General features: G+C 46.4%; 2 protein-coding genes across 2 annotated transcripts in view; both read right to left on the minus strand.

Moving 5' to 3' along the window:
- Nucleotides 1–4,824, minus strand: part of LOC144158427 (neuroglian-like) — an 11,707-nt gene extending 6,883 nt beyond the window's left edge. The window contains exon 1 of the mRNA XM_077689310.1: nt 4,678–4,824. Within this exon, the coding sequence (XP_077545436.1) occupies nt 4,678–4,717 (40 nt within the window). The 5' untranslated portion in view covers nt 4,718–4,824. The remainder of the gene's footprint in view (nt 1–4,677) is intronic.
- Nucleotides 4,825–35,382: 30,558 nt separating this feature from the next.
- On the minus strand, nt 35,383–59,743 carry LOC144158430 (neuroglian-like). The gene is made up of 4 exons (XM_077689313.1): nt 59,592–59,743; nt 46,120–47,379; nt 43,899–45,187; nt 35,383–36,735 (listed from the first exon to the last, which is right to left on the minus strand). Exons 1-4 carry the CDS (start codon nt 59,671–59,673, stop codon nt 36,499–36,501), a joined length of 2,868 nt encoding a protein of 955 aa, XP_077545439.1. The 5' UTR covers nt 59,674–59,743; the 3' UTR covers nt 35,383–36,498.
- Between the last annotated feature and the right edge of the window lie 1,205 nt (nt 59,744–60,948).

Raw genomic sequence — 60,948 nt, forward strand, 5'->3', positions numbered from 1 at the left:
CGTTGACGTTTGTTGTACATAACGGTCCGCGTGTGTCTGTGAGGTCCGGGGAAATATTCGCAAGTTCTTCGTTTCGGTTGTTTTTTTGTGGTTGGAAATACAATTGATGGCGACGTACGACGGAAAGAGTCGTTAGGTCTGCTGCGAGGTGCTGGTTGGACCTCTGATCCTTACAACCTCTACCCGAAATGGGTTCATCTCCTTTGGCAAAAACGCGAAGGCGCCAAGAATGCACTGATACAATGCATGCTTCGTTCCTCTCGAGGACTCACGGGAGCGGAGAGGGCCCGGGATTGTTTTCATTTGAGATGAAACTTTACTGTTGTGTAGAACACCATCCTCACCATCGAGCTAGCATTACTGTAGCGAGAAACCCCATAGTGGGTTTAATAAAAAAATAGAACGCGATCACGCAGGGCTACTTTCCACATTGCTTGGTGTGGCAAGTTTGGCCATCTGTAAAACGAAGTAAAAAGTGTATCTTCCTCATTTAAATTTCAATTTACATTTATATTTAATCTTACTAATTTTAATTAAGCACATATTCCCAAAAGGAAATCTTCCCAATTTTCTTGCCGGATATTTGCAAATTTCGCTGCTGGATCCTGAAAATTGTAATTCGTAATGCCTATACTTTCGGGGGGAATATTTCTCAAACTTTGTAGCCAAAGCAATTTTGTTCAAAAGTGGCACTTATTAAAAATGTCTAGAAATGCGTAAAACATTTTACTCAATCGCTAAAGCATAAGCTCTTTAGTTTTTTACACTTGTTTAACAGCGACTGTTGAACACCTGATACCTTGCTTATTCGTATAAAATAAAAATTTTCAAAATGATGCTTCGTAAAGTGCGACAAAAAATGAGATTTTTGTAAAAAATGGCAACCTTCCGAAGTAGTTTAAAAGGCGATATTTATAAATTTTCGCAATATTTACACAAAATGGCACTCAATACCTGAGTGCAGACAAATCTCGATAGAACGAATCAAGCCAGGCCAGCCAAAATCGTTCGTTATTTTGAAATATCGTTGTAATGTAAAACTTGCGGTTATAAGTCAGTGCTCATACCTAGGAGTTAAAATGACGTACCTTGCAGTATACACGTGTGCCGACCAGCAAACTCTTAAATGAAAATGTTTCACTTATTTCAAAACAGCTTTTTTTGAAGAAATCAGTTCTTTTCTTCTGGCGAGTGCAGTACGCACGACGGATTCCACTCTGCGCAATACCTTATCGGGTACATCATTACAACGAGCGATGAAAGTGTGGTCTTTGTTCATGCGAACTAAAACATCAATTTTTGCGCTAACTCCTCTTCTTCGGTGTTCCGTGAACCACTGATGTCTTCGTTCGCGTAGTAACGATGACTGCTTTCGCTTATTCTAAACTGTGTCGCTATCTGCATTGATCGTTGATCTCGCGCGAACTTCGCAGGAAGATCCCTCACAACTAACTAATACATGACCGCACACGTGAATAGCGTGAAAAACGACCGACCCACGGACCGGCCACCGCCTGACACCCAAAGCAGCGACAGAGAAGAGGGGCAAAGGCTTTCAGGCTGGCTAGGCTACTGCACGATAAATTATAGCTTTGTGGTGGCGCTAGCAACTGGCACTCAACATGGTGATGATGATAGCAACTGCAACAAGGGAAAACACACAGAAACGGTGGTTTCTGTTTCACGCAACAGTTGGGGTGCTATAACATTTCCCAAATTCGTAATACCGATGTTACTCGACTACAAAGAAGAAGCTAAATTACGTGAGTTAGTGTGAAAGATGGGCACACTGAAATTCGTAGTTCTGAAATATTTTTACATTAAATATATAGGCAATGTGGCGGGTATTTTCAAATTGTTCATAAGCGTGAGAAATTCGTTAATATTGGGTTTGTAAAAACGAAATTTTACTGTATTCTTGAAAGGTAAAATATACTGCTCTACTTTTGCTTGAACTCGGAAGAAGGAGGTCACAATCAAACCATTTCTGCCAGCCTTTCCACAAGCACTGCATGGTTAGGAATGACAGTGAAACAGTTGTACCTTTAAGATGTACATCAAACTACCTCTCCATTTACCTATTTGGTTACAGCATTTTGGCCTGGCCGCTAACATCACACCATGCCAGTGTCCTCTTCCTTGAAGAGTCGACGAATACGACATACAAGCTTGCTTTTTTCCAAAGATTTGATGTTTTACAGGGCTCTCAGCAGCTTTCCGGCAGCAAACGATGCTTTGGTAACTAACAAATTAAACAATTTACGCCAAAATTTAAGTTCTTTGGCTGTATCGTGTGTTTGTGACATCAGCAAGGACGAATTCAGGAAATGTACGTAAACCGAAAGTTCGAACTTAGGCTAAGGCTACCACCGATGCCAGAACATGTCATTTGTTACTTTGGCTACCGTCCGCCATCGTAGATTGTCCAAAGATACCACCTAAGGACCGCCGAGAGCACTTTTTTTATTGTACATGTGCCGGGAACAATGTTACTGTTAATAGATATCGTTTGTGAAAGATTGGGTATGACTCGAATCACGTAGGCCGTAGTGTCCATTCTGCCAGTCGTCCAGTGTCGTGTCGGAGAAGCCCAACATGCCCGAAGGCTGTGCCGCGTCGTCTGGAACAGTGCGTGTAATACTCACTAGGGCTTTTACGTTTACGCGTTCGTTCGTAACTTCCATTGCTTAATGCTGTAAAAAGAATTGTCTCCTATCAACGCTGTGAAGGTGGTTGGACTGCGAAGCGGTAAACGACACCTACAACAATCCCCCTTGCGGTGTCACTTGAATTGACACACGTGGCTCAACAAATTATGAAGCCGCCAGAAAGAAAACGGAGACGAGAGTCTTTTGAGGAATAAGGAGGAGTGCGGCACGTGCGGCTATTACGCCATATCTCTCTCTGCCTCCTCCTCACTCTTGTTTTATGTGTCGCCTCCAAACAGCGCCCTCCCCCTGCCCAGACGCTGAATCCAAACCACCGTCTGTCTCCCCGTCTCCACGTGTTGGCGTAGGTCCTAGTCGGCAAGACGACGGCTCTCCCTCCACTTCTATAGTAGGGTCCAGGTTTGATCCCTGGCGGTGCCAGTAGTAGCCTGGATATTTCTTTAAGTAGCCAGTAGTAGCCTGGGAGTTTTGTGCTGACCCTGACACGAAAATTTCATTTGCTGATTAAAGGTATACTGCTTTGCTGTAAAATGGGCACTAAACTAAATCGCGAACAGCTTGCTCCGCAAGCCTCAAATCCCTGTTTAATTTGCGTTAGATTTCGTGGGCCCCAGCCGAGAACAACAGAATGCCCATGATATGCAGAAGTTCCATGCACAAAGGTAACTGGTGAGTCCCATGATTATTCTCTGTTTTTGTTTCTGGTTATACAGCTTATTTGAGTGAAGTTTGCGTGAAAAGTGGAGTCGGTGTTATTGTAGAATGAAAACCTTCCGAATGAATCAAATAGCCGTTTTACGAAGTAAGATGAAAAATCTCGCGCACTTTTTTGCACGTTTGTTTGGACAAAATCCTGCTGTAAGTTCTTAAGAATTTGTATCGCAATTTTGTAAGCAAAATCCAACTAAGTAAGTCAAATGCCTTGAGACCCATTGAAGTCCCACCACTGATGCTCAGTAACTAAAGCGTTGTGCTGGTGAGCCCAAGAAGGCGGGTTTCATCCAGGCCGCAGTTACTGCTGTTCAGATGAGCGCGAAAAGCAAAAAACCCCGTGTGACGAGATTACGGCCCACGCTAGCGATCCCCATCTGGTCTAATTTTTCGACGTCTAATGATGCCAAATTTTTTTTAGAATATAACCCATAGACTATAAGCATCTACGACCAGCAGTGTGTCTGACAGTTGATATCACTCGTTGGGATTTTTCACTTTGTTAAGACTGAAATAAAAAAAACCCTTTAGCTTCTTTGTGCATTTTAGCGCTAAAGCAGCTGCGGTGGCTCAGTGGACCTTGGGCTGCTGAGCAGGATGTCGCGGGTTCGATTCCCGGCCGCGGCGGCCGCTTTTCTGATGGAAGTAAAAAGCAAAAATACCCCTGTGTACGAGTTTTCGCCGCACGATAAAGATCCCAAGGTGGTCAAAATTAATCCGGAGCCCTCAACTACGGCGCGCCTCATCGCCTGCGTTGCGTTGGCGCGTTAAACCCTACGATCAAATAAAAAAAAATGTAGCGCCAAAATACCGAATTTAGTTTGCGAATTTCTATGAGTAACGTTTGTCGAAAAAAGCCTATTGGATGGTACCACAGAATTCCGGGCATATAAGGAGTAATTATTAAACGTCACCGAATTCACTTCCAAACTCACCTTTAATCCCATTTGATTGGGTTTGGGCGAAATGTCGGATACTCTTCAGGCATTTGTGCGGGTTACATTAATAAGCAGAAACTTGTACCACATCTCATTCGGACATGAGTAGATAAGAAATTTCTGATAGCATAATTTTCTACTTACATCTGTTAGGCCTGAGTTTCCGAAAATCCAGCCTAAGTGTGCTACTATGCCATGATTGCAATACACCCCATTCTCTTAGATGTAGACATTGATACGTGCAAATCATTGTGAGAGCTTACTCCACCTTCTCTTGTACATCCATATCTCAGTAACATTTATCGGCCGTTGAGGCTACACGCCGCGTTATAAATACTAGGCAAAAATGGGCACCTTACCCGGCTTGAAAAACTTCGGCCACCACGGATCCTGAGACATCACGGCGAGCCTCAAGTGCAGCGGTTACGCATCGTCTGACACCCTCGCGCTCAGAAAAAGCGCGCCGGTGTCCCTGTCTGCGCATTTCTCGCCGCTAGGATGAACGCCACGCAAGGCCACGTGGTAAAGTGATGTCGTCGGCCGAAAATAGAGAGATACCCTCAGGCGAAACGAAAAGAGGGGGAGACGAGTTGGCGCGTTATTAAAGACGTCTCTTTCCGCTTGCGGGATGCCCGGCAATCAAGAAGTTGCCGCAAGTGGCAGATTGTAAACACGAGTACCTGTTGCCGGTTGCGTTCAAACGTCAAGGTAAAAAAATAGCTTCTTGAGCCACTATCATCGCTTAAAGATCCATCTGACACTCAGAAAACATAGCGCAGTAAGAACAGCGGGCAAAGCGAGGACGGGACAAGCGTTAACTTTGAAAAGTTGGTTTATTGCCGAAGCAGCGCTTATGAACACATCTGGCTCACAAGAGGATATGAAGAGAGGAAAAAATCGAAACGAAAACCAAAAAGCTGTTTTCGTTTTCCAGTGTCACAATGAACAAACTCGCCCAAACCTTTTCCCCTCTGATGCCTTAGAGTTCCACGTGCGTCCATGAGCGAAAAAAGAAGAGTTTCCGGCGTCGTTGGCAGTGCCTGATACACTTAGTGATTTTCATTAGGCCGCAAGTAATTCAAAGTATCGCCTCACCGTGACTGTACTTGTAGTTTGTACGATTGCAATTGCAGTTTGTTGCAGGTAGTTTGGATGATTGGTTCCAATGTTTTCTGCATGCCGACCGGCTAGCTTTCGTTAATACGTTTGAAATAGACAAATTGCCCCGCGTACGTTGCATTTGTAAATTAGAAAAGGCCAGACGTAGAAAGCCAGTCGAAGTAAGAGTGTTTCTTTTTGTCTAAGCTTTATTGCAGCCATATCTGTCAATTTTACGCCCAATATATGTGGGATGTAAAATTCTGATGCACAAATACATCTGAAAACACTTCTCACACTGCAGGGAATGATGCGAAAGTGTGACCCGAATTACCGCGTGGTCCAGCCTTGGCTCGGGGCATTCGCAGTAGCTGCGGTGGCTATCAGTTTCCAGATTTCACCTCGCCCTTCTTTTCCAAGCTAGAGAACTTCACAGGCCTTAGAGATATGGGGGGCCCGTGTGAAGGTCGTGACATGCGAGCCCGACGCCGTGTGTCCGTAGTAGAAGCTCGACGTGTTGACTCAGTTTTCTTCTGTAAAATAAACCGAGGTGTTTTTCACTCCTCCTTCATTCTTTTTTTTTTGTTTTCGTGCTACCAGGTCAGGCCAACAGCACTGCCCATAGGCGAAAAGAAATAGCAGCACAAGCAGCTGTTTCAGAGCGCTGCCAACGCAGAACTGACAGCCGGCTTTATTTATTCGAACATTTCGACCAACGGCTGGACAAATGCAAGATCCAAATTACACTTTACGGAAAGTAGTGACGTTTTCATTTCTTTTAACATACTGGGAGGACGGTCTGGTACCCTATTGTTCACAGTTCGATCGGCATCCCAGATCGAATGAGCTTACGATTACATCCAGAAGAGGCGGTCGATACAATACACGTAATGCGAAACTTGTGCTCAGACTGTACTGCAGTCCTTTCGGTGACAGCGCAATTTCTCTTGCATTTCAGGAAGTGATCACGTGATCAGCAAGCGCAAGACCGCGGGCGCTATACTCTGGCGTTATCTCGCAGCACATCGTCGCCCACCGATTGTGTCTATAACTGCCGTGACGTACCCCCCCTCCCCCTCCCCTCAGACTTTTATTCTTTCCTCCTCAGCTTTACGCTCACTCTATCTGGTATATCTTTATTATTCCCTAGGCTCGCTCGGTTAAAGCTAGACAACGGCGACGCGAAATCAAAGAAGCAGCAGGTTAAGAGGGTTAAGCAGTGCCGGCCTCTTGTAGACATTACATGGACATTTTCAGAAGCCATAGCGCGCCTAATATTGGGCCTAGCCCACGGCTGCGCCGGGACAGCGCGGGCAGAGTTACTTGATATAGGAGTTGCGAAACTCCCCATAGGCCCCATGCATCAAAAAGTGGCCCTACGATTGGTCCACTGTTTCGGATTATCCCATGCAGTGGCGCCATCTGTTGGTGACAAAATAAACTATACAATTTGGTTCTGCGCTCGACTACCTGCGGGAAAAACACCATTTGGGTGCTTACGTAAAGTGCCGACGAAGCTCAACGTGTTCAACCACGCAGGTGGTTTATATGCATCTGAACCAAGAGTAGTAAAAAATTATGACCGTGTGGTCAGCGAGGTGCGGCGTCGCCTGCGCATTGTCATCTGCTGCGCGTCATCTAGGGTGTTCCAGCGGCAACAAAAGAATTAGAAATTCGCTTCGATGGCTTTACGTACGCTTAAACGGGTATTTAGAGCCACTTGAACAGTTACGGGAATATTTTTGGCATGCAGTGTTATGTAGGCCGAGCTACAACTGAAAATATAGTACCTAAGGTTCCGGAGCGTCTGTACAAGCGCCAATCGGTCGAGGCAGTTCTGCGGATGCAGAAATCATCGCAACAAAAAACCGCATTTACAAAAGCATTGAATAACATAGCGATGTACAAAAAAAAAATTGTGCACCCTTAAAGAAAAAACTCCCAAGCATTTCCCCGAGGGTGAACATGGTTAAGTGCGAATGCACGGGGTGATGCTATGAGGGGGAGTAAAGTTAAAATCCGTTGGCATTCGCCCGTGAGCGCGCGCGAGCCGACCCACGGAGGTCTGGCAGTTTATCGCTGCATATATAGGGGGGTACGCCGCGCCGAGCGCGCCGAGCCAGGTGGCTGAGAGAGGAGGCGAGCGCAAGGGGAGAGGGACAGCGGCGCACGGCAGCTGCAGCCGAGGGAGGGGGAGAGGAGAGAGTGTGACGTCACGGTGGAGTGAGAGGCGCGCGGCAGCTGCTGGGGAGAGGAGGCGCGCTGTGACGTCATACCATGACGTCACGGCTCGAGGAGCGGTGCGGGGAGCGGCGCGCACCCGCGCAGCCACGGCGAGGAGGCGGAGTGAGCGCGGTCACGTGGTGAAGTGACGTCCCCGCGCCGTTGCTACCGACGCTCCTCTCCGCTCCACGCCGTTGCTAGGGAGAGGAGGACTGCGGACGCCGCCGCCGCCGCCGCCGCCGCCGGCGGCGGTGGAAGGTTTGGGGTCGCTTATAAAGTGCATTCGCACTTAAAATTTAACGTTAAATTGTCAGTTTTAATGATTCGTTTTTTTCTGGATAGTGCGTGCAGTTAGTTGCCGCGGTGGCGCCACCGTACTCACGATCCAACGCAGGGAGGGTCCAGGTCATTGAGTTTCTTACAATATACACTAGAGAGGAATCTGGCGCTAGCGTCTATGCGGCTCACATCAAGACCGTCTGTGTCGTCACGGACCGCCATTATATCATGTGCTCGCCTTAGTTTCATCATTGGCTTAGATTGAAACGTTTTAGTGACCGCAAATTTAAACAAAATGCCACAAAAACGCCTAAAATAGTGTGCAATTATGTAAGTAGAAAATAAAAGAGGCTGTCTTAAAACTAAGGAAATAGGAAGAAAAGCGTATTTTTGCCGGAGCGGTTGTACCTACTATTCCGCAGGCCAATGTTGTAGTTACGAACAATGTTAATATTTTGGGGGAAACTCATTAGAGACTGATTTTGATTTATTTTACCATTATTGCAAATAATAAGTTGTTTGAATAGTTTGGAAAGTTTTTTAAGCAGGCCTATGAGAACGTTGCTTTCGTGGTGAACCTGTGCACCCACCACCAGCTAGTTTAATAAGAAAAAAGAAAACGTGACGTTAAACAGTCGCGGACGATGACAAGATAGCATGCATACAAGCACCCGTATCTGGCGTATCTTGTCTTCGTCGAAGTACGTTTTGTTGCTTCTTTTCGTCAGCTAAAAATTTTGTGGTGTCATATTACCCGCTCAGTCATACGTACTTCGACCGCGGCATGAGCAACGTCAGGTGCGATCACGCACTGCCTGGTGTTTCACCGAACACGGGTACCACAGAACAGGGAGGATTTAGGCTTTCTTGTAGCTCTAAACATGTTAATGCGTAGTGAAGAAACCAAATCCCAACAACCGCTTAAGAATCCAATTCTCATGCCAAGTCCAAGCCAAAAAGGGGGGGTCTTCCCATGAACCCCCACGACGACATGGCTTACGAGGCGCAGTTTCCTCTCTAGTATACTTACTAAGAAACTCTATGGCCCAGTTAAAGGACGTTTCTTGAAGCGGAGTTTCGCAACTGCCTACATCGAAAACCTCTGAGCGCGGGCAGGTGGCGCATTATTGTCGCTGTCTGGCGGGAAGGAAATGCAGCTTGCGGAGCAGCAAAACAGATGGCGTGTCGAGCGCGTTGCCATAGGTTACATGTTCTACGGACGCGACGTACAAAATTCATAATATCATTGAATACATTGTAACAATTTCCAGGTTGCTTTCTGTAAAATAAACAAACAGAAGTGCTGGAGATTCTAGCAGCATTCATTAATAAATACTGCCCTAGCTACATGCCGTAGCGCGGTTAAAGCGAAGTACTAGAAGGAATACCCAAGCAAACGACGTCTTCCGCCGGCGCCTTCCCGCCACGAGTGGTTCACTCCGCCCGCTCTCGCCTGCTTCCGAGATTTCCACGCGCTTTTCATGTTGCACAAAGATAAGTGTTTTCCATCCGTGCTTCTTGAGGATGATAAACCGGCTTTCTGTTTTCGCGAACAGAAGAGAAATAGCTGGGACAGCTAGGAAGTAAAGTAATGACGGCACGGCTTCTGGTAACACGGCAGGCCGTTTAGGTTTGTCTAGAAGGACTTCGCCACCAACTCGCCGTAATACAGAGCATAGCCGGCAGCCGGCTTTCCACCGACTGACCATGAACCTGCGAGCCTTTTCGGAAATCAAGCCATGCGCGTTTTCCCTTTAGCGCCTCGCGACAGAGGGCGTGTCGGTGCCGTGCCTGGCCAAAGCCTTCTAGAAACTTCAAGGCCCCCGCTCTGCCTCCTCTCTCTGGCAGCTACGTCACGGTAGTGAGATGGCCGAGTCGGATGGGGGAGGGCCCAGCCGGCGCGCGCAGCCTGCGCCGCTCCAAGCGCCGCAAACCCCGCAAACGCGCTTATCATTCTTGGCTTGGCTTGGATGAACGTGACTCTCACTGCGTCTATGGCTTGAAAATAATATTTCAGGGTCGCGCATGTGAACAACGATTTTTGTTTCTCGTTTAGTTTTACGCTCTTTTAATAATTAAGAATAGAAGAATACGCCTCTAGCTGGAAATAATATCATATTATAGACCGGTATATATAGATATGTAGTCTTCATATCCGATTCGCGTGAAGGTTTGAGCTTAACTGCGTCAGTTGCTGGCAACACTTGCTCATGCTCCTGGTCGTTTTTGTCATGTTTTCGTCACTCGTGGTTTTTGTAACGTTGTTATTTACATCCTCCCTGTTCTGTGTTGTTACTGCAACGTTTCTTTTGTGGGGACGTCCTTTGTTTTGTGTCTTCATCCGTTCGAACCAAGGGGGATTATCCTTGGTTCGAACGCAACGATGCCTGGCTGTTGCTGTGCGCCCAACTGCAAATCAAATTATGACGGCGGTCCGAGTGCACAGATTTCCTACTGACCCGACGATGCGGGCAGCATGGACCAGAGCTGTTCCCCGGAAAGACTTCTTGCCAACGAAGTACACAGTGGTAAGCATTCCTTTTCTGCATCATTACTCCGTGTTCTCAGACAAGAAACTTTTCTTCGCGCGATTTATCTGCTGGCGGTTGCAAATGCATCATTTGAGTTACTCACGGCACCGTCGCACGTGCTCACGATCTTCATTGCTTCCGCTGAGAGACAGGGTCCTTGAACTTGTCGGTGCGCTTGATATTATTGCCGTGTTTTGTCCAGTTTCATGCTCATTTGATTTTTATTTTATTTCAGCTCTGTGAAAAGCATTTCCTGCCAACAGATTACGTGAACACAACTGCCTACACAGATGTGAAAACTGGAAAAGTCGTCGAAGTTTCATTGAAAACTGTTCGCCTGAAACAAACTTCAGTTCCAAGTTTGTTTCCGAAGTGCCCAGCATATTTATCCCGACCACAAGCGCCAGTTCGAGAAGCACCGGAAGAGAAAAGGATGCGCTTGGAAGCAGCTTCTTTGCAAGAGGCAATAAGGATTTCGGAGCAGACTCAAGCTGAAGAGGAGGCCAAAAACAGAATAAGTGATTTCTCCAACTTGCTCGACGCCTTGACAAGCCCTCAAAACTCCGACTCCTGGACTATCATCAACAGGGACGGGAAGGTTTTTTCTTGGATTTGGAACTTCATTCTGCTCCTGCAGTTCGTTCGTCGGTGATTGTGCCGTCGGACCTTCACGTAGAAGTGTTTTTTGGTGAAACCCGCTTGAGCAAGTGTGGTGACGTGCTTGTCCCTGATAAGCTGTGTGACCTGAGAGATCTGAAAGCAGTGCTACATACGATTGAAGAGTTTCACAGGAGTATCTGCACTGAGCCTTCTCAGAAGATACGTAATCTTCTGCAATTTGTAGCAACTTTACTGGATGAAGTGAGTGGTGAACATTTTGCATGCAAATTGCAAGATTGGCATTTGGAGGTGCTAAAATTTTTGAAAACCCAAGTTGATCTTTTCTTAAACAATGCTAACCGATATTCCCCAGATTTTTATGGTTTTTGCCAGCCTTTTTTACACAATTTTACCCCATGCTTACAAGTTTTTGAGAAGTTCAATGAAACTTAAGTTGCCGCACCCTGACACAATCAGAAGGCTGTGTTCGTCATATGATGTAAGTCCTGCAACAGAGCAACAGGAGTCTAACTTTCTTTCTTATGCGAAGCGGGTTGTGAACACCTACAAAGAGCATGAACGGACCGTAACTTTAATTATAGATGAAGTGCACCTTCAAGCATATTTTGATTACAAGGCTGGCTTCGTGACTGGGGCTGCTGCTAATTCATCAAACCCTGCAAAAACAGCCCACGTCTTCATGGTCCAGAGCTTGGTTTCTCCAAACAAAGATGTTGTGAACATCTTACCTGTTGCACAAATTGATGCTAGAATGCTGCATGACCTTCTTCGGAAACTTAGTATTGACCTGGAGGCAACTGGTTTCAGAATCGTAGCACTGATATCAGACAATAACTGCATTACAGAAAAGCTCTCTCATTCTTTGCTAAGCCCGCAAGTCTCAGCATTGTCTACCAGCATCCTGCCGATCCATCGCGCCCCCTGTTTTTTGTGGTAGACCCGGTTCACTTACTTAAGTGCATTAGGAATAACTGGCTGAATCAGCGCAACAGTGGAAAGTGCATGTACTTTCCGGACCCAGAAAGTACGGATGCCAAACCAAAGATACTTACAGCATCCTTTAAAGTGTTGTGTCAGCTGCACGAAACTGAAAAAAATGAGCTCTTAAAGATAACGCCAACGCTTACCTTAAAAGCACTGAACCCATCAAACATGGAGCGCCAGAACGTGACACTAGCCCTGAAGATTTTTAGCTCGTCCACTGTCGCTGCTCTGAACACAATTTCATTGCAGCATGCACAGGAAACGTCCAAATACATTGATACCATTTTGAGGTGGTGGAATGTAGTGAACGTTAAGACACCAAAAAAAGGACAGCGGCTTCGAGATGAGTTCCAGGGGCCCATAATGTCATCCTCGTGTCCTCAGCTCGAATACCTGAGCACTGTAGTTCGCTGGCTCGACCACTGGCCAAGCCTCAAGCATGGTAATGGCCACCTGACACGTGAAACGCACTATGCTTTTAGCCATACAACCCACGCCTTGTACGAACTCGCCAAATACTGCTTGGAAGAGCTTCGTTTCACTTACGTTCTCTTAGGGAAATTTCAAACCGATAGCCTGGAGGATCGGTTTGGAAAGTACCGCCAGTTGTCAGGGGCCAACTACTATGTATCCATAAGGCAAATACATGAGTCAGAGACGAAGTTGCGTTTGCAAAGAGTTTTAGATTTCCTTGAGTTGGACCAGTTGGACATGCTGCCAGCATCAAGTGTGTCGAAGGTAGATGTGCATTCATTGCCGTGTCAGTTTCGTGTCTCCGTGACAGATTCTGACATTGAGGCAAAAGCTTCGAGGCTGCCAGCAGTAACCTATGTGGCTGGCTATTGCGCCCATGCTGCTTTGAAGAAGCTAAGATGCACGGCGTGTAGGGAAAACCTTGTTCTGCAAGATGTGGATTTGGATAATGCAGAAAATGCATAATTGCAAACATGTCCAGAGGCGGGCTCAAGTTCCCACGAGCCGCTGTTGTAAATGCTGTGCTTTTCACTGAAATTGTTCCGGACAGACTTAGGGCACCAGAGCATTCCCCACAGTTTTTCAGTCTTCCTAGGCAAAAGGATGCGCTTGTGGGCCTTGTATTTTCAGCCCTTGGAGACGTTGAGTACCTGGATACATGTGATTTTGGTCACACAGCAGAGGAGGTGATGGAAATTGTCGCATGCCAAGAACGAACGAAAACTAAAATCCTTGAAGGCTTGAAAAGTGCTACTCATTTGTTGTCTACTATTTGTGTACATAGTTGTGTTCTGTTTAGCTATATTGTTACAAACGTACCAGATGGCATAGTGTTGCGTAACTAACACGGAAACAATATGTATGCTTGTGTATACCGTTTTGCTTGTATGCCTTTTTTTAACATTCATGCATCAAGCTACTATTTCTTTTGGGTATGTGTCTTCTTTAGTCAGAAAGCAGGAAGAACTACTGTGAAGGCTTGTTTTGTGACAAGTTTGTGCATTGAAGCTGTCATGTTGGTAAATTGTTTTCAGTGAACGACCCTTTAATTGGATTGTGAAGAAAAACTGAATAATAAATGTACCTTTCGTGCCATTCTTTCAGCATCACATTTGTTTATATTCATGAAATAAATTTTTTCTGGGCCTTCAAAATGTTCCTTTGCTATTCAATACCCCAGAAAGGGGGCTGTGTGAAGATGAACACCATTCTGCGGAAATAACTTCAGTCTTGACAAAAATGATCTAATAGCATGCAGAACAGTAAGAGTGCTGGCCAAGTCCTTTTGAGGATATACACAATGGATGTAAGTAGTACAGAATTTCACTTCTTTATGGTGGTGTTGAGCGGGAAGAACCAACCAGCGTCAATTATTTCTGTGGCAGTTCTACATGTTATGCAGTGGAAGGGAAACAAGTATTGACTTGGATAGGTTGGTATTACTTCCTGGACAGTGGTGAATTTTAAAACCATACATGTTACGATACGCACTGGCTGTGCCTCCGCGCGTCGTACTGATTCTGCTTTAAAAATATTCACCGCGCGCGTCCCTGCGCGCGACGTATGACCCTGGCGCGGTGAAGCCGACTTCTAGGCCCATCGCACTAGCGTGACGTCACGCCGCCGTGCGGAGGCCTTGAAGTTTCTAGGTGGCTTTGGCCTGGCGCCGTAACTTTATCGCGCCTCCGGAGCAAGCCCTGTTGCCTCTCCTTAATAATTCTTGCTTTTGGCCTAGCTTAACGCGGTTAAGAACAATTTTTTCCGCTGTTAAAAACAGGGGGGGGGGGAATGTTGAGGACAGATTTTTCATCCAGGATTTTGATTTTTCTACAAACGAGTAACAACTATGAGCTAGAACATAGGTTTTCGGGGTGCCTGTATTTCTGCACACCACATTGAGAAAAATCGCCCGATATCGAAATTCTGTTCCCAACATTTCCTCCCATTGGTTCTTCTGATTCACAGATGCCGGTAGAACTCTCCTGAGGCGCATACGTTTAGCGCTAGGCTTTCTGAAAGTTCCGCAGCTCGCCAACGACAGCAATCAAATTTCTTACAGTTGTTGGTGGCTCCGTCTTTCGTACAGAGAAGGAAACATTATTTAGCTCCACCACTTGCCGCTTGCATACTGTGGCCTTGCTATGTTACTGCGCGGGTCGCCGGACTTTTGAGCGCATGGGGCATGCGCGCGGGAGAATAAAAAAAAGATTGCCGTCACTCATGTGGGCAGCACCGCTTTGATAGCAAGTGTTCATTGCAGTGTCATCTGTTGCAAGTCAGGGTCCACGCTTATCAGCCTGCGGGGAATAACAAGGTTAGGCCGAGGGCGAACGGTCGAAGCGGTGCATATTTTGCTTTTTCAGCGAATGATGTCTTGCTTCCGTAGTAATTCCACGTGGTGGCTGTAGCATCTAGCGTTGCACCGCGTAATTCGCCCGAACCATGCCAAAAGCCTCCTCTAGTGGTATGTGGCGTCTGAAAAACGTTGCATTAATCGTCGTGGGAACGAGTGGCGAGAAGAGAAAGGAAGTTAATGACGTTGCGGGCGCTGCTGGCGTCAGTTTTTCCGCGGCACTGACGCTCGCCCAAATTTCGCGCCTCCGCCAGTCGCTGCCTCATGGGCTGCTAGGAAATGGCACCATGGCGCGAAAGTTCGGCGAGTGGTGGCCGATGCCTCGCAATGGCCGCCGCCCGTCGTTTGGAAGGTGTGTACAGTAGCGTGTCTAATAATAGAACGAAACTAACATGCAGGTAATAATGTGTTGTCTGGTGTCGAATTGTTGTCTTTGTTGCGGTATTGATTGGAGCGTTCCCCAAACATTCTTTTGCTTTTATTCAGAATTAATATGAGGACGTTTTTTATGCAAGGCATAAAAACTCATGTACTACACTCATATATATTGCATGTACGTTTTATGTACACACTATCGCACTCTAAGCAAAAAAGATGACATGTGCAAATTTAGGCATAGAATATTGCACAAAGGGAAATACTTGCTACATACACATTTAGGTACATAATAATTGATTACGAATGAAGAATTCCGAATGTTCTAGTCACTACAGAGATTTTTTTCTCGCAAACGCCTCGGCGGGAGAAGAAAACGACTTTAAAGTTCCGCTCAATGTATGCTTAGTTCTTCGGAACGCCTCGAGATAGGAATGTTCGGTAGACGTTAAAACATTTGTTTCATTTCAAGGACACAATAATCGGGAACCTATAATGAAATAAAAAATAATGCACAGGTATACTTTAAGGCCTTTTTTTGGGCCTGTTTACGCAAACTCGGAAAGAAGGCGTCAATCAATCAATCAATCAATCAATCAATCAATCAATCAATCAATCAATCAATCAATCAATCGATCAATCAATCAATCAATCAATCAATCAATCAATCGTTTATTGGAAGAAACCAAAGTACATAGTGTGCTACAGGGACAGAGACTAAAGGCTAAATCGCCTGACGAGGACTCTGTCCCTCTGCAGTTCAACAACGTTGCGGGTACATTTTACGCAAAAGATATAGACAGTTTGGGTATCTGTACACAGCAAAGTTTGCCACAAAAAAGATAAAAAAAATCAAAAGCAACTTGTCTAGTAAAACAACACCAAGAAAATAACTACATTCAAAATATATACGAGCAAGTTCACAGCATAATATAAAGCAGCTGATACAACCGATAACCAAAAAAATAAAAAAATAATTATTAATAATAAAAAAAAAACGCTTACAACTGATAAAATTGTTACACCAATAGTACATGCATTTCTCATGACACAGTGAATAACTATACGCATGTGTATAATATTTCGCTAAGCACGGTAACGCCATTCACAAAAATAAAGGAAGCAAGAAAAACAAACCAGGAAATTTCAGCTAGATTGCGTGAACAAAAAATGGCAGGCAATATCAATTGGTATAGTGGAGACCGAGTGACTGCAATACATTCTTAATGTGCTGTTTAAACGCACTTACCGAACGCGTGAAATCTATTTTAGCATTTAATTTATAATTATAAAAAGTGTTTGATATCCAGTTGTGTGTTTGCCATAATTTGTCCTGGTTTTCGGCATTCTCCTCTTTTTTTGTCGTATTGAATAACCTGAATCGTAATCTACGCCCGGCCTGCAAAGGTTATTTTGTTGTATGTACTGAAGCAGCTTAAAATAGTAAAGCTGGTCTGCTTTTAATATATCGTGTTTCAAAAACGGGGGAGATGTCGGCAGACTCTGGTAGTTGCCGTGATAGTTTTCAAAACATCTAAGCACTTTCTTCTGTAGCACAATTATTTTACTATAATTGCCGGACGTCGTTGTTTCCCAGACTAATAATTCATAACAGAGCTACGAATAGAATAAAGACCGGTAAAAAAGTTTTTGTAGCCAAAGCGGAATTAATGCTGTTAACTTGTACAGGGTGCCAACAGTTCGAGCCAATTCTATCCATAAGTGTTCAACGTGTGCTTTCCATGATAATTCCTCCTGAAACCAAACGCCAAGGAACTTTCGCTCTCTAACCCTTTCAAGGAGCTGGTTATTGAACATATCTTTAAAAGTGGTGCATAACGGTTTATTTACAGGGAGAAATATGATGTACGTAGTTTTTTTGGCAGTTAATTATAACCTGTTATTTTTCAGCCAGTTTGACAGGCGTCGCATGTAATCGTTAACGGTGCTTTAAAGTGACGCAAGATTATTAGACGTAAAAAGATAATAGTGCCATCTGCATAGATTATGAGTTGTGGCGAATAAGGTATCGAAACAATATCATTTATATATGCAAGGAAGAGGAATGGTCCTAAAATCGAGCCCTATGGGACACCCTGTTTCAACATTATTTTGAAGACATTGTGCCATCAACATTCACTGCTTGGTTACGGTGTTGGAAATAGGACTTAATAAGATCTTGGTAAATTCCACGTACACCATAAATGAACAACTTATTAAGCAGCAGGTCATACTGTATGGAGTCAAAGGCTTTCTTTATGTCTAAGAACAGTCCAAGCGTGTATTTTCGATTTTCCATGTTAGCTAATATTGCGTCCTTGATAAGAAGTAACGCCTGCTCAGTCGAACGCCCTTTCCTAAAACCGTATTGGGTGTCTGTTATTATACCGTGTATATCAGAACATCAGAACATCAGAACATTAATAAGAACATTAACCTGCATACAATTCCAATAAAACTTGTTCGCACAAAAAAAATCCAGTGAGAAAAAAGTGTTTCACCGCAATACCTGCACTATTGACCAATCATTGTTAGATTCTACCTAGATACAGTCAGTCAGTCAGTGAAAACTTTATTACACATCAGCCAAAAACAGCGCGTTAGGTGGACCCTCCCCCCATCAGTCGGCCAGTATCCCTTGGGACTTGGCGGCTTCTAGGGCGAGACCGATGATTTTACGCGCGGCTTCGGAAGTTCGGCTGAAGAGTAATGCCTCCCAGGATGCAGGACAAGTCCACACCATGTGGACGAGGTCCGCTAGACACTTACATTTCTTACAACTTGGAACAACGACTTTGGGATGCAACTTACTATATAGGACTGGGTTCTGGAAAACTTCCGTCTGAAAACGTGTCCAGTGAATCTCCCCTTTTCTACTTAGCTGCGGATCCGCGGTAGATAGGGTGATGCCCAGAGGTCGGCAAACTCACTCATGAGTCCACTCACTCAGACTCATTTGGTCTCAAACTCACGCGTGAGTTTGAGTTTGAGTGAGCGCGAGGCTAGTGTGGCATGGTGAGTTTGAGCTTGAGTGAGTTTGAGCCGAGGGATCACGACTGAGTTTGAGTCCGATTGAGTTTGAGTCCATTTGGAGTTCTGAGTACATTTTGAGTTTGAGTCCCTTTTGAGTTCTGAGTACAATTTGAGTTTGAGTCCATTTTGAGTTCTGAGTACATTTTGAGTTTGAGTCCATTTTGAGTTCTGAGTACATTTTGAGTTTGAGTCCATTTTGAGTTCTGAGTACATTTTGAGTTTGAGTCCATTTGGAGTTCTGAGTACATTTCGAGGTTGAGTCCCTTATGAGTTCTGAGTACATTTTGAGTTTGAGTCCATTTTGAGTTCTGAGTACATTTTGAGTTTGAGTCCATTTTGAGTTTGAGTACATTTTGAGTTCTGAGTACATTTTGAGTTTTGAGTACGAGTGAGTTCTGAGTTTTGAGCTCAATGTGAGTTTCAGTTTGAGTGAGCGCAGATGTGCTGCTCAGCATTGAGTCTGAGTTTGAGTGAGTGGTGATTCGAAAAAAAAAATTGTGAGTGAGTTTGAGTGAGCCGCGCCAACTTTGCCGAGGTATGGAGACTCTAGAGTCTATCATATTGCGTGATCTCGATGTAGTGACTCGGCCCTTTGTTCGCCGTCATTTGGGAATGAGGTTCGCTATGCAAGGCCGAGTCCAATGACTGGACATCAGCAGCAGCGGCGTTGGTGGCGATCGCCCGGACTGTAAGACCTCAGGCGGTCGCGTGTGCTTTCTCATTCCCAATGAGTTCCCGATGAGCTGGTTTCCACACTAACGTTACCTGTTCGGTTGTAATGTTTTTTTACGTTTGCGAGGATACTCCAAGCGGCGCTGGAGATTCTCCCTCGGCCGAAATTTCTAATGGCCTATTTAGAGTCGCTCACTATCGTTCTAGTTTCCGGCCGGGTCATTGCTAAGGCAATGGCTACCCCCTTGGCGTCCGTCGCGTCCCTACTCGGTAACGTGCAACACGAGACTGGGCTTTCAGTACCCGCTTCTGCTGCTTAAGCTCTTTTGCTCTGATATTCCGCTGCGTCGGTGTAAAGGACGTCCGTCTGTCCACCGTATCTGGTATGCAGGGCTTTGGCTCTGCTCTTTCGTCTAGCTTCCGGATACGCGAAACGCATGTTCCTGGGCATGGGTGTTACCTGAATTTTCTCCCTGATCGACTTTGGTATTTCGCGTGTATCTTTGGCTAGTTCAATGGCCTGGTATCCCAGACGTTCGAGTATTTTGAGACCCGTTTTGCTGCCCAACAGTCTCTGCTGTTGCGACGCGTTTGCCGCCTCTGTGAGTTAATTTAAAGTGTTCGAAACGCCCAAACTAAGAATCTTAGGCGTTGACGTGTTCGGGGGAATATCTAGCGGACATTTGATTCCCTTTCTTATTATTAGGTTCAACTTATTCTTCTCAGATTTTGTGAGCCTCAAGTAGCGGGCTACGAAAAGGATCCGAAAAGGCTACGAAAAGGCTACGAAAAGCAGTTCACTGTAGAACAAAAAAAATATTACGCGGAAGTAACGGCCGCAACCACCGCCTACAAACCGTAGTCTGTTTTGGGAAGGCCTTGACGTTTCTTTCTTGTTTCTGTTTTAGACGCGATTATTATGAACACGCAATTGCAGACCCAGTTCTTTCGAACGCAACTGGTTGATAGTTTATGTTAGCCGAAGATTTCACGGAATTCGCACTGGATATTTTACTAGGAAGACCACTGCAGCTACGGTGGAGTCGTTCCGTTGGCTCGTTTTCCTCTTGTCTCTGTTGCTATTACTGAGAAGCTTGGCCAATCTCTTTAGCCCTACATAAACACTATTTGGGTAAACTTTCTTTGCTACTTTGGAAATTACTGCGCTAAATTATTCCTGCAGGCTACCAATGGTGCAATTGTTTATCTTATAACTATGGTCATTTTTCTTTTCCCCGTTCTTGTTTTCGTTCTTTTCTCGGTTTGTGTGACCCAGCCTTAACCGCGGGTGTTCGCCCTACATACGTGAACATGCTTTGCTATGCTTATGATTAGTATACTCAAATTATTGCCGTAGGTTGCAAGTGGTGCGTCTGCGTTCAATCATTACTTTCTTCATCATCCTGTTCCCTTCGCGTCGCATCGCGTGTTCTTTTTCTGCCCTCGTGTTCCCATACAATAGGCTATTATGGTAAACGTGCTTTCCTACTTAGGGAATCAGCATCAACAAACTACTCCTGCAGGCCACATTGCATGCCTCCAAACCGCGTTTCTAAGTCAAAGGCTACACAGCATTCACTAGGTTCACCTTTGTGTACCTAGACCAACGAAAAAAAAAGATCGGTGTGGTGTAAGAGATGTGGGGTGGATTCGCATTCTATAGGCCTCGCGTTCGAATCCCGGAATTAGGTACACCGAGTTTTCTTTTTACTTTTTTTTTGCGCCGTCAGCATTTTAAGGGGCAATCAATCAGTCGCACAACCGCCTGATTCAGGAATTTTGTGTACTTAGTAAGTTAGTAATCTCGCATTAAAAGATGTTCCAAGAACCAGCAGAACTTTTACATTCTTCAATGCAAACTTTAATCATGTGGCATATCGGGCTTGCTCTTAAACTCATTCATACCCAGCTTTCCCGCTCAAAATTGTAACCTCGCAGGAACCTAGAAACATTCCTTCAGGAAGGTGATATTTGGCACAAAGCAAGACTTCAACAGGAAGATAGAAACACTAGAAGAAACTTTCAGGATTCTGAATAGTTTATGTGTAATTCGCGATCAAATTTTACTCCCCATGCATTTCTATAGGATAGTTTCCATGGCTCAGGAACCTAGCCGCAAAACCTGCAAGACTTGAAACTGTGCGCAAAGCATGTTTTCACCCCCAATATTATCAGTGCGAAAGAACTTTACATTACGCTTAATAACTACAGATTAATCGCTGTTGAACGGACTGCCATGAGCGGGAAAGCTGCACATGTGAAAGCAACCTAACCAACCGAGCACAAGTGGTGCAGATTAACAGAATTTCTTCCGCTAAACCTATTACAAAAGGCGTGTTCTGAGGATCAATTTTTGGCCCTTAAATATTTCTACTCTTTGGGAACCCCCGCACGGGGCACCTTGAGCAATCTTGGTGACGGTACTGGCGATACGGCGGACCCCGAGCCCCCAAACATAAGCTGGATCCAACCGTGGCGATGTGTTTATAGGTGGAGGGTTAGAAACCACGAACGGTGGCCGTCAGAGCCCAGGTCAAGCTCCGGCGGATGGGCTCCCTGTCTGTTTACCAGGCAGGGAGCTCCGGGACCTCTTTGGCTACCAGGGTAAGGTCAAAGAAGAAAGTACCCCCGTCTCCCTGCTTTTCAATGTATCATATGGCATTTTCGAACCCCCCCCCCCCCCAGACGTGATCGGCCCCCGAAAAGGGGCCGCACCGAAGCTTCCTTTCCACCCCTACCAACTATCAACGTTCCAAAACATGACAACTATCCCCGTTTTTTGGTCCTCGAATCAATAGACAAATCCAAACCTGTCTCCTCCCAATCTGTATTCCTCGTATCCAAGTTCCTTGAAGGAATCATTGGTAAATCTTTCGAGGCGAAAAAACTACGAACAGGCGAAGTGTTTGTTGAAGTCAAGACGCAGCAGCAAGCCACAAATCTCCTGCCCAAACCCGCATGGCAGATCTGGACATCACTGTCACACCCCACCGCAGCCTCAACAGCTCGCAGGGGGTGATATCTCAGCCAGATCTGCTAAGTGAAACAGAGGCCGACCTTGTGGAAGGCCTGAAGGATCAGGGCGTAACAGCTGTCAGGGGAATCACCATCCGTCGCGACAATGTAGAAATACCAACAAAGCATGTAGTCTTAACATTCAGCAGTTCCAAACTTCCTGAGCACATCAATGCTGGTTTCATTAGGTGTGGTGTACGTCCGTACATACCTAACCCGCGCCGCTGCTTCAAGTGCCAGCGGTTCGGGCACGCTACGACTTCTTGCCGCGGCAAACAGACCTGCGCAAAATGCGCCGCACACGACCACCCCACTGAAAAGTGTGACTCCACCACCTTCACCTGCGCAAACTGTCAGGGGCCGCACGCGGCATGGTCCCGCAGCTGTGAGAAGTTTCACCAGGAGAAGAAGATAATCCACGTAAAAGTAACCGAGAACATCTCCTTCCCCGAGGCGCGAAAGAGGTTCGCCTCTTTCCCCCTGGGGAGGTACGCCGACGCAGCTCGCCGGGGGGCGGAGCGGCGTCTTGTTTCGGCGGGGACCCAGTACCGCGAGTCGGACTTGGTCCCGCCCCCGCCCCCCTCTGGGTTGCCTCAGGCAGCCCAACCCACCTCCGCACCGCTCGCTGAGCCAGCAGCGGCTGTGGTGGCAACCACGTCTCGTGGGGATGCTGCTGCACCCACTGTTTCCTCCTCTCCACCGGCCCGAAGCGCCTGCGAGGGCCCGGAGGAGATGGAGCTGGAGGAAACCGCAGCAGTTCCCACCTCCGCCGCACCGCCTGTGCCACCCGGGGCGCTCCTGACGCCCTCGGCGGTCGCGGCCAAAAAGGGCACCGCAAAGGGTGCCCAGTCCAAGTCTAGGGGGCCCAGTCCGCTGGGCACCCCCTTGCCCTCAGATGACGACCTAGACGTCGAGCCGTTCCGGCATGCACCACAGCGGAAGGAACGAGCTCCGGCGTCCAGGTCAGTAGACAAAATGAAAGAGCCCCTTCCAAGAGTACGAGCCCCGAAAGCCGACACGTAAACACACACATACTCCAGTAGATCTAAACTTCAATAATGGGAAGAGAAAATATCATGCAATGGAACTGCAGAGGCCTTCTTAAAAATCTTGATGATGTTTATGAGCTACTGCATTCCAATCAGCCAAGTGTCATGTGTGTACAAGAAACACACCTAAATTCCAGACATACAAACTTTTTGAATAGTTACCAGTTATTTAGGAAGGACAGGGTTGGTGGTGGTACATCTTCCGGGGGTGTGGCCATCATTGCCCGAAAGTCCTTGGCTTGTCATTCTATCCTGTTACAGACCGTCCTTGAGGCTGTTGCCATTCGTACCATAATTTTCAATAGGCTAATAACTCTATGCTCAGTTTACATCCCTCCTGATTTCCAGCTCTTGAGCTCGGATTTCGAGGGCCTTATGGATCAGATACCCACACCTTTCATTCTTTTAGGCGACCTCAACGCACATAACTACCTTTGGGGCTCTGCTCGCACAGATGCCCGAGGTCGCCTTATGAAAAATATCTAACATCTTCGGGAGCATGTCTATTCAATACAAACAAGCCTACATACCATAATATAGGACACAACAGTTATTCACACCTTGATTTGGCGATTGGCTCTGCAGTACTCTTTCCATCTCTAGAATGGGACGTTGGCACTAACCCATATGGCAGTGACCACTTCCCAACCACATTAGCATACTTAGGTAAAGGCCCGAGCAGTCCATCTTTCCATAACAGGTTCAATGAAGATAGAGCGAACTGGAGTACATTTACAGAAACATCTAGACTACACCACACATCCATTGAACACCTACACGTTGAAGAAGCTACCCAACTCCTCACGGCGCACATCCTCGACGCCGCTGAGAAGTCCATTCCCCACGCCTCTGGTGCTCCGCGGAATCAGAGGAGGCCGTGGTGGAATGAGGACTGTAGGCGGGCGCGAGAGGCCCAGAACAAGGCGTGGGGTATCCTTCGACGGCACCCCACGTCGGGCAACCTTATTTTGTTCAAACGGGCCAAGGCGTTAGGAAAACGTGTGCGCCGTGAGGCAAAACGAGAGAGTTGGCGCACCTTCCTTACATCTATTAACTCGTACACAGACACACACAAAGTCTGGACACGAATACGAAAACTAAAAGGACAACAGACACACAGCCTGCCTCTGGTTAGTACAACAGGGGACACACTGGAAGACCAGGCTAACACACTTGCACAACACTTTCAACACGTTTCCAGCTCTGCACACTACACAAACACTTTCCTGAGACATAAAACCACTTGTGAAAAGAACTCCTGACATGATAATAACAGGTTAAAATCTGGTTACAACTCTGAATTTACTCTCTATGAGCTGAAGGCTGCCCTGAGCACATGTAAACCTTCAGCTCCAGGTGCAGATCAGATTACATACACAATGATACAACACCTACACCCAGATACTCTTGAAACACTCCTACACTTATACAACAACATATGGCTTTCGGGGCACATTCCGAAATCTTGGAGGGAGGCTATTGTAGTGGCGTTCTTGAAGGAGGGTAAGGACCCGTCTTCTCCCGCCAGTTACCGACCCATCGCCCTCACAAGCTGCCTGTGCAAGCTTCTCGAGAAGATGATTAACAGGAGACTCGTGTACTTCTTAGAATATAATGGTCTTCTCGAGAGCTGCCAGGCCGGCTTCAGGGTTGGGCGATCCACAAACGACCAACTCGTCGCCCTTGAGTCGTATATAAAGGATGCCTTTGTCCACAAACAGTTTTGTGCTATGGTCTTTTTTGATCTTGAGAAAGCCTACGACACTGCTTGGCGAAACGGGATACTTAGAGACCTGAAATCATTCGGTGTTTCGGGCAATATGTTTAACACTCTTTATAGCTACCTGGCAGAACGAACCTTTCGTGTAAGAGTTGGTACTGCCCTTTCAAATGTTTTTGTGCAGGAAAATGGTGTGCCTCAAGGTGGCGTTGCGTTTTGAGTTGTACGTTGTTCATAGTCAAGATGAACTCACTTCGAAAGGCGTTGCCAGGAACCATTTCCTGTACCATGTATGTAGATGATGTGCAAATATCTTTTAAATCATGCAATATGTCAATCTGCGAACGCCAAGTCCAGCTTGGTGTCAACAAACTAGCAGGCTGGGCAGATCAGAACGGTTTTAAGCTGAACCCAGTCAAGAGCACTTGTGTTGTGTTTTCCAAAAGGCGTGGGATCAGGCCAGATCCAGACATCAAACTGAATGGTGTCTCGATTCCGGTCAAAAAAGAACACAAGTTCCTCGGTATAATTCTTGATGAAAAACTTTCCTTTATCCCTCATATGAAACAACTAAAACAAAAATGTCTTAAAACAATGAATATCCTTAAGGTTCTCTCCCACCAATCCTATGGTTCCGATAAAGAACTCCTGCTGCGCTTGTATACTGCTTTGGTTGGGTCTCGTTTGGACTATGGCAGTGTGGTGTATGGGTCGGCGACTAAGACAGCGTTGCGAATTCTTGACCCAGTTCTACACCTGGGCCTTCGTCTTTCGTCGGGTGCTTTTCGCACTAGCCCTGCTGAGAGTCTTTATGTTGAGTGTAATAAGTGGAGCCTTGAGAACCAGCGAACGTACATGGACTTACTTTATGCATTTAAAATTTCATCTCAGAATAACCACCCTTTTTATCCTGTCCTTAACGATACATCTACATCTGTGCTGTTTGTAAATCGCCCGTCCGTTACTCCGCCTTTTTCACTTCGAGCGAGAGAGAGAGCTTCGGATCTGAGTGCTTCGTTTTTAGACGTGTACAGGTCATCCTCTTTAAACATTTTACCGCCTTGGCAAGTTCGCCCTGTGTCCCCATGAGACTTGACAAAAATCGTGTACCACGAGCTGCAATACTGCAGCACGTTCTGTCTTTGCAGTTTAAATACACATGTGCAGAATTTTATAGTGACGCTTCTAAAACCTCCACTATGGTGTCGTGCGCTGCTCATGGTCCAAATTTCCATGCAGCCAGAACCATGAGCGTGCACACAACAATTTTTTCAGCAGAAGCGTATGGAATTTTACTGATTGTAAGACACATTCTTGAAACTCAAATTCCCAATTCCATCATTTATACAGATTCTTTGAGTGTTGTTCGCGCACGGTCATCGCACAAACCCCCCAAAAACCACATAGTTAATCTTGTATTCAACACTATCATGTCCGTGTATGCACAAAAGCATGAGCTGGTCCTCTGCTGGGTCCCAGGACACGCAGGGATCGCTGGGAATGAGTTGGCAGACGAGACGGCCACTGCTGCTGCACTCAGGAACACTGTAGACATTAAAACGATACCCTACACAGACCTCAAGCCACACATAAGACAACACCTGCGCAGAACATGGCAAACACACTGGGACGAACAGACAGACAACAAACTACATGTAATTAAGCCACACTTGGGACGGTACACATCTGACTCACACAACAGACACACGGAAGTCGCTTTGGGTAGGCTACGGATAGGGCACACGCATGCAACTCACTCGTATCTACTGACGGGATCTCCTAGGCCCCAGTGCAGCAGGTGCGGAGAGGCCCTATCCGTAGTACACATACTAATAACATGCAAGGCACTTCACACAACACGACACAAACACTTCAGAGAACTCTACAGACAACATATCCCCCTACATCCATCTCTGTTTCTGGGTGATGATGCCATGTTTTCCGTTAAACGTGTGTTTGAGTACTTGTCAGATGTGAATTTTTTAAACCTCATTTCCTATCACGCATAATCAAATCTGGCCCTATACACCAGCCATCACCATTGCCGTTATTTGATTTTATTGTTGTTTTGGCTTTAGTAGCCACTATTTTATTTTAGATACTTTTGTTTGGCGCTCTTTGCCCCAGCTGGCCTTGCGCCAAAAAACTCTAACCATCATCATACTCTTTGGGAACGACTTCATGCACAATGTATATTATGTGCAGACGATACCACTATCTACTAGTCCCACGAAAATATAGCTGCACTCTAATACCGGCTTAACAGACCTGAATAATGTTAACCTCTGGTGCCACCGCAATCTTTAACGCATGAACACTACTTCAACTACTTTTATTTTACTCTACTGCCCTGACACTGTAATAAATACCTCACCTTCAATAACAAATGGCAGCCTTATTGCGAACATCACTGAGACATCCAAGTTCCCTGGCGTCATCCTGAACAAGCACTTCAGTTTTAACTACCATGCCAATTCTCTCCTACGAAAAGTTTCAATTGGAATGCACATCATTATCGAGACACGTGCGTACTTTCAGCCTCATACCACCCGAACACACTACTATGCTTGCACTCACAGTCACCTTCCATGTTGCTGGCCATGCTGGGGAAGCCCCTACACAAACATTCTGATCAACTCCAACGCCTTCAAAACGAAGCCGTCAGACTAACGACATCAAGTCCATTGATTTGTCATTCCAAACCTATATATCGTGACTTAAACATCGTTCCCCTTCATTAGTTATTCAGGCTTAAATGAGCCATGCAGACAAAACATACGTTTGGTTAATTCGAAAGATTGCCTCGTTAGAATCCCACTGACACCACTTTTAACACACACTTCGATCAAATAAGCTACATAATTAGAAAAAAATAGTATGGCCATGAGACCCACAAGCTCATTTCCCGCAACAGAACCTGCGATGTTATACCAGCCAGCTCTGTCATTGGCGGAGGCCGGCGAAAGCAGAGGCAAATTAGACAGAGCTTATTAGCTTGCCGAACGAGCTAACTGCGCTAAAGTTAGGGCACATTCTTTTTATAGCCGTAAAAATTGGGGGATAAACAGCAGAAGTTACGAACGTGCATGTAAACATAGAAGTACCGATGCGCACTGTTGTTGGTACTGCGCGCACTATGCTTGTTTTAGGTGCACAGCAGTCCGCCGCTTTCGAGTTGTCTTATACGCACTGACCAATTCGCGCAAGCGGCATTGTCTTACGTGACCCTGTTTGTCGAGGATATGCCATGTTTCACGAAACGATTACTTGCTAGTTAGAAAAACAAGCCTGGTGCAAATACAGTCAAAAAACAAAGTAACGGCGGACAACAGTCCGTGCGCGAGTATGGTAGCGCCATCTGGGAAGACTGACGGCAAGCAGCGCTGCAGCCGATTCACGCAGTGCTAGTTCGTTTGTATATGCGTGCTATGACTTCATTGCTGACGTCCCGAAAACGCACGATTTGGGGGGAGAATCACAATTTAAACCTAAGCTGATTAATTTCTCAGTGAATACGGCATCTTTTGCTGCCGGACAAGCGCTGGGAGCACTATAAAACAGGGAATCTTTCGAATAAAAGAAACTTGTATTTTGTCCTCATGGCCCTTTTAATGTATTAGTAATTATGTACGGATTCAGTCATGGCGAAGCACACATAGATGGAGTCACTAATGATCGCCTTGCCAATACTAATTTCCCTAGATTTTATATGCACAATAACCTCCTCTTACCTAATGCGAGAACTTATTAGGGAAAGTTGACTAATATACTCGCTGGCGTATCAAGCTGGAATTCCTTTCTCCATGCCATTAAAATGTCCGATAGTCAACGTATACTTCATCGCCGTGCTAAAACTTTTTATTCAATGTTTAAATGATCTACCTGCCTAAGACTTACTTTGACTTATTCTGGTCCTTTATCCATACCAGCTTGTATTATTAATTTTTGCCTTTATTTTTGTTTATTACGTACGCATAATTGTACGCATAATATTTACTGTGCAGTGTGGTACAATATTTTGAAAACGCACGTATATATTCTGTAACATATCAATTTTCGTCTATTTATTGTACTCATGCTTTTGTTTTCATTATTGTGCACTTTGTCACCATGTCTGGAAACCCACATGTATATTCTGTTACCGGTTATGTTCGTGTGACAGTACTTATGATGTATTATTTCTGTAACCTGTTATGTTCGTGTGACAATACTAATGATGTATTAATTCGCTTGTTTTTATACTTCTGCTGTCTTCACTGGTTTTCTACTAGTCTAAGCCACTCAACTCTTATGCATCGTTACCCCACCTTTTTGATGCAGGAGGTCCCCCCACAGTCGCTGACTTTGGGACCTCCTACTGTAATATTTTTATTATGAATTTTTTATTTATGCTGGAATAAATTCAATTGAATTCAATGCTGGAATAACTGATAACACAACACCGCTCCACCATACCCGTTGGTTTTGGTCCATGGCTCTTTCAAGCCGAGCCAACATGTCGGTCCTTGCGCGTTCAATAGCACCGGTCAGCGGCTCTTGCTCACTTGCGCTGGTCTCTGGCGGGTTGCCCTGACCCGTCGGCTTGGAGGTGGAGAGTCTGGGATCCGGACTGGCGGCTGGCTTCTCTTGCGCCAAGAAAGTATGGTGAGAAAGTCAGTCATCACAAGAAAGTCAATTGTGTGTTTCTCACCAAAGCTCTGCTATGAGCTATGTTTTCGCCAGTTACATGCAAAATTACTTGGAAATGATGCAGTGACGCTGTATCAAAATTTGACTTGCGATGCGCTAAGAAAACTGTGAAGCTTAGTGTACCATAATTCCCTAGTCGTATGAAGTAAGAAAAATTCAGAAAGAACAGCTTACAGCCTCGTCTGAGCATGGCAGTCAATATTAACGTCGTTAATCTAGGCCACGATGCCAACATAAACACATCTTGCCGTAGATTTAGGGGCGGCTATTTGCGTTTGTAACAAACAGTCAATGCTATGATTAACAACACCGAGTAGGCGTCTACGAGATGCTTCCCTGCCTTCCATAAATACGTTGTTTCATGCTCATAGAGATGTATCGGTTTGAGAGCTGGGGTTCACACAGAATTTTTCTCGTGAGAAATTTCCGGGAGTGCTTTGCATTATGCAGGACGATTTATAAAAGCAGGCATACGCTGTCAGCGAAGCATAAAACTAACAAAAATTTGACACAAGCTGTCTGCACTAACCCGAGTAATATAAACTATTGACGACTTTTCCCGCCATTTAAGTAACAGATTTCAGGTCGTGGTAATATGCTACACTTCTTTGCACCCTTAGGTAAGTTCCCTGAATCGAAGTGAATAAGTTGGCACTCCTGGGTGTAAGGGATATAGTCGACCCCCGATAAAAATGAAGGCCATAAAAAACGTGGAATTAAACAAACTTCCAAATAAACATATAAGTACAACAGCAGCATTGTTTGATCAGCTTCAAGTGTACCAGATGTTGAGAAATGATGATACACAAGCATGGGGGCGACAGTGAAAAGAAAGGAAGAGGAGGATCAGAGGCACGCACTGCCTCGCTAGTCGACTCTATCACCATTTTGGAAGCCATCCTCCGGAATTGTTTTGCTGCACATTTTCTGGTTCCGTAAAACCCGGGAAACAAGCTCGAGCGCACCCACGTCTAACGGCGCAGCTGCTCCGAGGCACTTTAGGCTTAGATACCTTCGCACTACTTTATCCTGGAATCCTTGCTCTCGACCGCCGCCCTTTTCTGCTCGTGCCCAAGCCGCCCTCGTCCCCTAGCTATTTAAAAATATTCACATAGCCGATTCTAAAGCACATTTTCAAAAATAAAATGCATCTGGCATAACTCGAACCAAAAACTCGTTATTCAGTCAGAAGCGTTTAAAACTGGCTGGCGCCGCATCTTTTCAAAGTGCTACGATTTGTGCCGCGCCTCCGCAAGATGGCGCCACGGGTCCCGCGACTGAGAGAAGACGCAGTGAAACATCCCCCTCACGAGGGGCACGATCAAATGCAAAGACTTTTCCGGGGAGCACGACGTTAAGTAGTTTGCGTTACGTTAATGTTGTTGCACTTGTGGCGACTGCTGACGAGAGAGCGCTCGTCAGCAGTAATTTGAATGAGTCAACGATATAAGGCGCGTTCGTAGCGTCCCCTTCTGTGTCGGCGTTGTCGCGCAGTGGGTAGAGCACCATGTACATTGCGTTCCGCCCACAGGGTCGAGGGATCGAAACCGGGCGCCGGATAGTATTTTTTTATATATAGTAGGGACAACGACGGTGCGGACTACGGACGTCAACGCGGGTGACATCGTGAGTTACTGAAATGCTCTGCATTTAAAACCCCAGCGTATTGCTTCGTCGATCGGTGCCATGGACGTACTTCGCATCCGTCAAGGTTTATTGCGAGTGACAGTCTCCTGGACCATGACAGTGCTCGACGCCTTTCTGGGGAGCCAGGCAGCAACGGCCCTTGACAGACAAAATCTCCTCGACCTCATCTTGTAGAACCAAGTGAGCCTTCACCAACTGGACGCCCATATTCAAGCGAACCTGAAGGATGACGAATTTGAATCGGACATTTTCGACGCCATAGACATGACGAACGCATATGCACCCTGCGAACGCGTGTACGCTCCTCCGCGAGCCAAGACTCTTCCGGAAGCCCCGTCTCTCAACCTCAGGCGACCCGCATCGCGACTTTCTCGTTTCCTGAGGGGGCCCGGTGGACGTTTTCTGAGGAGGCCTTGCTGACAATGGTCCCGGGTGACGAACCACCCATTCGGGCAATGACTGCTGCGCGGAGAGTAGAACAGGACAACGACGGCGGCGGCGCTGCGACCATTCAGGACGCCGAGAAAGCCCCCCCGGTGCCCAGCCAGGAAGAGAGGCTCCGGCAACTGCGCAACCCTGCTGCTTCCTTGACTGCCGTTTTGGAGACGTCTCAAGGACCCTGACGGCACCTCGGCGTCGCTAACGTGTCTCTCGTTTCGGAGGCGGATTTGAGCCCCTGCTGTGACTCTGGCTTCGCGAAAGAGACTTCCTTTGAGAGGTTTCGGTCGCCCCAGACGGACGCTGGTATCACAGCCACGATTCTTACTTCGGAGACGTCACCACGGCCCTTCCGCAACCCTTGCATCGCTGACTCGACTTCTGCTCCGGAGACGTCTGACCGCCCCTGGCATGACCTTGGAGTCACCGATGCGGCTCCCGCTTTGGAGACATCCCAGCGGCCCTGTTGAGAATTACGAGCGAATTACGCCGCTCTCGTTTCTGCAATATTTCAGCAGCCCTGCTACCACTCAAAGATAGTTTTGTTGGATCCACCAACGAAAACGCGATTCATGCAGAAAGTGGACCCGCTTCAGGAGATAACGATGCGCCTGCTCCTCCGGTGCTCCGTGAGCGCCATGTTCGACGCCAGAGGCGAGCTGCTCATTATATCCCCTTGGCGACAAATCGACGCTGCGAAACGGAACTGCTGCGTCGATGGTGGCTACCCCTTCTCTGGCAAGCACGATTCCATGCTGGACGCATCTTTCTGCTACGCTTACAAGCCCGCACAAAGCGAAGTCTCCTTCTCCGCCGAGGAAACAGCCATGTTGCTTCAGCGCATCCATTAATTCGTGGAGGCCAGACAGGATATAAACACGACGCCAGGGCCACTGCATTCGTCACATATTCTCTGGGAACTCGGCTTCCCGCATCAACCGTTCCTTTTCGATCCTGGCGGCTTCCTTGTGGCCGAAAATCTGGAGCATGGTCTCTCTTCCCCGGTCACCATACGAACATTCGCAGTCTTCACTTTTACCACTGTCACTTTGATCCAGCAACCTAGCAAGCGCTCGTTGCCCGTGACGCTCAATATCGACTTTTACTGCGTCGCTGGAATGACAAAGCTGTTTACCGATAACTACGGCACCGATACACCTAGCCAAATGCTCCGCTGGATCCCCCAGCCAGCCTACAAGCATCACTGGTGTGGAATCATGCCCTGCCACGGAAGTCGGACAAGTGGTCGGAGCAGGGCCCGGACTTCGCCACTGCCCGCGCAGCTGCCAGCCATCTTTTAGCCAACATGGCAGCGGCGGGAGTATGTTGAGAAATAAACATACCCACGCAAGGGGCTGCAGTAGGAAGGGAGGAAGTGGAGGATCGGGGAAGCTCACTCCCTCGGTAGTCGACTCGATCACCATTTTGGAAGCCAGAGGCTGGTCGTCTTTTGCTGCAGATGTTAATTAGAATCTTCGTTTTCTTAGCCAACTCGAGCGCACTACACGGGTTGCCATGATAATAGCACATCGCTAAAACCGAAGACTCAAATGCCCATTACATAAACTGATGCCACGGTGCTTTGCTCCACAAAGGTTAACGACCAAAACAGATTGAGATACGCACGCTGGCGCTAGTCTCAACAGACATGCCGTTTTCTCAAGCTTGCGCTGTCTCAGTCGTGATGGGGCACAGATAGTACCGACCGCGGCGCTGTAGTTGCGCTTGACAATTTTCAACTTTATGGAAAGGTGACGGTCAATCGCTCCTTTTTATATAATTATATTCCAATTAACCCATACAATTGGATTTCACCTTCAAGTTATTGAGAATTTTTTTCCACTGAATACACGTAAACTGTCTCCGACTAGCGCAAACCTTTGAATTAACCGGAAATTCCAAATAATAGATTTCGAATTTTCGAGAGTTGACTGTAATACTTTATAATACCTAGGTGCACACCTCAAAGAAAAAACAAAATATGTCGAAATAAATGGCTACAAATCTAAATTAGTTAGGGTTATATTAAGAGTACTTCAAGGCTCCCGTTTCTACCGATACAGTTCTCAGCTTATATAAGTGATATTTGGCTTGGTATAGACATGAAAACAACAATGAACTTTTTTCACCTTATTGTCTAATATATTAACATAGATGGAGGGGGGGTGGCTGAAAAGATATTTCCTACTGACACTTTTGGGGCTTTAAATATATAATGCATCTTACCGATAATAAAAATAAACCAAACAAAACTTTTTTCGCGCGTGACAAGTGGGAGTTAACATGTCCTAAATTACAATTCTACCCTGAGCTTTACCTACTTCTCTAAAGCGGGAGAAATAAGGCACAAATCTGTAACTATATCGAGTAATGTAAATTAAAGCACCCATATTGAAAACTATTGTGCGGGGACGGGCGGGAAATTACGGCATCTGAGGGTAATTTGACATTTCCTTGTACCCCGCTATGCAAGCAGCGTATCTTACGTGTGTGAGACCAACTTCGGAGCCTGAAAACGTTGTATTGGATTCCTTTAAAATTGCTATACCGGCAATTTAATTTAAAGGATTCATATTCAGAACTATTGTGCGGTGGTAGAGAGGAAACTACTGTACGTTCAGAGAAAGTTGAGACTTTTTCCGCCCCCCGATAAGCTAGCAGCATATCTTTCGTATGTGAGGACATTTTTAGAGTAGGCAAATTTTGTATGGTATCGCTCTGAAATTGGACTTCTTTGAGTATTCGAGCATTCTAGAATATACCAGGAATGTTACGCCAGCTAGAGCTGCCTACCTCTGCCGTATGTCGACAAATGCGGTGATGAAATCTTGTTTTTCATTTTGTATAAGCTTAACATAGACACAACAAACTACTTAACGCCACAACGAGGAAGAAACTTTAGAGGAATAAATGAATGCACATGCTTAGTACCTCAAAAGCGTGTCAATACATATGTGAATTCGTTTTTTACCAAACTTAATATTACACTGGAATTCGTTGCCATTAGTACTGCATCCGTGTTATTCACTACAACGAATTTGCTAAAGGCTGGAGGAATTTTCGCAATATTGTCAGGTTGGTTTGTTCCTCTTATTTTTTGCGTTTTTAGTGTTATGTACACTTTCAAGAAATATTTCCGTAATTACCTCACTCTGTTGACGCGTATGTATGTACTGTGTGAAGGATACTTATTGATATTTGACATTCTCACTGTGTTTCACCCGCCCTGTAACATCCAAAAGTACCCAGAAATGAATGCGCCATTTTTAACATAAATATTGTCCCGAAGCCTGAGACGACGCAGTTGTCTTCAAGGAAAACAGGTTTATTGGAGTGAACTTGTGCTCACAGAATACACAGGCGACAAAGCAGCAGTCAACAAAGTGACGTGTGCTGGTGAGCGTCGGCTAGTCGAATGCCGCGGCGTCTCCTCTGCGGGAATTTATCTTTGTTCTGTTTCTCGAACCGTCGATTTCATCCAGAACACTGTAGACCAAAGACGATTATTCTAGACTGTTGACGTTAGTTCAAAGCGCTCTCCCTTTCAAAAGAGATAACACGTGCGGAATGAAAATAAAGAATAGAACACGGGCTTCACTTGGCACACCGATAACACAGGATAACACAACCCGGCGCAGCCGGTCGGACAAAAACAACATAAACAAGCCCAATTCAGAGTTTGCGGCAATATTCCGACTGTATTCCAAGTCCCACGCTGTCTGAACTCCAGTCATTGCAGTGATCATAACAAAATACCTGTTTATATGTATACCTCCGGGCCACGCCCTCTCCCAGAGATTTCCAGCCACTCTGTCACTAAAACCAGTGTAGGCTAGTAATGTCAACAAAACAAGAACCACCTTTCGAGCTTCTCAGCTTACCCAGGGCCATCGCAAGGCGCGTGCTTTCGTCGTAAACAAAGCTCACAACAGACATATACAAAAGCTTGTATTTTGGTGAGTATAGCTTGGCGAGGTCATATGCAGTAAATTTGGAAGGCAACATCACACACAAGCAGCACGACACACCACGCTACACCCACACAGCTACGACAGAACGGCAGCTGTGTTGTAAGTTAACATGGGGAAACGTGCGAAATGTTGCCAGTGGCTTTTGTTACCGTTGTAAGAGAACAAGACGCTTCCTTACAATACCTTGAACATCTCTGCAAATCATTCGCGCCTGCGGAGGCTGTACTTTTCGTGAAGCCATGCGCCTGTGTGTTTTTCGCACATAATCGCGTCGTAGGGTTCGCTGGATGGTAGATCTTAATCTGCCCCTCACTACTTTCCGTTTCACAATCCAGTCCCACCACGGAAAATCTGGAAACAAATATAACTGTCCCCGTCGACCTACGGCGACAGCTTCCGACATCTGACGTGAATCCCAGTTGGCTTAGTAATGAAAATCCGCGCGCTCACAGCCAGAATCACAAAATGTGTTTTCTTAGCTCAAGAAAAACTCACTTCCTCATCAAATCTCCAGGACTGCCTGAGCGGGTACTTCCTATACGAATGGCTTCTACCATCGCCTCCTGTATTCTTACAATGCCAACGCATCAGCCCCGACCGGCCAACCAAGCCCTCTCCTTCTACTCCGGCCACTCTCCCCCAATCGGTAGCCTTCCCAGCGCTTCAATCATGTGACCAGTTCAGCTTGGGTGACTCCTGGTGGAGAGTGGCTACGCTGGCAAAACATGCTCCGCCGCGGCTCTGAGCTTTCTTTGACAATCTCAAACATCGGTTGTCTTGGCAACCAGGCACAAGCCGCTCTCGAAGCCAATTACGGTTGCCTGATCCCGGTTCAGCTCGGGGCCCCACCTCGTGACATGTGGGCACTGCAGGCGTACCGGTCACTCTCATTGGGAAGCGCGCGATGCGTTTGGCATTGCAAAATGCAGGAGGTGATGCTCCTACGCAGACCCACAAACCGGCCATGCACTGTTGCAACGTCACGTGACTGCTTATTTACTAACGGTGTCAGTGCCAACCTGGAACTCCAGTGTATACTTCTTCAACCACTGATGGCCGCTCATGTTCGCCGTCAACAGCGATGACCCGAAACTCGTACAGGGTTTTCTTTTCCAGGCCATGGACTATGATGGTGTCCTCGTATTCTTCTGAAGTGGTGGCCTCCCAAGTCCGGTCGCCCTTGCGGCGGTACTGGACGTAGAAATGGCTGCCTGGGTGACCCTTAAGTACGGGCAGCCACGTAACCTGCATTAGGACACGCACACAAGATGAAATAACAATCTTATTGTATGCCCGAAAAATTACCGCAGAGAGTAGACCCCCTTCTAAAGTCTGAAAAGCAGGGGCCGGGAATCCGCTTATTCCTGCAGACTGGATTTGAAACGTATAGGCTGCTATATTGATCGCGTTTCCAGTGTGGAAACCGGGCCTAGTCAGGGCGTCGGGTATTGCAGAAGCAGCACCAACATTGCAGAAGTGAAAAGGACAAGCATCCGTATTCAAGCCTATATTCGTCATAATCGAAAGATATCCACTGTTTTCGAGCACAGCCCCATGGCTATATGACAGCAACTCACCGACATTTATTTTTTTACACACGAGAAGACAATAGCAGGTGTCTGCTTAGAGGACACCTTTTTGCACTATAAGTTGGTTCATTTTTTGAAGGGTACAAGGACGCACGTGGCCGACGTTCTCCGGATGGCTCGTACGGGCCTTTAATTGGTTATCTCGATGCTCATAGCCTATGGCTGTGCAGATGAGAAAATCTTTTAGGTCTGGCTTCCTGCTTTGGGTGAGCTAACGCGACGATATATTTAGAAGTCACTGTGCATTTTGGGCCTTTTTTAGCATTTATGCTGGAGATCAAGGCTGCGTTTCATTGGAGACTCGGCAGGGCACTTCAGTTTTAAACACTTCTTTGAAGCGCTTACGTGTAGTGATAACGAATATCGCTCGCCAAATTGTTGTTCTGTGCCTAATTGTCGTTGGCTGCACAAAACCCTGCCCCGTTACGTCATACAGAAAAAAAAATTGGCCGCGTATCTGCTCCTTTTGTTGCAAATGCCGTCAAAAGACGATAGTCTTTATCGGCTTTTGCGAAGTAAATGCCTCCCTTCGCTTTCCCGCTCACCTCTCATGTTGTCCCTCTTGCGTCGCGCTCCTCCCAAGGTAAAGACGCCAAATGTTTGCTTAAATCATTCTAAATTTCCCGCGTTCCACTGCTCCAAACCGGGCGTCTCGATGCGAACGCTGCCGTACGGCGAAGACGCGCGTTAATCGAGGCGCCCTACTTCAACGTTTATAGAACCGCGTTTCCCTACTCCACGTGCGTTGCAAGCAGAACGTGGAACCTATATAGTGGAACCTTGCGTAGCTGTTGCCGGTTGCTTTCTTAAAATGGCGCAAGAAGCTATAGTGGCTCGGGCGAAAGCAGGCGACGGCGGAGTGAATTCTTTTTCTGCAATTGATGAAGTATTGAATTTCGCAAAAGTCAAGCATGTTTGAATTTTTATAAAAGAACGCTGCAAATATCACTTCTGCATTGATTTGTTGTCTGATATTTGCGTAATGTCTTGTTCTTATTTAACAATGTTGAGAAGTATGAACATTACACCGGACATAGACGGGTAGATTTAGCTGTGACTATATAAGACTATTACGCAGGCATTGTTTTGCTTTGGCCGGGTGGCTGAATCGAGTCACAGACAGACAGACAGACAGACATAAAGACAGACCAAAATTTCTGGGTTTAAGGAGCCCAAGAAAGACTATCGTCTTTAAAAAAAAACATGCGGCTCAGTTGCAGGCCAATTTTATGCAGATGCATTCTTAGGCTATGTCGTCCCAAAATTTGTCTGTTCATCTGTTCGTCCACCAGCAACAGGTGACACGACGCTCCATACGTACGTAATAAATGTGTGTTGTGGACCCCTTAAAAACCCTTCCCATATGAAAAACCCTGCTCGCTTGGGCTTTTGTCCTCCCAAGAAAATACACGTATCTTTTTCTACGGGCAGGTATGAATGTACGGAGATAAGCCCCGAAAAGGTGTGTATGCGCAGTCACTATTGTCGCTACAGAAATTCAAGAGTATCGTTTCTTACCGGGCGGAAGAAAAGGTTAATCAAAGAAAAGCGTAGACTTTGCCTACAAGGCAGCCATCGAGTTTTCCAGTTAGACGGCTACGTTCTCGCATTAGAGGATCGTTTAACCTTAGAGAAGCCGGAAAAGAGGATACTTCATGAAGACAACAGCAAAGTCAACGATGCAGGCTACTTTTTTATATACAATCAAAGTGCTAAGCGCCACATTTATTTATACGTTCGAGAAAAAGCGTCGCAATCACTTCCAGCCCCCATGGCCGTGGCGGAATTATGTGACGACGTTCTGTGGCCGACAGCACACCTGAGTCTACGGGCCGCACATAAGCAAGCACGTCAATCTTTTGAGATGGGTGGTCACATATATAAAAAGTTTAATTTATAAGGACCTGTTGTTTTGCGGGACTCCACGCCACCAGCCCATCAACACGGATTGTAGGTGGGCCAGTTGACCCATAAAAGCTCAGCAGCCGTCGATACGTCACGCATATGAGACGGTGCTACAGAGAGATGTAGTCAGCATTGCTATTTCAATTAAAGAAATGTCGGTCCGCAAGCGGTCGGCAACTGTCCGAGCCATGGTAGGGCGGAGAAAACCACGCAGCGTCACGGAGAACATCCTTGTTTAAGAGGGGTGAGACTGTAGCGCAGCTCCAGGACGAGACGGGGAGGTCCATTTTCCTGCAATGTGTTACGCCGCAAGACTTCGCCGCATAGCGAAGTCTTGCGGCGAAGTCTTGCGGCGAAGGATACTCTTCCCGCCGAACGCGGATGAGGAGCAACGTTCAGGCGCTCTACGTGAGACCACAATTAAGCTGAGAATGCATCGATTCTTTTTCTATCCCGACCAGACACTTTTTTCCGTCAATTCAAAATGTGTGCCGACCCTCTACGAAACTAAGATGAATCCTGAAAGGCCCAACTTCATCACGGGGTCAACGACGGTTGGATGCGTTGCCAACTTTCAGCAGAATGGATCCCCTCCATGGTAACGTGACGCCTATAACCAAAACTGGGCCATACTAGAAAACATGGGTCCTGTATTATAGCTTACAAAACCCTATGGCCACTTTCATCCTGTCCAAATTAGCGTTTGATCACACCTGGATACTCAATATATCTTTTTTCTCATAGGAGAATAGCTTGTCTTGTCGAGGTAACGGCATAAGAACGACGTGAGTCCCTCCGCCGTTGATCTAAAGAAGGAGTACGTCGCTGTCTCATACGAATTACTAAAGCCCAATCAAATGTACGCACAAGAACGACGCACTCGTCCGTCGACGTAGCTCGGCGTAAGCGAGTTCATAAGTTCGGATTACGGCGTGCAAAAAATGCATTGGTACGCGCCTGCTATGCCGAGGCGTGCACAAACCAGATGTGCGTGAACGCCACTTCCGCGCACCAAGAGGCGAAACCATTTCCACCCACGAGATTCCGCGGAGGGCTAGCCTTCCCGAGGAGCAGGTGAGTGAACGAGGTGCGGTGTATTCCCTATGCGTTCCTTTCCTAGTCAAAAAGGGTATTGTCATGAATGAAGGGTGTTTTATATTTCGTCCGTACGCAATTTAAGTCACACATGTACGTGCAAGCTGCGAATGAAGCGCGTCAAGTAGAGGTAGGCCTAAACAGTGGGGCGGCCAGCCCGGCACCGCCGCTGTCGCAAGTTCGCTTGTTTTCGCCGGCTGTTTGCGCCCCACCGCGTACTTCTACACGCCATTGCGCCTATACGCGAGTACGTCCTTATTACGCGTGCCAGTGGCTGCCTCTTTACAGTAGGCGCAGCAAAATCGATCGCATTGCAGTTATCCAAGTCGATCTTTTTCTTTCTTTGCTGCAAAACTGATCCTTCTCGTAGCTGGTCGCCGGAACCTCGAGTGTATACCCAAACGCGGCACCTGTATCTCAGGGGCCTACACTGTCCCCACTACTTCTAAATTTGGTGATGGCGAAGCTGGCTTGGCGACTCAGTGTAACTTAATACTTTATATGCCCTTTCTGCGCTTACAATGCAACCTAATTGACCCACTAACTGCCCCGGGCAGAACAACAAAGTGGAAAAGCAGCCCCTATTGACGCTGTGCTCGTCCGTCATTCACGCTATTCGCGGTCTCAATGTTTTTCAGTCGGGGTAAGTTTGAAGGTTATCGCGGGATCAGCGATCAGCGGGCCTTTCCACCTACACAGCGGCATTTTTTACAACTTTGGAGATAAAGGCACTGCCTTCTTTCCCTCGTTGTTTCTTGCATGATACAACCCTGATACAACCCGTCACATGGCACTGCTGCGTGTCTCTTTCTCTCTCGAGCGATCACCTTCAAATTGATCGAGACTGTACAAACGTGCACTCTATCCATGTGAATACGTCAGACATCGTTGCACGTTGCATGCGGAGAAGTTTACGACACCAGAACGAGAACCACTCTGGGATAGTGCGTGGAGTGGCGATGGATACCACAGATTCCCTGGTCACATGTTTTTATACTATTCGTCCTGCACGTTGCAGGACGCGTGCACCTTACTAGAAGGACTGTCTTCCACATGTGTAGCGCAGGCACTGATATAGCACATCGGCTCACAGTTTTCCAGCTAACGTCAGGGGGGAGGAGTCTTTATGGTGGCCGCTGTTAAAGGTATACTCCTATCGTCCTGTCCCTGCGCTGTTTGTGACTAAGTCATGTACCAACTGGCCCGTCAACAATCCGCATTGCTGTTTAAGGTTGTCATGCAGACAAAATGCAGTTTTGGTTGATTCGAAAGAATGCCTCGATTGCATAACACTGATCGAAATTTTCAACGCAAACTTCACTCAAATACGCTATGTAATTAGGAAAATCGAGCACTAGAACTTATGACGTGCCATGGGCAGCTGTGCGATTGGCTGATGACGGCAAAAGCAAACGCAAGTTAGGGATGGCTTAGAAACTTGTACAACGAGCTATTTTGCTTTAGGGTAAACAATGGAAGTTACGAAAGCACACGTGAACATAGAAGCACTAGCGCGTACTGCTCTTGGTGCTATGCGCACTATGCTTGTTATAGCTGCTCAGCAGTCCGTCGCTTTGGGCTTGTCTCATACTACACTGGCCGATGGGACTAAGTGGCATTGCTTTGCGTGACCCTATTCGTCAAGCATACCCATGCTTTCGCGAAACGATTACAAGGCGCCGCAACAAAAACAAGCCAAGTTCGAATATGTTCAGAAACAAAGCGATGCTGGAAAATGGTCCTGCGTAGTATCGGGTCGCCATATAGGAGGGCTAACGGTAAACAAAGCCTCCCGCAGTCCGCTGCCCACTAAACGGCGTGCAACGTTCGCTTGAACATCTGCCCTTGTTACGCCATCGCCGACGTCACGAAACACACCAACTGGCGTGTTTCGCGATGTCAAACGTAGATCAATTTTTCAATTAGATGATTTTGTTCTCAGCGAATAAATCATTGTTTACTGCCGGACAAGCTCTAATTGCACTCTAATACACCAAACGTTCCAATAAAACTAACTTGTATTTTGTATGCATGGCATCTTTAAACCTTTGTCCAGGTAATGTGTCCCACTAGGCACAAATTCAGAGAAAAAAAAACATGAAGTTATTTCAAGTATGTTACATCTGTTTCTGTACGTTGTATGCGGAGCCTATCCTGGCGCCGTGGTTGCAAAAAATAAAAATAAAATAAAAAAATCAACAATTCAAATCTCCTTTATCTATTTAGAAAGATTGAAACGCAAAGCTTTCTTTCGCCGTAAACCGAGTCGAATCAAAGTCCAATCTGGTCAAGAATTTGCTCTTTGTTACGTCAGTTTGGACTTCGACGACGACGATGCCCTTGAAGTGCTCGGCACGTGCTCACTTTGGGCATTGGCCAGGGGTTAATTGTGGACTGCACCTGAAGTTAATGTGCCATTGTGGAACCACATTGTTAAGTTGGCTTTCTTGCACTGCGTTTCGTGCTTGAATTTTGGGGTTTTGCCTGTGAATTTAGAGTTTGAAGACATTTGCTTTCGAGCAGAGAAAGAGAGAGAGAACAAACTTTATTCTAGATCCGTTGGGTCAACGACGAGTGGTGACCAGCGCTTGGAGGGCGCCGGTGACATGCGTTGCTCGTTCCCCCAGTGCTTGCTGGACCCGAAAATCCGAGCTGCCTAACGCTGCCTCCCAGTGCTCCACACAAGAGATGAGAGGGAATGAGTTGTGAGGGCATTACCAAATGATATGAGCAACTGAGAAAGATTCGCGTTTCAACCGTGTTTAACTTCATCCACGAGCATCATCATCGTCAGAAAATGTTGGCCTTCCTGCAGTGCGTTTGCACACATGGGCGCCATCAATGAGGTAAAGGAAGTTACGCTTGGATAACCATAAGCACCGTGGTGGTGACTAAAGTCTGAGCGTTATTGCTGGGCAGCCTTCCAACATTGTCTATGGTGTCAATTTTTAATGCACTTTTCTTGCGATTTGTTCTTTCCTAACCATTACGCTATTTTTTTCCGTTATTGCCATCTCGTTTACCCAGCTGTCTGAAGCTTCTAGGGTAATTGCAACCGGAAGAAAGCGATAAAGAAGCCGTTCGAGCGAGATACGCTCCAGCGACGCCAGCGAACAAAGCGAAAAATGAACGAGAGATGCCAGCGTTGCTTTCACAATTAAACGACAGTTGTAGCCTCTGTCATGCGCTTCAGTCTTCAATGATACTGAGCATGCTTGTGTGATTAAATACATTCGAAACCACAAAGACGGGGTCTTCACGTTTTAGACACATCGTTCATTGCATCTAATATGTGGCAGACGTGTCCAGCCCCTTTATCTGAAGGATTGGTGGGGCATGCTCAAAACTTCGTGATATAAGCTATACATTAAGAATCTTCTGGTGAAACTTCCGGGTTCCTGAATTTCCACAACCTCCCAAATCTAACTGACACATCAAGTGCCCAGGCTACAAATGAATATCCTTTGAGGCAGGCGCTTTTGAAAGACTATGGGTTAATTAGGACAGTCCGGTCTGTTTAACGTTGTGAAGTACCGTGCACGTAGGGATTTTGTTGTGTTCACCTCCTTCATAAAAACAGACACCGCAGCGCGAAATTGAGTCATGGCAATGTCGTGAATCGCAGAGCCGCTTCTCTCACCTACCGCAGTGGGTCATTCTCCTGACGCCGTAATCGTGTGACCTCGAAATATTATGCCTCTGTAGACCGCAAACAATCCCCCAATGAATACCTCCGCTATAAACCGACTCATCTCAAACGTTATTTCCTGGGTTCCTCAACCTGTCTTTGATAGAGAAGCAAATATGGCGACCACACACCTGAATTGCCTCCTTGGGGTTCCCGTCCGGCAGGTGGACCCACATAAAGTCTGGCACATCAGGCAATCGCTCCGGTTCGTCGCTGGTCCTTGCCTCCGTGATGTATGGGTCACCAAACCCATCAGCCGTAGACGCCCGGATAGCGATACGATAAGTGGTACGCGGCTTGAGGCCCACCAGTTTGGCGTGCGAAGCAAGTGGGTCCCGCATGCTCAACCTCAGTTCCATCATTGGTCCCACCTGCGTACCATGTACTTCCTGGTAGTAGATGTTATAGCTCGTCACCACTCCATTCACCTGCGAAGGCTTCTGCCACAGGAGATAAAAAGCGGTTGAACCGAGAGGAATGGCTTTAAATGACGCAACGGGTCCAGGAGTGCCCTTCGGTGTCGTGAATTCTATAGTGTCTGTGGCAGGGCCGTTGTACTGGTCGTTGAAGACCCGCAAGCGGACAACATTCCAAGAGAAGGGTCGGAAGAGAGACACCAGAGCTGTGGTCGCATCGGCCGGCACCACCACCTCCCGCAGCTTCTCTTCTCCTTCTTGCGCAGTCCACGTCTCTATCTTGTAGCCACGAAAGGGACCACGCACTGTCTCCTGGTGCACTGGACGCCACGAGAACTCGGCTGTGCGGGCGTCCGTTATCCGAAGCAGCCTAAACTCTGCGGGGGCTTCGAGAGGCACACCTTCTCCCGAGTGGCCTATTACTTCTGTAGCCGTTGTGTTCGCCTGACCTCGGCTGTTATGCGCTTCGACCTTGATGCGGTACGGCTTGTATGTTGGTTGCTCGTTCACTACGTGCTTATCTAGCTTCCAGTCCTCGATGCGCTCATAGTTCCATGAAGCCTCCGGAAGGTCATCGCGCTTCCAGAACACCTTGTAGAAGAAGCCAGGCGCATTGTGTTCGACACGAGGCATGGGAGTCCAGCTGATGACCAGGTTGTCAGAGCGGTCCCCACGGCCCATGACGTTGTCGGGGTTCTTGTGTGGGACATCCTCAGGTGTAACGCAGGCCGCGGATGTTTCAGAGGGCTTCGAGAAGCCAAACTCATTGCGTGCCAGCACGCGGAATGTGTAATTGGCCCAGGGTCTCATCGCTACTGTCCACTTCCTTTCGGTTTCAGGGATGTTGACAAACGTGTCTTCCCAGTTTTCCGAGTTGGACCCAGTATTGTGCTGGATCACATAGGAGAGGACAGGCGTCCGCAACTCTCTTGTAGGCCTCCATTTCACAATGGCGACACCGCTGTCGCACTCCACATGAACCAGTACAGGTGGGCTTGGCACTTCTGCAAGAAAAGTAGACATCGAAAACCAGGATTCAAAACAATGTGAAGTGCTTATATAGTGTAGGGGTTTGGTCGCAATGGCGCTGCCTGTGCGTGCTCGAGTGCATATGTGTGGGTGTGTGCGCGTGTTAAAATATTTTGTGTGTTTTAAAGATTGCATGTAGGAAAGGTACGGTTACTTCATGGTAAATTCGTTTTAATTTTACAGACATTAATTCGCACTCCCATATCCACCCCGTCGGAACTGCTACGGAGTGTCGTAAGGTTCAAACATAAGCGCTCCTTAGACTTCGGTTACCGCTGCTATCTGTCGTCTCCGCATCTAATCACCAAGGCCGATTTCCTTTCCCCGGCACAAAAAATTAACAGCAAGGTACCCAAAGCGCAAGGTGATATGTGACCTGGGTAGAATGCTTACGAACTTATCTCATCGTTTTCATCAGGAAGAATCTACAAAGACACTTTTTTTTTCTCATGGCCACGTGGAAACAACGCTGTACATTTGATTGGTACCAAAGAAGCAACGGGATAATTTCTACTTATTTACCACCCAAAAGCATAAATAACTGTTCGCTAGATAACTCTAAATAAATGTACCCTTGTGCCGTTACTACCTGTCAAGATTCCTCCGAGTGTAGCGTCGTGTAAGCCTATATAAGTTTTTGCGTCCATTCAGCTTGTTTGTTGTGCTAAATATAGATAATTACCGGTGGCTCCTTGGAACATGTGTTTGAATTTCTGAAATATATTTTAACTGCATGCGACTAAAATGTGCAGTAGGATAGGAAACAGACCTAACACAGAAATTCGGCCGTTAACAAAATGCTGCCAGTGTTTAAACCATTTCATTGGCAACACGTGTCCAATGCACATCAGAAGCAGAATCGCTTTTGAGAGCGGCCGAACGTACACAGAGAACACAAAACACTTACCGCGAACGTTCAGGTAGAAGTCCCGGAAGGCGTATCCATGCACATTGGAGGCATTACACTGGTAGACGGCCGTGTCACTTTTGTCAAGTGACTCAATGGTTAGAACATTCCCAAGGACTGTCCGACGAGGGTTAGGTTTGGCGCTCGAGATGGGTACACCATTCACAAACCACTCCAAATTTGGCTTGGGGAGGCCCATAACATCGCACTTAAACGCAACCATTTGCCCTTCAGCTGCATTGGTGTTATTGGGCACGTTCAGCCAATAAGGTGCCGCTTCCACCGTGACGTTCATGATGTGCTTCAGATCAGGTCCTACGCCATTGTCGACCCGGCACTCGTACGTTCCTTCATCCTCAAATTGAACTGACTTGATAGTCAGTGTATTGCTGTTGTTGCTGTACGTAAAACGTGGAGATGCTAGCTCCACTCCGCCCTTAGACCAAGAAGTTGCAGGTTGTGGTGTTCCGCCGTAGATACACTGCAACTTGAGCTTACTGCTACGAAGTGCAACGATATTTTCCGAGGACAGGTACTGCTTGACTGGTGCAATCGTTAGCTTCTCATTTTTTGGCGTAGGTTCCACATGGAGCCGGATTTTGTTGCCAAGCTCGAAGTGATGGAGGAAGCTGGAAATGGCGCTGCACACGTAGGTGGCGTCGCCAAGTGCATCGACCCGATCAGCACGCAAAAAGTGCAAGCCGCCGTCAGGGTCGGCTGTAATGCGCGGCGAATTTATTTCCCGGAAAGCACTGTTCTTGTGCTGAATTAGCCAGGTTACACGGGGGCGCGGGTACCCCGAAGGCGGATCACAATGAAGTGATAACGGCTCGCCTTCCTTCACGGAGACATTCTTGGTGTCTTCATCAGGAAACCTCTTCCACTCAGCCCGGCGCAGATAGAGGACGTTCGAGACAGATGTACCGAATTCGTTGGTTGCGCGGCACTGGTACAGTCCCTCGTCCCCGTCTTCCGGTGCGAGGAAAAGAAGCGAGCCATGGCCTGGCAGCCGCTTTATCCGCCTACTATGAAGGTCGTAGTCGAACTTTTCGTGGTTCTTGGTCCATGTGTATTTGGGCTCAGGGTCGCCCGTTGCTTCGCACTTTAACACAAAATGCTTGCTGACGATATCGCGAGCCGAAGGCACGTGAAAAAGCGCCTCTTGAGGTGGCTGTCTTACCATAGTTGGAGGAAAGGCAGCAACGACGGCTGTTACCCCGAACAGAAGAAGTACTGCTGGCGCTACCAAGATCTTCATACCTGCAGAACAAAGCTATTTAGGTCAATAATATCCACATTTTATTACACGGGATTTTTTTAATGTACAACGAGTATCGTACACGTCGAAATAACCCTCCAATGAGTTTGCCAATCAGCAAATATACCCTTTCCGTCCAACAGCTTGCAGCGCTACCAAGAACCAGTTACACTTGCTTCATAGCTCCTGTCTTGACATTGAGACCATATCGGCGGAACTTCCCTCTGCCACACGTAAGCCAGCAGTTGGATTCCTCCCTTTATCGTTCTAATGCGTACATGTTCAGAGGCTGCTTCGCCCGAAGTCTGTCAGTGATGCCTGGAATGATGTTCTCCTTATATATGCATGGCGTCATATGGGGTATATCGCACGTTGTGTGCTGAGAATTTGACTATTTTCGCGTGATTGTGATCTGCGACTATGAACTACGAACATGACTACGAATTTGAAAGAAGCGTTAGGTGCAGGCCGAGAGATGCAAGATGCGTTAGGTCTAGGACGAAAAACGAACGAGAAACGGAGCTTACAGGAATGGGCATCTCGGCACTTTCCAATGACTGAAATCGTAACAGCCATCATTGACCATGCCGGGTAACTTTCAAGGACACATGGAAACCTAGCAGTAAGGGAATTAGTTTCAAAGAATATTGCGTGATGTATAATATTGTTGCGGAGCAGGAAAAACGCTTATTCACAAGTAGTAAACGAATTGGCAGATAATTAGGAAGGCAATTCGGACAGGCAGCTAGGTCTTTCAGCTCGTGCACACGCTAGTCCCCCAGAGCGTCTTCTTCTTCCTCGACGGATAGCCAGGCTGCCGCACAACCATGGCACGTGCTCACTTTGAGGGATTGCGCCCTTTGCAAGTCGAGTGTCTAGCCAGCTCATTTCTCGGCTAGCTCATTTCTCTAATAAGCTCCACGCGTCAATATTGATGATAGGTATAATGTGCACAGTTACGAAATGGTGTTATTCCCGCAGCTTAGGTAGCTACTGCTTCTGCAGAGCAGAATAGCTCAGTAATTTGTATAGCAATATTGCACTTCCCTGCAATATCAATGGTATTCATTTCGGTTGTTGAGAGCTTAGGAGGTCGTTCTTCTCTGTCAAGGAGTAGGTACCTTGCGTTAAGACCTTTCTTCGAGAATCAAACAGATGGAGAGAGAGGAAGACAGAGAGAAACTTTATTTTGAATCCTGTGTCCAAAGGGCTGCTCGGCTTCGGGGTTGGGTTACAAGGACTCGTCTATCACGTCTGCGAACCACATCTTACTTCGAGGAACAGTTATATCTTCGAGCAGAAGTTACCGATTTTGCCACTCTTACCATAGCCCCTTGTTACCCCTTCAAAAACGCAGCTAATGGTGCGAAACTACTGCAAAAACACTCGCCGGTTGTATTTAGAGATTTACAGTCGAAAAAAGCTTCGCAGCCCCAATTACTTACACCACGCTACTCTTCAACGTGGCTTGGCACATTAGTGTGCCTATTTCACACTTTATGCAGAAAGCATTTCAACAGCTGGCAGCTTCAGCACCACTCTGGCTAAGAATGCTGAGCTCATTCGAGAATCAACGATAGGTCCGCAACTATCCCCGAATGACTGGTGCTAATGGAGCAATTCGTCTATTACATTCTGCCACTCTGTCTGACATGACATTCCTGAATTCGCAGTGCTAAAAGAACTGCCGAAGACCCTGAGCGGCAAATATTCTAATATTCCTGATAGATTCAGGTCATGGAGCGTCCCGAAGTACATGCACGCTCCCCTAACTTCACTGTACTTTGAGCGTTGTTTTTCGCACACAATTATCGACTTAAATGAGGTACAACTTCAAGCAGCAAATCATTGAGATATTGAATCGATATTGATATTCAATTATTGAGGTCGGGTTTGTCGTTCGTTCGCTGTCTAATCGCCCCTCATTTAACGTAAACCTGTTAAAAATTCAATTCTTGTGTAGCTTATTTTCACGAAGAACATAAGATTTTCTGTTCATAGCACACTGTCCGCAGTTTTTATTGCAAGTCAAAAACTTGTTGCAAAATAAGCTGGTGAACTAAATAGAAATTGAGACTGTATGTGCCTGAAAGACAGTGTTGGGTGCTTATATTTGCCTCATTGGCCCTTTTCAGCGCCTATTGTAGGGCCTAAGTTCTTAATTTTTTATGCCTACAGTTGCGGACTCGACTTGAGACTGTTTTCCATAATTGGGATCACATGCTGTCTATATAATATTTATTTTCAGTAGTGCCCAATGCATGTGATTTAGTTATGGTTATGGAAGTTATTACCACTTGTTGAATTCTCTCAATTAGAGGGAAAGTTACAGACAAGTTTGATACGTCGGGATGTAAGTGCGCGGACCAGCGACTGGAAGTAATCCTTAAGACTATCCCACAATTCCCTCTTAGTAGTTTTTGCAAACTTAACCAAACCTGTTGAAGTGGTGGAGGTGTGGATGCTGTAGGCGTGGAGGCCTTGTAAATTGAAAGAGGTAGCGCCCCAAATTCTTTACAATCCTGCTGGAACAAAAGCATGAAGCTTTGCGTCAGCGCAAATTCGTAAGTTGGTGTTCAATAGTTTCCAAATAATTTGGCATAGTTAATGGAAGCGGTATTTCAGTGCAGCTAGTGCGGCTGAGAAACATTTTGTGCAAACAGCAACGATCACTTACTCACGAATTCGCAAATGCTATTTTTGTTGAAGGTGGCATGCCGTAGCTCATCCAGGTGTGTCTGTGGATGTGAGACAACATTGTCATGACAGAAGATTATGAAAATAGTACAGCCGTGTTAAAATTGTGCTATCAGAAAACTATATAAAAGCGATATGGCGGTGAAACGGAGCCCAGCATTTCCACCTTAGGCAATGACTTATTACCAGGTCTTCCCTTTTCTCTCTAACGCTGTTTTCATTTTTAAATAACCTATTCCTTCTCTCCCTTCTCTGTACGCACAGTTTAGGTCGCCTCATGCAAGCGCATGTGTCTTCGCGCATGTGTATAGCCTAAGGGTAATTGAATTAGCCAGTCACAGGATCCATGGAGACCCTTACTACTGCTTACATGCAGGAATGGAAAAGCATTTCGTGGGTCCGGCTGAAGTAGAAGGTGGAGGAGCTATTACGTACGCTCAGAAACACGCCGAAAGCCTATTGCAAAAGAGGGACACAGCTCTCTGGCATTGCGAGCACTCCTTCCCCTGCATCAGCGTTCCTCCTGGCTGGAGTGAACCTCTTCTCTCCACGTCCGGCGGCGTGCACGTGCCTTCACTTGCGCCTGTCACGCGATACGATGTCAGGATAACTGACACTGGGCTAGATGTCTACAATACTTAACTACCTTTGTGCTGTGCTACTACCTTCTGCATTCCGCTACCCTCGAGACCAGGATTTATTCCTAATACAAACTGCAATGCATCCAATAATTATTTCATTTTAATTTCTTTGTCAAATTTTACGTGTTCTTTTTACTTACCCCAGCTGGGCTCATTTTTTGTACCGGACAGCGACAACGGTGGTTTTTCGCACAACGCACTTCGCATAAGATTATAGTCGCATAAACTGAATTGACGCGTTGGAAAAGCTTAGACGAGCAAGCGAAACTAACCTTACGGGCTTTTGTAGGAATAGGGTGACAAGACCGAAGCGTTTCCGTCTGGGGTAGCTAAACGGAGCGTCGAAGAGCGATCGTTCCTACGTGAACTGTATGCCGTATGGCGCACCATTTTACCAGTATGTCACTGTATTTATTACTATTTGTTAATGTAAGTTTACACTGAAGGGCTTGTGCACGGCATTTTCCTTATACAAAAGCTGGCGGATCGTATACCTGTCAGAGCAATTACGAAATATAGAATTCCACAAAAAGTAGTACACACCTATGGAAAAAACTATTTGCCTTAGCCGCTGCTGCGCCAACAAAGAAGTCTGGGGTCGTTCACTTGCCAAAATTTGTTGCGCGGCAGTGCTAACGTAGACCCTAATAACAGTGGAAAAGGGGTTTGTCTTAAAATATTTAGCTAACCAATCCGTTTATGTGCCGAGAATCTTTTTTCCTTCTCGAGAATGCCGTTAAAACCAGCGCGATCGAAGCTTAAACGAGCTAACCTTTTTTTGCAAATTATAAAGCCGTTGTGTTGTATACGTGACTGCCATTTCTCGTGAGTCGCTGTATCTGCATTCATGGTGTTGCGTATCACAGGTTTTGGCGTTACTGCGTACAAGGCAATACTGCGCTGAGGTATCGTCGTTGCACCAAACTCGAAGTTTCCATGAAGTTGCCGGGAGTTACGTATGAATGCTGTGCCGCTTCCTCATAGCCGCGGCCTCGCGTTTTTCAAAAAACGGCTGTTCACAGCGCCCGCACCGGCTCGTGGAAAGGGCGGTTCGACAGGCTTACCAGGCTTACCTTCCAACCACCACCCAGATACGCCGCAGTCGCGAAACAGCGATTGCAACGCGATTGCCGTTTTCCTGCCCCAACGGCCACGCACGCCTGCAGCTTCGGCGCGGCAACTCTTTTAAAGACCATAGTCTTTATTGGGCTACTTAAACCAACAAATTTTGTCTGTCTGTCTGTCTGTATGTCTGTCTGTCTGTCTGTCTGTCTGTCTGTCTGTCTGTCCCCGGATTCAGCGACCCGGCAGAAATATAAAAGAATTCCGAATTCATACAGCCAAAGTCTTTGCAAACCGCTAAATCTGCTATCATACTTCATATTTCTGTACACGCCTGACAAAAAGAAAACCATAAGCGTATTTGAGGGAAAGCATCACTACATACATTGTACTAGGCAGTGTTATTGTGAATTAAAAATCAGTTTGCGCTTGGTATTTGCGATATCTGTTAAGAAAATAGGCGTTTGAAACGAATACTTACATTGCACATAGAAATAGCTCGGGGCCGCTTCGACCCCTCATGGCGGCATTCAAAACGCAACAGTAACGAAAGATTCCCATAGATTGCGAGTGAACCCCGGAGAGCGGGGAAATTGAATTGGTTTGAGTAAACCTCCACAGCGTTTATCCTAGGAGGAGCGAGACGGGGGTCCAAAGGCGTGAAAGGAGGGCGGGAAAGAGAAGGGAGGCGTTTACGTAGCAAAAGCGGCATAAGGCTCGTTTTTCGATATTTACAGCGGAGGAGGCAATGCGCGGGCAGTAGTTTTCTCCAGCCTTCGTACACCATAGCGCGGTTCAGGGTCGCAGGGTGACGGATCAGAGTACCGTAGTTTGCAGTGTATAAGTCGCGGTCTTTTTCTAAAATTTTCGTTAGTGCGCCTTATCCACCGGTGCGACTTATGTATAGAATGAATCCGCTACGTGGCGGCCGCGCGTGGTACGTGCTCGAAAAGGTACCTGTGTGCTGCGTGATGTCAGCATAGCTCTGTGGTCTAAATGAATGAATTATTCGTTAGCGAATCGGAGGTAGAAGGCTTCGATGGTTTTGCCTAAACGCCGTCTGTACGTACATGCCATTTGTGTGCATAAATAAGAGATTCTTGAGAAGTTAGTTCTAAAACATTTTTTAGAAGTTAGTTCTGTCTAGAATTTTGGCCGGTAGCTAGCCATGCTTACCGGGGCATGCGTTCAGAGGCGGCGGCCGCTGCAACCATGTACTTTCGCCGAACTTTTTACGAACTGATCCTCCATACGTTCACCTGATGAACAAGTGCATCTTAGACACCGGTGCATCTTATACACCGGTGCGACTTATATACGTTTTTTTTTTTTTGAGAAACTCTGGTTTTGAAGAGGTGCGACTTATACAAAAAGTGCGACTTATAGACCAGAAAATACGGTAGTAGCCTAACACCTTCTCGCCTTAAGAAGCGTTTCTTTTCATTTAATTATTGCAACTCCTTGCAATAGTGTTGTCCAAGCAAACGTCGCCCTTAACAGCATAACGCCCCGATTGTCCTACTCGTACCGGCGAACTGGTGCGGAATTCAAATTTTGCGCGCGTTTTACGAAATACCGTAGAGAAGGGCGGGTGCTGCAGTATGGGATACAGGGTGAGAAAATTGCTTCCCGTGTGCGTTTCTTTAAACCACTACAGTAGTATTTCAGCTCATTTGCTAGAAAAAGACGCAAAGTGAATTCTTTCCGCCCTGGTAGAGATGTCGACACCAAAATGAATGTGCACGAGTACAAAAATGTGGCCCACGGACAAATCAGAACTTTTCTGCATTCAGTTGAGGTAAGTTGTAAAATGGCAAGTGAAAATGAAATCATACACACAGTAGTCGAAGATTAGAAGCCCCAATGTTCTTTGTTGTCTAGTGAGTATTTAACTGTGTACGGACACTGCCTCCTTCATTCTTCGGAGTGCCTGCCCGACTACCATTTATTGGAAAGGTCACTTTGGTAACACATCAGTAGAAAGTACGGCTACCGTTCGTCTGTGAACCTGGAATGAAAGGCCTATGTGCGTTGGGCGTGTCTGTGCAAGCTGAAGGGGCAGAGCTGCGTTCCTTTTAAAGCGTGCTTAAATTGCCAAACCTCACCCCAATGTCGGGCAAAGAAGGTCCACAGGTGTCATCCACATATACAGTATTTCGAAAGACGTTTCGACATAGAGCCATTCACAAACGGAATGCAAACACAAAAATATGAACCAGAACACGCAAAATTAAAAATGCTGTTCGTGAAGGTGAAATAAATACAGGCTTTTGGTATATTTGGAAAGCCAGAGTTTCCAACCTTGTCACTGCAATTATTACATGCGTAAATTTCAGCCGCGTGCAAACAAATAACGCTATTCCAGTGTTCTATTAAACATTTTCGTGATCTCGTTTCATTTTTCTAAGACTGCGCATGGCTATGGCGAACATTGACGGCAGCCACCCTTGCAGCACGACGTGTCTGCCCGTTATTTCAACCTTATCTTACATGCAACATATGAGATTGAACCGATATCTTTACGCGGACCAGTATAGCGTAAGCGTGCAGCTTTATGGGCTGGCTGCATGCGATCAGTTGCGGCATTGATCAGTTGCGGCAGAAAATAGTCGCATAAAAAGTGGCCGCTTAAGTTCTCCACTTCGACAGCGCTTGGTTGTGTTCATGACAACGCCAGAACCGCAACGTAACCCGCACCCTTTTTACTTTAGTCGCTAACCATATCATGTGGGTCATAACCACAATACGTAACAACTTTGGCACGGCGGGCTACAAGAGCACACGGTTCACGCTTTATACAGCGCGCAGGAGAGTATAGAGAGTTCTACAAGGTGTATATGCACTGTGACGACCGGTACTGCGTGTCCGAACAAGCCCATGCATCGTCACGTGCGCTTAGGAAGGCTTGGCGTCAATACGATCCACGTATATTTCGTACTCCACAAGCAATGGTGAATTCATGCAGCTAATCTGTGGACATCGGAACGCACTGACCCGAGCGATGATAATTAATGGGCATGCACACGTGACTAGGAGAGCTTTCTCTGTGCACGCCGCCGTAGTAGATGTTTGGGAACTACTTGCGCGGAACACGTGCTACGGACATGCCATGGCACCCGCTTGGTAAGAAGGTCGTCCGTGGCACAGATCTTCCGTGGCGCTGCTTGAGTCATGGTCAGCAGTTGTGGAGGGAACTGTTCTTTGCGTAAACCTGCTGAAATTCTTTAATTTATGTCTGGTCTCACCAAGGGCGTAGCAGCAATGACATCCTCGTCGCCCTTGCATATAGCACCAAACAAGCTAACTGCCGGTGGATATAAAATCGGCGCATGACTGCATTACGCATGACGCCATCCGCTCGGCGATGAAGCCTTCAGGAATAGGGTTCGCCTGTGTTGATGGTGATCGCACCACCTCTCCGATAGGTATGTTTGCGTGTTAAGGACAACAGCGACTGAACCCTACACGCGTTAAACAGAGGTATTCCTCAGGGTAGGGAGCTAAGCCGTACACGGTGTAACACCTGCACTAGACGTCCGAATAAATGCGCGACAGAGCTGGTCTAAATCACGATGCATGCCAAAATGTGCATCTGGAGTTCATGCCGTAGTAGGCGAGTGCGGTGGACGAGACTGCAGTGGGAAGACGACTATATTGCGGCATTTCTGGCAACATGAGGCCTAGACTTCTGAGCAAACAAATGCTCTACGACGGTCTCTATGAAGCGTGACCTAACGGACTACGGGGTTATTGTTGGCAGCCGCAACAATGAACATGCGGCTTTCAGGAAAATAATGCGCTACGATCGTTTCTACAAGGCGTGAACTAACGAGCTATGGGCTCATTGTTGGCAGCAGTGAAATTTTATACGTTCTAAACTAGAAGTCCTTCGGAGTAACATTGACAGATATCTCAGGTGTCCTCCTGTTCCCCATCTAAATAATCAGTCTACGTCATTCACCCACATGTTCCCATACTCTGCACCAGAACTGGTGGCTGCTCACTCAATCCTTATTTCTGGTTGTGCGAAGCGTTTTATTTCGCCTGGTGCGCCACGGCACTCGTGCTTTGCCCCTGTATCAAACGTTATTGTCAGAACTATAAAGAGCATGCGAGGGCAAACCTTGGCTGTTTTTATTGACGTCCACAGGAAAACATCTACTATCAGAACGCTCACAAAATGCAGGCAGGTCTCGCCACTCGCCACTTCAGACACGGAGGCATCACTTCGTGCGCTTCTGTGTTTCGTGGCAATACCGCGCCACCCCCCACTGTGCAAGCTGATTGCACGATTTCATGCAGCAGCTTTTCATGTGCACATGCCCTGGATGTTCCTGCTGATACAAATCGCGACCACAGTGCCGAGCATTGTGGGAAAAGAACGCACTCTGGCCCCGCCCTGTAGAGTTCTTCACTCTTACCGCATTTTACAAACCTCATCTGTGCACTGATGGTTCGGGGTCATCCAAATCAACCGCTTTCGGTTTGTGGATACCATCATCACGCACCACCATCAGTGCCATGGTCAGCCACATAACCCCATCTACGGCTACAGAACCATCATCTGTGTGCGTGACCAGCTGGTCGAAGGCAAGAAATACCGGACCAGGGTTGCCTTTCACGTGGTTAGGCCCATATACATCAGCCTTTTGTCGACAAATAGTAATTTATTCCCTCTCTCTGTGGATGGCCTTCGCCTACATCATCGCATAGCCTACACGAGAATTGTTTATCTTCCCATTTTCTAGGGATCAACTTCAGTACCTTAAGTCTTCCCGAAAGAGCCTCTTGTGCTTGAAATCCATGCCCTGATTCTCCAGGTTCTACAGGTCCACGACCACATTGCACTCCCCCTGCACCCGCCCCATACTTGAGTATGCTTCGTCAACCTGGGATCCTGGATATACTAATCTCAGTAACCAACTTGAAGCTGTACAAAACCGTTCTGCGAAATTCATACTTTCTAACTATCATCGTACGGCCAGTGTAACTTCTATGAAATCCAGCCTAAACCTAACTCCTCTCGCTACACGTAGAAAAGTGTCCCGTCTGTGCATATTTCAGAAGGTGCATAATAACGACCATGTACTCAAATCACGCTGTATACAACCCGCACGTTTCATATCTGAACGTCTTGACCATCGTCACAAAGTTCATATCCCGCACCAAAACACTGTCACCTACTCCCATTCTTTTTTACCGAAAACGTGCCGTGAGTGGAACCACCAGCCTGCTTCATTAGCTTGCATTACTAACCCTGACCATTTCCGTGAAGCATTGTCAAATTCAAATTTGTTGGAAGTTTTTTGTTTTTTTTTGTGTGTTCTACTTCCTAGTAAGGAGTGCTTTTTCGTTTTCGTTGTGTATTGTTTCTTTCTTTATTAGTGTATTGTATGCTTGTGTCGATCGGCCATTTCTGTGTTCTTTTACGGCGAATGATGTACGTTTACCATTTGCTTTTCTTTTGCTCCAAAAGTGATTGTGTGTACGGCTGCGTGTAGTGCATTTGCTCTACTTTCTTTAGTGTATTTTTTGTGTGTGTACAATGGTTAAACACTTGTCGCGTGCTTCTGATATCATTTGTGCTCTTTTATGTGAGCCACTTCCCTCTACAATGCTTGTATGCCCTGAGGGTAAAATAAATAAATAAATCAATCAATAAATAAATAAACCTGCAACGTGAAGACGGTCATTGCAGCATTCATCGCGCGAGGCCAACGTGCACCAAAGGTACGACAGCATTCTTTAGGAAAGATACTTCAGTTCCTGCATCCAGCGTCGGATATAGCATCGAGTGGTTAACCTGTTCTGATGCATCACATCATTACGCGCACTTGCGTTCTATTCACCCACATAGGGAATTAAAGAGGCTGCCTCGACTCCGTAAGCATAAAGAAGCCGTAAAGCATCGCATGTGGCTAAATTTTGGCCTCACGCGGCAATTTCGCTAGACGTCAGTGCAGTCCCCCTCACCACTCTGCCCAAACTAAAATGTACGCGAACATCTGCCGCCGCTGATGTTTCAATGTGCGCGATTCACTGCGAAAATAGTGTACCGCGCGCAGTCTTTGAGGCAGGGGCTTTGCATGGGCATTCGAATGAGTGACGTATTTGGTCGGTCGTGATATCCCAAACGTGCCTCGTTCGCAAAAAAAGGTTTTTTTGTCTACCTGCGGAATATAGGTCCCGACTAGACCTTGTAAATATTTGAGCGCATCCGCCAGTATCAATATTACCATTATGTTTATCATCACTGTCAACAAGTCATCTGGCGCACCAACCTAATCCTCTCACCTCGGTTTACACCTCATGATATCCCTTTCTAGCCTCGAGTGATGATGACTTGCCTTGTCTTTTAATAAACCTAGTGTGTAGGATGTCTTGTCCAGCCCAGCACGGCCAGTCTCATTAAAGATCGTTTTTTGTCTGTGTGTCTGTACGACGTGACCTGATTACGGGGATTTATAAACGTCTAATATCGCGACGAGCGGCCTTCAAATCAAGCGCATGGGTAAGAAAATAGGCCGCCTGGGTCGTGTTTACCCACGATATCTAGGAGACCAAAGCTATCAAGCTCAGTGGCGCCACTACTGCCGGTGGCAAGACCCGTATGTCAGCGCCACGGCTTTGGTGAGGGGAAGCTGACAGCGTTTTATTTTTCCAAGCAAACGTTTTTTAAACATATTTGCGGCGGAAGTGGTATGACTTTGATTTGTCTAAAAAGAATACTAAGGAATACTACGAGTTACTTCAAAAACATTTATTATTGCGATCCGCTGTTATAGTTAAGTTTTCCCTCAAATCGGCCTAATGTACTCTTCACGCTTAACTATAATGAGAGCTAAATACCTTATCTCCTACTGTAGTTGTTTGCCAATTGTGTGTCCAATATATATGCATCGTCCATGAATACTCTTAGAGCAGACGAGTTTTTGCATTCGTATGGTTCGAATAAGCTTTATTCTTGCTCAGAAAAGTGGCGGAGAAAATTAGAAGATAAAACATAGTGCGTGAAAAAACCTGCAGCAGTTGAAGTCTGTACGGTGGGCACGCAAAAATACAAGAACATGGCTTGCTCCGTGTTATGGCTTATGCCGGGCATCCCGAAGCCGTACTGTCCTCGTTCTCAGACGGCCGTGTCAAGTTGCGAAACCTCTTGTGTCTGATTATCTTCCAGTTCTTGAACTCACACAGAGTTCAGATGACCCGTGGCATGTTTCTTTCCTATCGCAGTGACCCATCGTTGTTCGCAGTAAAAATGTTCCCATTACGTGACCTTGGCCAAGACACGCGCGTGAATCGGGGCGCCCTACTTCAACGTTTATAGAACCGCGTTTCCCTACTCCACGTGCGTTGCAAGCAGAACGTGGAACTTATCTAGTCGAATCTTTCGTCACTGTTGCCGGTTGATTCCTTAAAATGCCGCAAGAAGTTATAGTGGCGCGAGCGACAGCAGGCGACGGCAAAGTGAATTTGTTTTTCTGGAGTTGATGAAGTAGTTAATTTCGCCAAAGTCAAGCAGGTATGATTTTTTATGAAGGAACACTGCAAACATCACTTCTGTATTAATTTGTTGTCTTATATTTGCGTAATGTCTTGTTCTTCTTCAACAATGTTGACAGGTATGAACATTACACCGGACTTAGACGGGTAGATTTAGCTGTGACTATATAAGACTATTGCGCAGTATGCATTTTACTTTGGCCGGGTGGCTGAATCGAGTCACAGACAGACAGACAGACATACAGACAGACCGAAATTTCTGTGTTTAAGTAGCCCAAGAAAGACTATCGTCTTTAAAATAGGTAGCTTACCCGGCTTGAAGAACGCTGGCGTCCACAATTCCCTATACATCTGTGCGAGCCTATAGAGATTCCGTTCCGCAGGTTCTGACATCGAAGACCCACGTTCCGTTCGGTACGTTTGCGGCCGTTCAGTGCCGACGACGCAAGGTCAGCGCTGTACGTGATGTCGGCGGCCGAAAATGGGCGCCCTCGGGCAAAACGGTGGAGAGAGGCGACGGCGGCGCTTGTTTATTGAATACGTCTCTTTCCGCCTGGCCAGCCGCGGGGGATTACACAAGTTGCGGCAAGAGGCTGTAAACACGCGTATCCATTGGCGGTGCGCTGACATGACACAGTAAGGAAAGCATCGCTTGACCATCTGTAATGGGTGCGAGATTTGTTCGAGCTTTAATTTCCGCCGTGAACAAAAAAAAAAAGCAATTCGTGATTTCGTCGGCAGTGGTCTATGTACTGGAGATTTCTTTTAAGCTGCCTGAATCTCCTCCAGTGCTGATGTTGTACCGCTGATTCTCCATCCCTGCCGGCTACTCTTTGCACTTCTTTTAAGGGATACTTTGTTGTAGTAATGCGCAAGTATGCTTTGCAATCGATATAAATATTTTTTGGTATTGTCTTATCGAGGAGAAAGTTTTACTATGAACACCCAAATTAACGTTTACCGTAATAATAGAATAGAAATTAGAAATAGAAATTAGAAATAGAAAATAGAAATTACAAGTTTCAGTCATTATCTCATAATGTTCCCTTGACACTAAATAGACACCAACATACTTCTGGGTACAGTAGAAAACAACTTCGAACATACATCCTGCAATCGTAACTGAACCTAGCTTGTTTTTACTTCTGTATTCCTGGCCTATTGTAACTGAACCTAACTGGTTTTTACTTCTGTATTTCTGTCCTATTGTATGTTTACTGTGTGTTTGGAATCGATTATGCACTGTGTTCTGAATCATGTTTTTTCCTACATATTTCTAGCGTATTATTTTTAATTTTTATTTACAGTGTGCTTGAATCTCCTATTGATAATGTAAACTATTCATTCTGTTCGTGGCCTGTTTCTCTAATCTGTGTTTCCTTCATCTAATTTTGATTATCTTTGATGAAATTTGTAGAACTGATTTGTTAAACTGAAATCGTGTTTTATTTTTGTTTTTCTGTTAATTATGATTACATCTGTGTTACGTGATCCGTCCTCCATGCCTTGTAACGGCTTCCTGCGCCTTTGTCAAGCTGCTCGAGCAGCTTTTAGCCAGGAAGTCGTCCAGATGCTTCTGGGAATAAACTGAACTGAAACTGAAATATAATTACCGGCTGATGAGGACATCCAGGTGTTGGGGAACGTTGGTACTATTATGTTCTTCGA

Source organism: Haemaphysalis longicornis, unplaced genomic scaffold, assembly GCF_048455015.1.
Source record: "Haemaphysalis longicornis isolate Haplotype H1 unplaced genomic scaffold, Haemaphysalis longicornis Haplotype H1 scaffold_10, whole genome shotgun sequence".
Classification (NCBI taxonomy): domain Eukaryota; kingdom Metazoa; phylum Arthropoda; class Arachnida; order Ixodida; family Ixodidae; genus Haemaphysalis; species Haemaphysalis longicornis.

Coding starts and splice junctions, on each gene's coding strand:
- LOC144158430 (XM_077689313.1), bottom strand. CDS start 59,673: ATGTCAGAACCTGCGGAACGGAATCTCTATAGGCTCGCACAGATGTAT. Junction 45,188..46,119: donor CTTCTACCTGAACGTTCGCG/GTAAGTGTTTTG, acceptor CTTTTCTTGCAG/AAGTGCCAAGCCCACCTGTA. Junction 36,736..43,898: donor ACCCCAAGGAGGCAATTCAG/GTGTGTGGTCGC, acceptor GTCCTAATGCAG/GTTACGTGGCTGCCCGTACT.